Source organism: Lathyrus oleraceus, chromosome 5, assembly GCF_024323335.1.
Source record: "Lathyrus oleraceus cultivar Zhongwan6 chromosome 5, CAAS_Psat_ZW6_1.0, whole genome shotgun sequence".
In the NCBI taxonomy this organism is placed as follows: Eukaryota; Viridiplantae; Streptophyta; class Magnoliopsida; order Fabales; family Fabaceae; genus Lathyrus; species Lathyrus oleraceus.
Window position 1 is genome coordinate 153,521,049 of NC_066583.1, and position 72,089 is coordinate 153,593,137.

General features: G+C 38.0%; 1 protein-coding gene and 1 non-coding gene across 5 annotated transcripts; both read left to right on the plus strand.

Annotated features, from left to right (window-relative positions):
- Positions 1 to 7,042: 7,042 nt before the first annotated feature.
- LOC127088755 (small nucleolar RNA R71) lies at positions 7,043 to 7,149 on the plus strand. The gene has a single exon (XR_007790574.1). It is a non-coding gene; the product is annotated as a small nucleolar RNA R71 (small nucleolar RNA).
- Positions 7,150 to 13,539: 6,390 nt separating this feature from the next.
- Positions 13,540 to 22,758, plus strand: LOC127079500 (zinc finger CCCH domain-containing protein 38). Of its 4 annotated transcripts, none has more exons than XM_051019884.1 (6): positions 13,540 to 13,703; positions 14,278 to 15,815; positions 17,033 to 17,412; positions 17,918 to 19,236; positions 19,399 to 20,402; positions 22,186 to 22,758. In XM_051019884.1, exons 3-6 carry the CDS (start codon positions 17,072 to 17,074, stop codon positions 22,213 to 22,215), a joined length of 2,694 nt encoding a protein of 897 aa, XP_050875841.1. In that variant the 5' UTR covers positions 13,540 to 13,703; positions 14,278 to 15,815; positions 17,033 to 17,071; the 3' UTR covers positions 22,216 to 22,758. The 4 variants fall into 4 exon arrangements, with proteins under 4 accessions (XP_050875841.1, XP_050875843.1, XP_050875842.1 ...); XM_051019886.1 differs by having other exon boundaries at positions 17,921 to 19,236; XM_051019885.1 differs by lacking the exon at positions 14,278 to 15,815.
- Positions 22,759 to 72,089: the final 49,331 nt, after the last annotated feature.

Sequence of the window (72,089 nt, forward strand, 5' to 3'; positions counted from 1 at the left end):
TCAGGTCATTGTTAACTAAAGAAAAGAAAAACAAGAATTTTAGTCAGGATTTGGCCAGATGCCGAAAGGAGAAAAGAAGAAAATTTTAATAAAATAAAGAAAATGAAGAATGAAAACTGAATAAAATCAAAAGAATAATCAAATAAAAATAAAAATTTGTGGGTTGTCTCCCACAAAGTGCTTTATTTAATGTCGCAAGCTCGACAGAAAACTATTAAATGTTAATATATTAATTTTGGAGACAATACGTCTAAGTGCAGGACTTGCGAGTCTTCATTGTTTTCAGCATAATGATAATGTTTTAGACGCTGCCCGTTTACGATAAATGATTCAATAGATTTTCCTTTAATTTCTACAGCCCCACTAGAAAACACATTAGTGACTTTGAAAGGGCCAGACCACCTAGAGCGTAGTTTTCCTGGGAATAACTTAAGTCTAGAGTTAAACAATAGGACTACATCGCCTTGTTTGAAAGTTTTCCTTGATATACGTTTATCATGCCATTTTTTCGTTCTTTCCTTGTAGATTTTAGCATTTTCGTATGCATCTTGTCTAAGTTCCTCTAATTCGTTTATATCTAGAATTCGCTTTTCACCGGCGGCCTTATAGTTTAAATTTAAATTTTTAATAGCCCAATAGGCCTTATGTTCTAACTCCACTGGGAGGTGACACGATTTACCATAAATAAGCTTAAATGGGGTTGTTCCTATGAGAGTTTTGTAAGCGGTTTGATATGCCCATAAAGCTTCGGGTAATTTTGATGACCAGTCTTTCCTCGATGTAGCGACAGTTTTTTCCAATATCTGTTTAATTTCTCTATTAGACACTTCCACTTGTCCACTAGTTTGAGGATGGTAAGGTGTTGCTACTCGATGTTTTACACCATACTTAAACAATAATTTTTCGAGTATTTTAGATATGAAATGAGATCCACCGTCACTAATGACTATTCTTGGGACACCAAATCTCGGAAAGATTATATTCTTAAAGAGTTTAATTACTACTCGTGTGTTGTTTGTTGGAGAAGCTATAGCCTCAATCCATTTTGATACGTAGTCAACCGCTACGAGTATGTACTTGTTACCAAAAGAAGGTGGAAAAGGTCCCATGAAATCTATTCCCCACACATCGAAAATTTCTACTTCTAAAATGCCTTTTTGTGGCATTTCGTCACGTCTAGATATGTTTCCTGTGCGTTGACACCTATCGCATTTCTTGACAGCGGTATGTACATCCTTCCATATGTTTGGCCAATAAAGACCGACTTGTAGGATTTTAGAGCAGGTTTTGGATGTACTTGCATGTCCACCATAAGGAGCGGAATGACAATGTTGGATTATACTTTCTACCTCTTCTTCAGGTATACAGCGACGGAAAATACCATCGGAGCCTCTTTTGAAAAGTAAAGGGTCGTCCCAGTAATAATGTTTTATGTCATGGAAGAATCGTTTCTTTTGTTGGTAGGATAAATCAAGTGGAACCACTCCGGCGGCTAAATAATTGACAAAATCAGCGTACCATGGTGTAACGCATACAGCCAAGGTGGTCTCTACCTGTTTTTCAGCTCTATTTCCTTCCAAATTAGCTATAAGTTTATCGTACGAGAAATCATCGTTGATCGATGTTCTTTCCGGTTCCAGGTTTTCGAGTCTAGAGAGGTGATCTGCTACTACGCTTTCAGTTCCTTTTTTATCTTTGATTTCCAAATCAAATTCTTGTAGCAACAAGATCCACCTTAGGAGTCTAGGTTTAGCGTCTTTTTTTGTTAAGAGGTACTTAATGGCAGCGAGATCAGTGTAAACGATTATTTTAGCTCCGACCAAGTAGGAACGAAATTTATCTAGTGCAAATACTACTGCTAAAAATTCTTTCTCGGTCGTGGCGTAATTCATTTGCGCTTCATCTAGAGTTCTACTCGCATAATATATGACGTGAAGTTTTTTATCCTTTCGTTGTCCTAGGACAGCGCCTACGGCGTAGTCACTTGCGTCACACATTATTTCGAAAGGTTCATTCCAATCCGGGGTCTGCATTATGGGCGCGGAGATCAATGCTTGTTTAAGTGTTTGAAATGCTTCTAAACATTTATTGTCGAAGATGAATTCAGCGTCTTTCATTAATAATTCGGTTAAAGGTTTAGTTATTTTAGAGAAATCTTTAATGAATCGTCGGTAAAAACCGGCATGTCTTAAGAAGCTTCGTATTTCCCTCACAGTTTTCGGAGGTTGAAGGTTTTCGATTACTTCTATTTTGGCTTTGTCTACTTCAATTCCTCTATTTGATATGATGTGTCCTAAAACAATTCCTTCTTGTACCATAAAGTGACATTTTTCCCAATTAAGTACTAGGTTTACTTTTACACATCGTTCTAGAACTCTTTCTAGGTTTTCAAGACATTCTTCGAAACTTTGCCCGCATACGGAAAAGTCATCCATAAAGACTTCCATGATGTTTTTGAGAAAATCGGCGAATATTGCCATCATGCACCTTTGGAAAGTTGCATGAGCATTGCACAATCCAAACGGCATTCGTTGATAAGCGAAGGTACCAAAAGGACATGTGAACGTTGTCTTTTCTTGGTCATCAGGATGAATTGATATTTGAAAGAAACCTGAGTAACCGTCCAGATAGCAGAAATGAGAATGCTTGGCTAGTCGTTCTAACATCTGGTCTATGAATGGTAAAGGAAAATGATCTTTTCGGGTTGCTTTGTTTAGCTTTCTATAATCAATGCACATTCTCCATCCCGATTCAATTCGTTTGGTTATAGTTTCTCCTTTTTCATTTTCGATAACTGTTATACCTCCTTTCTTTGGTACTATGTGTACAGGACTAACCCATTTGCTATCAGATATAGGATATATGATACCTGTAACACCCCAATAAAAATAAGATAATTATTTGATTTAAATTAATATTATATTTATTAATTTAGTTAAATAATTAGAATTATTGGATTATTATTATTATTATTTTGGAATAATAATTATTGGAAAATATATAAGTGTGAAGTAAGGAAAAAGAATCCCATTTGGTAAAAAGAGTTTTACGTGAAACAGAGAAGCGGCTGAAAAGTGGAAAGTGGAGAAAGGGCAAAGAGGAAGAGCAAGGGCAAAGGTTGGAGAAGAGAAAAGCTTGGAGCTTAGAGATTTGCCGGATTAACTCAGGTAAGGGGGTTTATCGTCGTTTAATGGGTATTATGGGTTAGCATGTAATGGGTAGTGATAAGCCGTTGAATTGACCCTAATTGGGATTATGAATGCTGGAAAATTATGTTGGATAAACTGTGTTTAGGCTGTAATTGAATCTGTGTTTGGGTTAGTTGTGAATTTCCGAACGTATAGCTTTTTACGGAATTGGAATCGGAGGTCCGGAAGTCCTCCAACGGCGGAAAATGCGGAGAATTCTGCATTCTGCCTTGTGTTAGCGCAGGAACAGTTTCTGTCTTACGTTAACCGGTTAACCCAGGGTGTTAACCGGTTAACACTGTTATGTATTTTGAATAATTGTTGTTTTGTCTGCGTTAACCGGTTAACCCAGGGTGTTAACCGGTTAACACTGTTGTGAATGCTGAGATATGGCTGATTGTGCTGCGTTAACCGGTTAACACTGTTGTGAATGCTGAGATATGGCTGATTGTGCTGCGTTAACCGGTTAACCCAGGGCGTTAACCGGTTAACACTGTTAAGTTTTGGGACAGGAAGCGTGTTTGTGCTGCGTTAACCGGTTAACCCAGGGCGTTAACACTGTTGCAGAGTGGAAAAATTGTTAATTAAAATGTTGTGTGCCTAATTGATGGTTGCCTATATCGGTGTGTGATATAGTAGGGATTATTTCCCGCTGTTTTGAGCAGTATAGGTATTAGTAGAGTGTGCTAATACTGTGTTTAATTATTTGACATGATATGATGTGTTGATACATGTGTTGATAATGTATGATGGTATGCATAATGTTGTGAATGTGTATGTTATGCATGTGTTGTGAATGGACTGTTTTATGGCTTAGAGAGTGAGCATCGGTCCATTGTGGATTATTGTTGTGATGTTGCATTGCTAGGTGATTAGCGTGCATAATGTGGCCTTTATGGTGGTAGCTAATTCCCATGGTGAGGAATTAGTGATGTTAGTCATTTGGATTGTTTTTGATGTTTGCATGCTAGGTGAATTAGCGTGCATAGCATGGCCCTTGGGGTGGTAGCTAATTCCCATGGTGAGGAATTAGTGATGTGAGTCACTAGGTCTCAAATGAGTGGGACTGGTGAGCTTGGTAGCCGTACCTGGATTTGGTCGGTGAAGTTGAACTATATGTTCACGAATAGTCGGTACCGCATGCATGGAGTCTCATTGCATAATATATGTGTAGTGTATAATATGAATGGATGTATTCCAATGTTATACGTGTGTTGTGTTGGCATTGAGCATGAGTATGAATTGTGTTGATATTGAGTATGATATTTGAGTTGATGTGCCGTTACTGAATGTGTGATACGATTAGGGTGATTAATGTGTTAAATTACTTAACATGACATTATATTCTATAATGCTTATTATATCGATTGAGGAACTCACCCTTACAACTATTTTTCAGGTAATGAGCAGTGATTGAGTAGAAGTTAATGCTTGGAGTCTAGTGTAGTCTCCTTAGTGGGTCATGCTCTGATAGATGTAACATCGGGAGGGAACATTTTAATTGTGTTGTTGATGTTTGTTGAACCAGTTTACATGTAGTATGTTACATGTTTTGAATGATCGATTTGATCTCTATCCGCTGCGTATTGTGCAATACTTTATGTTTTGAGTTAAATAATGAGCATGACTAAATAGTATGACGAATGGTGCGAAATAAATGTGTGACACCCTTAATTGCATGATTACTCTGATTTATATGTTGTTATTTTAATTAAATATTTGGGGTATTTTAGAAGGGTGTTACAATACCTGCCTCTAATAACTTCGTTACTTCCTTCTTCACTACCTCACTCATGATCGGGTTTAGTCTCCTCGGATGTTCCCTAGAAGTCTTACAGTCTTCTTCTAGCATGATGCGGTGCATACAAATAGAAGGACTTATCCCTTTAAGATCGGTGATGTTGTATCCTAATGCGGTTGGATATTTTCTTAAGATATGTAGGAGTTTTTCGGTTTCAAGTTTTCCTAGGTCTGCATTGACTATTACTGGTCGTTCAAGTTCTAAGTTTAGGAATTCATATCTCGGATTTTTGGGAAGTGTTTTCAGGTCGAGGGTTGGTTTCTTAAGGCATTGCGTAGGATCTGATGTTATTGCTAAACATTGGTTCAGTCTGTCTTCCACACGATAGTCGCACAAATCGTCATTTTCTATTTCTGTTTCTTTTATGCATTCATCGATGATATCCATGAAGTAACATGTGTCTTCTATCGCAGGTGCTTTCAAAAATTGGGAAAGAATAAACTCAATTTTCTCTTCTCCTACTTCGAAAGTGAGTCGTCCTCGTTTTACGTCAATGATAGCACCGACAGTTGCTAAGAAGGGTCTTCCCAATATAATGGGGGTAACTTCATCTTCTCTTATGTCCATAATTATAAAATTGGTGGGAATGTAGAATTGACCTATGCGTACGGGAACGTTTTCAAGAATTCCTACGGGATATTTAACGGAACGATCTGCTAATTGCACAGACATTTTAGTTGGTCTTAATTCTCTCATTTCAAGTTTCTTGCATATGGACAAGGGCATAACACTGATACCGGCTCCTAAATCGCATAAAGCTTTGTCTATGACAAATTTTCCTATATGACAGGGTATAGAAAAACTACCAGGATCTTTAAGTTTAGGAGGCATATTTTGGATTATTGCGCTACACTCAGCAGTGAGTGTAACGGTTTCGTTATCTTCAAGTTTCCTTTTATTAGATAAAATTTCTTTTAAGAACTTAGCATATGAGGGCATTTGTGTAATAGCTTCTGTAAAAGGAATTGTGATGTTTAATTGTTTCAGTAGGTCAATAAATTTTTTAAATTGGCCCGCGTTTTTGGTTTTAATTAGCCTTTGAGGATAAGGGATAGGTGGTTTGTAAGGCGGTGGAGGTACATAAGGTTCTTTTTTTTCTACGGTTTCCTTATTACACTCTTCCTTTTCCTTAGGTTTACTTTCTTCCTCAGTTGACTTTTTAGAGTTTTGGTTCTCAATCCTTGGGTCAGATGGTCCTTCTACCTCTGTACCACTTCGTAATATAATTGCATGAGCGTGGCCTTTCGGATTAGGTTGTGGCTGTCCAGGAAATGTACCAGTTGGGGCAGCAGTAGACGCTTGTTGTTGAGCTACTTGCAAGATTTGTGTTTCAAGCATTTTGTTATGGGTAGCCAGGGCATCTACTTTACTTGCTAGTTGTTTAATCTGTTCGCTAGTGTGTACATTCTGGTTTAAGAACTCTTTATTGGTTTGCTGTTGAGAAGCTATGAAGTTCTCCATCATGATTTCCAAGTTGGATTTCCTAGGAACGTTATTGTTAGGTGTAGATGGGGTCGGCTTTTGATGTCCAGGTGGTACAGCTGGAGCTTGACTGGGAGCTTGACCTGGTGCGTATAAAGCGTTGTTACTTTTATACGAGAAATTATGATGGTTCTTCTAGTTTGAGTTATAGGTATTCGAGTAAGGATTTCCTTGAGCATAGTTCACCTGTTCTGTTTGAATTCCTGTTAGGAGTTGACAATCTATAGGAGTGTGACCTTGAATTCCACAGACCTCGCAATTTTGAGTTACGACAACCACGGTGGCTGGAGGTGATACATTTAAACTTTCAATTTTCTAGGCAAGAGCATCCATTTTTGCATTAACATGATCAAGGCTACTTATCTCGTACATGCCACTTTTTGTTTGAGGTTTTTCTACCACTGTTCGGTCGCTTCCCCACTGATAATGATTTTGGGCCATGCTCTTGATAAGTTGATAAGCGTCGGTGTAAGGTTTATCCATAAGCGCACCACCGGCGGCGGCGTCTATTGTTAACCTTGTGTTGTACAAGAGACCATTGTAGAAGGTGTGAATTACTAACCAATCCTCTAAACCATGGTGTGGGAAAAGTCTCATCATGTCCTTGTATCTTTCCCATGCTTCGAAAAGAGATTCGTTATCTTTTTGCTTAAATCCATTTATCTGGGCTCTCAACATAGCTGTTTTGCTTGGAGGAAAATATCGGGCAAGAAAGACTTTCTTCAACTCATTCCATGTGGTGACTGAGTAGGAAGGAAGAGACTGAAGCCATCTTCTAGCTTTATCTCTTAACGAGAAAGGAAAGAGACGAAGTCGAATTGCCTCTGAAGTGACACCATTAGCTTTAACAGTGTCAGCGTATTGGACAAATACGGATAAATGAAGGTTTGGATCCTCGGTAGGATTTCCAGAAAATTGATTCTGTTGCACTGCCTGCAACAGCGAAAGTTTAAGTTCAAAGTTGTTCGCTTCGATTGCGGGTGGAGCAATACTCTAATGCGGCTCATCCTGCGATGGAGCAGCGTAATCTCGAAGAGCACGAGCTGGTTCGGCCATCGCTGGTATCGTTAAAGGAAGGAGATTTTTGAGATCAGGAACTTCGATTGGAGGAAGATTGTTTCTAGCACGATACTCCCGAATTCGTCGTAATAATCAGAGATATCGTTCGACGTCATTGATTCGTAAGTAATACGGCTCGCCTTGTGAGCGAGTGTGTGGCATACAAATCAACGAAAAAGGGAAAAAATAAAATTTGGCTTAGTCTCTACTGCGTAACAGAAGAGTTACGATATCGACTAAATAAAAGTCCCCGACAACGACGCCAAAAACTTGATCGCGACTTTATGAGTCTATTGGGGTACTAACTGAAAGCGCACAGTCTAATCACGTAGTTTTAAAAGATATCGATCCCACAGGGACTTAATGAATCGATCTACCGTTTTTTCTAGGGTTACTGCGTAAAGCTAAGGCGGATGATACTTTAATGATTAGGGGGAAAAAATAAAACTAAATTTGGATCTAGATAAAATATCAAATAATATGGATATCAGTATGTAGTTCGTCGTATTTGGGGAATCAAATCTTCGTTGGTCTTTTTCTTAATTTTAAAATAAGTCTTTTCAGTAGACACTATTAATTAAAAGTCTTTTCCTCAAACTCTCGCTCTGTTGAATCAGACTATGACTTTATATTTTAACGTACGCTCTCACTATTTCGTTAAGTCTAAAATCACTTTTGAAAATAATAGAATCTATAGAAACTCCTTTTGAGAAAATACTAACCGTTTAAACACCCTCGTCTCAAACTCTCGCTCTGTTGACTTAGATTATATGATTAAACTTAAATGCTTAACTCTCGTCCTCACATTTAACTTTTAAAAATAATTTTTGAAAATAATTAGAATTTAATTAACCTTAAAAATTGCTTTCGCCCTGATTTAAAGTTAATGTTCAATTTACACTGTCCAGTTAAAAACTCAAACCGTCGTTCTATTGATTTTAACTTCTTTATGTCTTTTACTCTCGTACAAAAACCTTGGTATTAACTTTGTAAATTAAGACTAGAAAAAGAGTGACTATATTCTGAAATAAATTTAAACCAACTCAACTTTGATTCCTTTATTCCGCTTACTTTACATACTGATATCTAAATTAATTAGCCAGACATGATGAACATGCATAAACAATAATCATGCATAAATACGGCCATATCAAACAAACAACATATATAAACAGCGGAACAAAGCATATGTAAATTAAAACGATAAATCAATTAATTAATGAACCTGGAAAAATACTAGAAATCTGGATTTTATCTCCTACACTTCGATGCTCGAACACTCCACCACAAGTCGGTTGGATTTGTTCTTCACAATTCTTGATCAGATAGGAAAGTAAAAATAAGGAAATAAAATACTATGATCTAACATAAGGTTAGATCCAGTAAAAATTACACAATAATTTCTGGTGTAGAAACTGTCGTGAGAAAGTAAATTGTATGCTTCAGAAATTAAACTAGAAAAAAATAAAGAAATAAATTGCTTGAAAAATTAGAATGCTGGAAAAATTGTACGGGGCCGAGAAAACTTCAATTGACTTTTGTGAGGTTTATTTATATTCACCTCCCAAGATAACCGTCTCCTAGAATGTGTCTTCAGTATGGTCCAAGCGTCTCCGAGTGCATGAGAGATTTTAGGGGAAACCGTCCATTCCGTTACGCACGTAAAGCCTAAAATATAGGAGTGGAATGTGTGACGTCCGTCACACTATGTGTTACGGTCGTAACACTAGGTCTTAGGACGTGGCGATCGGCACGTGCTTGTTGCGGTCGTGACAACAGTTTTCTTTGTTCCAAACGTGGGCTGGGCTTTGGTGCTTCAGCCTGCTGCTTTTTCTAGAAAATCTTCTTTTTGCACCCCTTTTCTTTCTTTTTCACATGTGCTTTAAATAATGATACCTGAAATAAATAATAAGAAAATGTCGAGTAATATCGAATAATATAAAATAAATTGAATCAAATAACGATATAATTTAATTAAATCAAGTCTAAAAATGTGATATAGTTTCATGTTATCAAAACCTAAGTATTAGGGTTTGATGGACTTGACTAACCAATGATGGAAACCAAATGGAATATAAGCTCAAGCCGTATCTCATGTGAAATTAAGTAAATGTTCACTAATGAAAGCATTTGACAAAGTCTTAAAGTGCAAGGAAGCCCTACCTTAATTAGGTTGAGTGAATTATTTGTAAAGTAAAATGGCATTCTCGTAAAAGTATATGGCTAAAGCGCGCGCGCGCACACACACATACACACACAAACATATGCACGCGCACACACACTGAAAATATATTTTTAAACTAATTTTTCTCTAGAAAATATTTTCTATTATTAATGAATACAACACAAATTCTAAAACATCTGTTTTCTTTGTGATCATGTAAGGTAACGACGAGTTCGGGGTACGACCAAATAGATCAAATCCCTAACATAAAGACTCAGGGGTGTTATCAGAAACACAATAAACATATATGACTAAAGCAATCAAAACCCCGCAATACAGAACATATGTAACACCCCAAATAAAATAAGAGGATTATTCAAATTAAGTTAATAATATATTTAATAATTTAATTAAATAAATTGAATTATTGGATTATTATTATTATTATTATTATTATTTGGAATAATTATTTGGAAAATATATATATGTTGGAATAAGAGAAAAGGGTTTTCATTTTTGGTAAAGAGTTTTTCACGTGAAACAGAGAAGCGGCTGAAAGGTGAAAAGTGGAGAAAGGGCAAAGAGGAAGAGCTAGAGAGCAAAGGTTGAGGAACGGAAAAGCTTGAAGCTCGAAGATTTGCCAGATTGTTCAGGTAAGGGGGGTTTATCGTCGTTTAATGGGTATTATAGATTAACATGTCATGGGTAGTGATAGCCGTTGAATTGACCCTAATTGGGATTATGAATGCTGTGAAATTACGTTGGATGAAACTGTGTTTAGGCTGTAATTGAATATGTGTTTGGGTTAGTTGTGAATTTCCGAACGTATAGCTTTTTACGGAATTGGAATCGGAGGTCCGGAAGTCCTCCAACGGCGGAAAATGCGGAGAATTCGGCATTCTGCCTTGTGTTAGCGCAGGAACTGCTGTTTTGCCTGCGTTAACCGGTTAACCCAGGGCGTTAACCGGTTAACCCAGGGCGTTAACCGGTTAACACTGTTATATTTTGTAAAAATGTGTTGTTTCGCCTGCGTTAACCGGTTAACCCAGGGCGTTAACCGGTTAACACTGTTGCGTTTTGCCAGAAATGTATTTTTGTCCTGCGTTAACCGGTTAACCCAGGGCGTTAACCGGTTAACACTGTTGCAGAGTGGGAAAATTGATATTTTTAATGTTGTGAACATAATTGGCGATTAGCCTACTATCGTTAATTTTGATGAGTAATTCTGTTGGGTTATGCTATGAAGTGTTGATATAAATATGTTGATAAGTTGTGTTAAAGTTGTTGAAAATACTGAGTTGTAGGCTTGATGAGCCAAAGTTGATTATAAGTTGATTTTGTTGAAAATACTGAGTTGTAGGCTTGATGAGCCAAAGTTGATTATAAGTTGATTATGTTGAAAACCTTGTTGTGTTGCTATTATGATTATGTTGTCGAAAGTTTAAAGTCGTGTATGCCATGTACATTTCATATGCATTAAGTCGGAGCTTTGCTCACACCACGTTGGCCTGGATTGGCAAAAATTGGAGCTTTGCTCACACCACGTTGGCCTGGATTGGCAAAATTTTAAGTTGAAAGTTGAAGGCTTATGCCTTGATGCCCACTAAACTGGCAATGATTTTAAGTTGGGAGTTTTACTCCGAATGGTACCACATGCATGACGAGTCGAGTCTCATTGAGTTGCATTTTATGTCGTTATTGAGTTGCATTTTACGTTGTTATTGAGTATGATATTTGAGTTGATGTGCCGTTACTAAATGCATGATATGATTAGGGTGATTAACGTGTAAATTTACTTAACATAACATGATAATTTATAATGTTTGTTATATCGATTGAGGAACTCACCCTTACAACTATTTTTTCAGGTAATGAGCAATGAGTTGAGTAGAAGCTAGTGCCTGGAGTCTAGTGTAGTCTACGTAGTGGGTCGTGCTCTGATAGATGTAACATCGGGACGGGATGTTTTAATTGTTTATTGTTGATTGTTGAACCTTTTTACCTGTAAAACGTTATATGTTTTGAATGGTTGGTTGATTCTATCCGCTGCGAATTTTGCAAAAATGTTGTTTTGATTAAATAAAGAGCATGACAGTTATTATGGTGTGAAATGTTGTGTGACATCCTTGGTGCATGATTACTCTGATATATATATATTTGTTGTTGTTATTAAATATTTGGGGTATTTTAGAAGGGTGTTACAACATACACATAAAGAAAGTGGTAATTTCCTCTAAAATGACTATAATCAGCCCACCCTCTATTAGTATCTTGCCACTTAAAGGGTTGTTGTGTGTCTGCCACACGTCAAACTCGGATCAGGTTTCACTTGGAGAAAAGGGGTATTGACCCTTGGTAGGGAACAAACTTATAGATGTCCAATATACTTTGTGGGAAAACATCACAAGTTAGTGCAAAGTCTGTAGTAGTTGACTCGAGATCAATTTCATACGTCTTAAATAGGTAAAAACAATATCACAATGTCAATTTCATGTACTCACACTTCAAAAAGTAATAAAGCACCATCAAAACTCCATACCGCCTCAAGAAGACACTGAAGTGTTTTAGCTTCTAAAGATCATTATGAAAGAACCTGCAAAAAGACATATGTATAATGTGGCACATTAAAGGTGCACTTTCCCAAGGAGACCATTAGGGTTTCCATTCGAGTTGGGTTGTGACCGACACGAAAGGGCAAAAACGACAAAAGTCCCGACACTGCCAAGCATAAATAAAATCTTGTGGCCAATTGTTCTGGGCCGCCTAGAGGAGCCAACAACCGTGACCTAGAGAAAGTAACAATTTGCCCAATCGCCTGCATCGTAAGGATATTGCCTTGGGGAAGATCGTAAGAGATTCAAGTCCAAAATACATCAAACGACTCCCTGTACATCATACACTTGAAGAATAACCCGTGGTTACAACCACTTCACTATATAAATGGAACAAACACCATTATCTAAATACACAATTTTAAATTCAAACTGCATTCACTCATCTCACTCACATACTAAATTAAACGTTTGAGTGCTAATCTTACACGTTAACCCTCTTCACGACATCAGAAGTTCAAATCTACCATTGCATCTCGCAACTTGAACTCTCCAATCAATTATGATTCCATAACGTAACAAAAATCTACGTATACAATATAAAATATGAAAACATATTTTAGTATGTATATATCATGATCACCATTATTCTCCGATCAAATGATAACAATGTGTTAAACTTTGTAACATGACACCTCCGATAACTCTTTACCGCATAATTGTATAACAAAATCCACTGTTGAATTGAAAGTCATTATCATATAGATCATGTCTATAAAATTTAGTATCAATCGGAAATCATTTGACATGTCAATGAAATACATAAAAACTAACGTCTTGCAAAACTTTATGAAAATCGTTAATTTTTATCATTTTCTTTAATATATCAAATGATTTTTGATTGATGAAATTTTTATTAACGTGATCTATATAATAATAGTTTTCAATCCAACGGTGAATTTTATTATATAGTTATAGAATGATGAGTTATGGATATATCATATTACTAATTTTAATATCATTTGATCTGATATCATATAAAATGAGATTATTTTGTTAGTGAATAAAACAAACAAACTATTACACCCTTTAGAAAAGGGAATACACACTCACACATTTCAATTACCATTTTAAAGTGATCTGAAAAACATTAGCATTTTAAAGTCCATATTAAATATATAAGTGTTATTACTTTTAAAATTATATAGTCATTAAATAATAAATACGTAATAGTTTTAATAATGATACTGGGTAGTAATTAACTATAAATAAATAAAGTAAATAATTGTACGAAGAGAGAGCAAAAAGCAAAGTTAAATGCATCACATACTAGTTGACGAAACAGGAACGAATCTTCGTTGCTCTCTCTCTCTGCTCAAAGCTTCGACCTGACAAAATTCCGCGCCCACCTCTAGGGTTTCTGTCTCCACTCGCCACCCACTGTTCATCACTCACTTGTGAGTTTTCTCTTAACCTTACTATGCTTCCATTCTTCCATGTCCTATCTAGGGTTTACTCTATCGCTCTTAATTTCAATCTCGAGCTTGTTTTGAAACCTAATTTACTTTATCGTTAATTGCTTTTGATGCGTATCTGCTTCAATTTGAATGTTATGGATTTCCGAGTTTATTGCTTGTGTATGGATTCGTACTGTTATCTATGTCGTTCATGCGGAAAATTACTGCGTATACTTTAAGATTTCCCCATCGCTAATACTGAGTGAATTCTGGAGACATGAAAATGAGGTACCGGTGAAACCGCCACCGTCGCAAATTCTTAGAGCTTCCCTTCTTCTAATCTGTCGTTGTGCTTTAATATTATTATCAACATTATTTTTTAACCCAGAGCACTCCTTTATTCATTTAGGGTTTCATCGATAAAACTAACTGCCTGCGTGACCCAGATGCTAAGATATTAGTTATAGGTAGTTCCTTAGTTGGGTCGGGGTCCCTTCCTATGTGATTTAGTTCTATGTATCTCAGTAAGAGTACATTATTCCAAGTGCTAATATGAGATACAATTTTTCTGCAGTAACTTCATGTGATCAATGCGTGGAGGTGTTACCGAGTTCAAACAAAGTAGCTGACATAAATGTTTCAAATGGCGTTTGATCTTTCCACAAAAGCAGTATTGGATATTTAACTCATTAGTCAATTTGATATTGGATAGTCTTGGAAGGGAGAAGCCTTTATATATTCCGAGATAGCAGAATAAACCACTGGCTAGTTCAATGACGGGAAATGATGTGTCACGTTATCTTATTAAGTTTTACCAGACTCATTAGTGCCCTATACACATCAATAAAGAATAGTATGGGAGGAAATCAATGCAATACACATTGTAGCTTTGATCTGAATTCAAGTGGCCAATTGTTGAATGTGTTGAAGACTGTATAAGATGCTTCGAATCCTAGATGTTATAAAAATGCTGTACAAGTGCCATCACATCACAAATATAGATCTTTCATTGGTTGAAGAATAATCATAGGCGTTGGATGAGCTAGACTTGTGTATTTGTCTGACCGGTGATTGAAAGCGTCTTTGCTCAAATAAACTGACATCAATTTGCTAACTTGGCATATGTTCTCCTTAATATGACTACACCAACTAGTTACATATGACTAGGAGGAGTCTCTATCTGATTTTAGACTTGCGAGCTAGTTGCATTGCTAAAGGTTTATGTATTTATTAGGTTTATGCATTCATTAAGAAATGCTTAGGTTGAGTCGGATGTATCGTATAAGGAAAATATGATCGAGAGCAAACAATATCAGAGATGCTTGGTATTATGACCGAATCTTGTTATCCCAATTCAACCTGGCAAAACCATCTTGTCATGAGCCAATTATATGACCTTATAGGACACCCTTTCAGCCTTAGTTTTTGTTTATCAAGCATTTGCCATTACTGTGCTATTGAGATCCTCTTTACATGTTAATCTGGTATTGCCAGTGAATTCTACATACTCGACTTCTCCCATTGGCAGTAATGAGGCTCTTTTTGGAAGTTTTTTTCATTGCTTTATACCTCATTTGAGATTTCATTGGCTCGAGGACGTTGAGAAAAAAATGATAACTTGGTGCTACAGAGACCGTTCCATGTGTTCTAGGGATCAGAGATGAAGAAAGATGTGGGAAAATGGGACGGAAATATAAAGTTTCACTCTAAGCTGTTTTATTGGAGGTCATGCATAGCTATGATTTTTTATGCTCTTTTGCTACCTTGGCTAAAGTACAGGCTCTTTTTTCCGTGGAATAAGGATTTCTTCTGCTGCAATGGAGAAGGCAGGGCAACCTTCTCCATCTTGGTATATTTAATTCTAACGAAATTGGCAGTTTTGTTATAATAAATATATTTGTATTTGATAGAAAAATCAAGAGAGATTGAATCACCGTCGGTGAGAAAATTTATTAAAAAGAAAGTAAAGAAAGATCAAAGCTCCCAGCCAAAGAGCAAACATCTGGTCCCAAGCTCAGCTGAAACAGTGAAAGAAATTCCATATCCCTCCTCTTCATGACTAACCACCCTGTTTAGAAAATCCCCACCAATCTGTTTTCTTACTTGCAACAGGTATTAATCCCCACCTATCTGCGAGAGTAGACTTGCATAAGCATTTTGGGCTTAATATTAATATCTGTGTCGGTTGTCTACACTTTTGTTTTTTTTAATTATCGTAACAATGATCAAACACACTCATTTTTACAGCTTGGACTTATATTTTTTCTTTTTATTGATGGGTGATATGCTCTTATACACTCTATCCTCCTTATTGATTAGTTTTATCATGGTTGGAAGAATTTTTAGGCGACTCTTTATAAATCTGTTTTGACTCTTGTGGTGTTGTATTCAGTCTTGCTTTGAATGAGTATTTCTACCTCCAAATTTAGACTTTATCCCAGACCTTATTTGAAGGTGGAAAGTAGGGAGGGTAAATGAAAGGTTGGAGTTTTTGTTCTCTTTTTACACTGTAGAGAAGGTAGATGATCAATGGATTAAAAACTAATTTCAATTCTCTTGCATATTAGGAACAAAATTCAAGGAATATAATCATTTATGATTATGATTAATGCCCATCATTAATTTTTTAAGCAAAACATAATGGTGTGAACAAAATCTGTAAAACTCCATCAACATTTTTAGCATGAAATCTGTTTGTTTTTTAATTATTCACAATGCCATTCATATTGTTTGAACTATTGGCATTGTATTTGCGTCAAAACATCACCGATTTTCTATGACATCGTAAATGATAAAATTGGTTAGGATAAATTGTGCCTCTTAATTAAAAAGTATTGTGTTGATTTATTCCTCAAATAAGTCTTATATCAACTCAGACCCTCTTTTTCTTATTTTTATTTATTATTATTATTATTATTATTATTATTGTTATTTTTAATCTTTCTAGCATGTTTAGCATACATGATCTATAGAACAGATACACTTCCTTTTTTGGCGCTAGTTGAAAATCCCGTTGGTTGTTCGTTATGCGAATATATGTCTGTTGTACTGTATGATATCTAAGCTCAACCCTTGACACACGATGTTTAATTGGATTTATTCCATCATAGAACTTGAAGAAACAGCCGAAAATGCTATGGAATGAATAGTATTTTTAGCCAATTGTTTCTCTATGGGATAGATGTTTTTCTGCGATGCTTGTTTTTTATTGACGCTTCTGGTGTATTCTTTCCTAGTTTTCCTTGTATCTTATAGTCATGTATGCAAAAGTTAGTTGAATGAGGATAGATTTCAGGTTTCTGGTGATTGATTATTTGTTGTTAATTCAGAGCACACTGCATTATTCAAAGACAAGCTCTTTTGTTGACATGAGTGGAAGTGATAGAAAGCGCTCTTCAAAGTGGGATTTGAGTGATGAACCCAAATTCACATCCGGTAGCAAGCAAATACGGTCTGGGCGGTCCTCTGCAGATGTTGCTGGTAGCAATAGTTCAAAATGGGCTTATTCAGAAGGAAATGATAAATTAAGACCTGCTATGGGATATTCATCAAAGGAATATTTTTCTGGAGATAGATGTTCAAATGAGGAAGATGCTATGATTAAAGACCATAGAGTGTTGGACACAAGAAGAGAATGGGACACTGATGGAAGTTACGAGGAACGGAAACAAAAGAGACACAGTCAATCTCCTAAAAATGCTTGGAGCAGGTCAGTCTGATTTTATTTTCTGAATATATATATTGATGGAAGCTTTATATGCACTTTTTTTTTTCCGATTTTTACTGACATTTAGACATAAAGGCCTTATGGGCCCAATACCTCAGACCTCGTAGTCTAACAGTTGTATCTTGACCAAAATGATAGTTTTATCTTCTGGAGTAATGATCAGAAGGTGGGAGCTTTAAAGACAAAATTTACCATTTATCGATTATGCAATGTTGTGTTTCTTTATTTTGGAGGATGCTTCCCATGTCTGTATTTGTGTCAGAATTTTTTTCTTAATGAGTGTTTGCTTTGATTTTGAGTACATCCTTGAACTCAGTTTATATTTTTGTGAAGGTATTAATTGTTTTAGAGTGATGTCATCCTTTCCACTGTTGAATATTATTTAAGATATTGCTGATACTATTATGGCCATTGTTATAATATTTCTTGATGCAGTTGTTTTATTTTTTGTTTTAACTCTCTTCCCTTGAATTTTGGTCATTGTCAGAAGCAGTCGGAGCCGTAGCCGTAGTCGGAGCCGGAGCCCTCCTCGTGGTTTTAGGCGGGATTCAGGAGTTGATGATAGAAAAAGGATTAGGGTTGGAGGATCAACACGACCATGCAGAGATTTTGCTGTTGGTAAATGCAGAAGAGGCAGTCTTTGCAATTTTCTGCATCATGATAACCAAAATCATGAGGATAGTTGGGAAGGCAAACACAGGGAAGATGGAGCTCCCAGATACTCCGCTACCTATGAGAGCGGCGACCATTCTCTTAAGAGTGGTAGATCTAACAAAGCTTGCATAAATTTTGCAAAAGGCAGCTGTAGAATGGGAGCATCTTGCAAGTATGTGCATGATAACGATTCTGATGGATATGGTAAAGTTTATATGGATGAATTCACTAGAGAAAGGGAAGATGGAGGAGCTCCTAGATATTTTGCTGCCCATGAGAGAGAAGACCGTTCTTTTAAGAGTGGTAGATCTAATGAAGCTTGTATAAATTTTGCAAAAGGAAGGTGTAGAATGGGAACATCTTGCAACTTTGTGCATGATAATGACTCTGATGGATACGGCAAAGTATTTAAGGATGAATTCACTAGAGAAAGGGAAATTGACAGAAGGCACAGAGATAATTCTTTTGAGCAGAGTGGCGGGCATGTGCCTAGCCGCACTAGTGATACTCCTTGCAGGTTTTTCGCTAGTGGAAATTGTCGAAATGGTAAACATTGTAGGTTTTCTCACGATAGGCCATCATTTAAGAGCCCTAATAGAAGATTAAGGGATGATAGATGGGCAAGAAATCCAGGTGGAGATTATCAAATGGATAGACGAAAGTTGAGTGATTCCATTAGTCCAAATAGAAGGCTAAGAGATGATAGGTGGGGTTCAGATGGCGACATGGCTGATCCAGATAGAGTCAGGGACAGTCCAAAGCGGAATGATACAATTTCTGTCTCTGATACAGCAAATCTGATGGAGAATAAAAGTGGAAATGTAGGTGCCACAGAGCCAGGATTTACTGCTTTGCCTATGACTGATGAATGGCATGGTTTAGATAAGAGTAGGCTGCATTGTAAACCACCAATTTCAAATGATAAGAAGGAAGCCAGTCGTTGGATAGCAGGAAATACTGGTGCCAACATGCACGGCTCCCAGTCATTAGGCACAACAGACATTTGGCCGGGTGATGCAGAAATGTCTCCTGATTGGAAGTATAGGACAGGATCTTCTAGCCATATGGAAGATGCACAGAATAAGCATGGTATAAGCCAGGGTGATACGTATTTAGCCATCTCTGAACAGGACAGAATACAGCTTGCTCCAGGTAAAGCACATGCTTGATGCTCCTCTAACTGTGCAGCCCTTATAAATTTAACCCAAAATTTAACAAGTATAATGTTGCTTAATTAAAATGTGATGATAAATGTGAAAAATAGTTTTGCAGATTCTCACACAGACCTAATACTTTCTACTGGTGTTTTTCCAGGACAAAGCATCAACCAGAATGCACAGAATGTAAATCCTTTGCATACTTCCAGCAGCCATGCAGTTGGACAAAGTCAAGTGGATGTTCGTGCTTTTCCTTCAAGAGAAGGAACTGTTGATGCTACCCACAGCCAAGAAGTATCCACTGAGAAAAAGTACTCTGTGGAATCAAATATCATGGATTCGGGCTTATCACAAGTTGGTTCAATAAATCCTCCAACTCAAAACACGGTAAGCAATGAACAGCTTGCCCAACTCACGGATCTCTCAGCCTCTCTGGCTCATATCCTTGGATCAGGTCAGCAGCTTCCGCAGCTATACGCTGCCTTAAATTCTCACGAACTAAAGCACAGTCCTTCCCAAGCAAATACTCAAGTGCCTGTTTCGATCACATGCATCAAGCCAGATCCTGCTGTTGGGCTCCCAAAGCATTATGAACCAATGATTGGTAGTAATGAGCAAAAGAATGCTGATGCAAGTGGCATGCCCCCAACCATTCCTCCAAGTAAAAATATTGCCAAAGTAGAAATGCTGTCACCGTTGTCTAATTTAGGAAAACAAAATTATGGGGATTCTATTAAGGGTGCCTCCTCAGAACTTATCAAGAGTGATAATCTAATCCGTTTGCAGCCTGGTCATAACACAGTGCTTTCTAACAATGAAGAGGTAGCCAAGGAAAGGAAAAATTCTCAAGACGGTCCTAAAAGTACAAAAGAGAATGGTCCACAAAACATGGACCAAGATGGTAAACTTGATGATGACAAACAAACAAAGGATATGAAAGGGATTCGTGCATTTAAATTTGCACTGGCTGAGTTTGTTAAGGAGCTTTTGAAACCAGCCTGGAAAGAAGGTCAAGTAAATAAAGATGCTTATAAAACAATTGTGAAGAAAGTTGTTGATAAAGTATCGAGTACCATGCAGGGGGCCAACATTCCTCAGACACAAGAGAAAATTGACCAATATTTGTCATTTTCAAAGCCAAAGGTTAACAAACTTGTACAGGTCAGTTAGTGGTGGTAACTTATTACCATTTTGTTTTTGAAGAATTCCAAGTCATCTCCATTTTCTTTTTAAATATGAAGGTGCATTTAGATTAAACTCTGGAAGTCATTGCATTTGTTGAAAGCTTAATCTTTATGTTAGATATCTTCTATTGTTGAAAAAAAATATGGTCCTGTTTATATAATTTAATGTGTGAAAAAGACTTGTAAAAGAATTAGTAAGGGAGGGTGTACAAAATGGATCATCCAATTTTAAAAGAAGAGGGAGACCAGAGAAAACTACATGTCAGTACAATTTTAAAAGAAGAGGTAGACCAGAGAAAACTATAGGTCAATCCATTAAATATACTGATTTAATTAAACTTGATTAATTACATGGCGTTGTTTGACCCATGCATCAAGCTTACAGGGTAAAGGCTTTGCTGCTACTGTTTGCTAATAAGTTTACCAATTTCTTAGCTCTTTGTTTGACTGCTGTTAAGAGTCCCACATCATGCCTGAAGATATATTGTTTAGTGGGAACAGTGTTGTTAATAGCAGATCAGGGAAAATAGCGGATCACCAAAAAACCAATAAGAGAAATATCGGATAGCATAGCAGACAAATAGCAGAAGCTGCAAAGCGGTCAAAATAAATAATTATATATAAAATAAAACATGTTATATACAAATAAAAGCTATATAAACAGATATTAAAAAAATATGAGTGACATTAAACTGTAAATCTCAAAAGTTAAAAATGACTTAAAACTCAAAAGTTAAGCAATTCAAACTTTAAAACAACTAATAATTGGTAGTTCTAAGTCTAATTAGTGATAAAAGATATAATTATTCTCCTTTTACCCAACAAAATCATTATTCTCATTATTCTCATTTTTAGATAGTGAGAGGCATATCCTGTGGCTTCTTCAGTTGAATCATCTAAATAAATGTTCTCAAATTCTGCTTTTGATTCTACCAAGACAAGATCTTGCAGTTCAACCACATGCTGCCTTCCCTTCCTAGATGAAGAACCATCAGCCGAACTCTTCTTTGTTTTAGATGAGTACCAACAACACTAGGGCTGAGAGATACTTTTCTCTTTTTAGTTTGTTTACCTAAGTAGTGTGGGTTTAGGTAAAATTATACATATTACTCACCAACTTAGCACTCCACCACTTCATATGGTATTTTTTAAAATGTTTTTTGATATTGGTCCTCCACTTATTATAAATAGTAATAATAATAATAATAATAATAATAATATTGGTCCACCGCTAAAAAAAGCCTACAACATTAGCTAATTCCAAAATGCCATACCCGTTTATAAGAAAAGTGCCGCTATTTTGAGCGTAGCTGAGTCGAAATGCAATACCGCTTTCGTATTGGATAGTCAAAATTCTGATACGCAACACCGGTATACCGGCACTATAGCGGATATTTAACAACACTGAGTGGGAGCAATTCTTACATTACAAGTCGGTTTTGTAAGGTTGTGTTTTGGTCCAATCACAATTTTAGGATGATATATTCAAGCTCCGTTAGACCATCTGCCATTAGGTTTCTATTATGGGACCATCCGTAAATTTTGTTAGGTTGCGTTAAGTTCAATTACAACCGTAATTGCCGTGGAAAGTTTAGATATGTATATTTGTAATGTCTCACCATATTTTGCTATTAGAGATATATGTTAGCTTCTGCATCAACATTGCATTCAGAAATTTTCTTGTCTACGGTGTGAAACGAAGACTATTGATTTCTTGTTGCCTTTCAATCTTGTCATATAATCCGTCTCTTTTATTGCAGGCCTATGTGGAAAAGGCTGCGAAGGGTTAGCAGTATTATAGTAATTTGGCTTCCAAATTTATTCAGGTGTTTATTCTCTTCAATGTGCACACTTCCTTACCTCTGGAGTTGTTTTTGCCCTTTATTCGCTTCCCTGTTCCATATTTTTGCATCTTTTGTGAACATCTAAAAGATTTTCTTTTTGGCTTTAGTTTCCCCTCATTTTTGTGGGATAAAATGTCGTCTAGTATTTGGGCAATCAGTTTGTAGCTTTAACGTTAGGCAATTGCTACGTGGTTTTTCTTTTCAAAATTAGTTTCTATTGTAACCATAGTAGACATCCGTTTTGTTTTTCTCTCCAAAGACATGGAACCAAAAGATGATCAGGCTTTTAAATTGGATGCTGATTCTTTCAAGCTTGGGTTCTTGTGTGAGCTCGAAATGGTAGTCTTAATTGTCATTTGTCTGTCTGGTTGTGTGGCAGTCAGTCTATGTCTATTTAGTATTTATAACCATTGAATCCATAATTTTGTCCAGTTGTAATTTTACTCAAACTTAACGTGTTACAATAGAATCGGATTTAAAATTTGACAATTTTATGTTTGTTAACACTTCCTAGGTCCCCCGTTTAGATCATTGCATTACCTCGTATGTAAATGGTTCACATATCACACAGAATCTACTTCCTTTTCTTCCCTTTTCCCACCCTTTCTCATCTCATTCCCAACCCTTCAACACCCTTCACCCAAATGGAGTAGATTTGGTGTGGTGGGTGTACCATTACATATGGTAAATAGAACAAGATCTATATTACTTGTTCAGTATAGAATTGGGCTAAAATATAAAGATGGAATTAAGTAGATTATTGTAGGATGTACTCAATTCTATTTATATTTTTCAGACATTTTTTTGTTGTATTTGGCATAAATATTTCAATAGTGTATGTATTATTTTGGTCATATTTATTAAATATTTTATTTTTAAAAAACATTTAGCATCAAAATTGAATTTAAACTTTGTTAATTGGCCTTGAACTAAAGGGGGCTATTCCTTGGCTTTCTTTATATATGGGAGCATAATTAGCATGACTAAAAAAGAACATATATTTTGAGCACAAGAAACACGTCTTTGAAATTAATATTTTATCATTTAAGTTTGACAATTCTTTTTTTGATAGTTTTATGAGGACGTTACACTCTTAAATGATATTTTTGAACATAAAAGTTATTATCTTTTTGTTATATTTATATATTTTTTATAAATCTCTTTTTAAATGGCACTTTACAAACTTCTCATAAAGAACAAAATAATTTAGTTTAAGCCCTATCAATAGCAACAACTTTTGAATAATGGAGGAGTTTTTGCACAAAGCTCTTTGTTTTTGTCGCATCCATGCTGTAATCACTGGTTAAGCCACTAAATGGGGGATGCATCTAAGTCTTTTAGACCGTCGTTGTGGAATATTCTCACTAAAGGTTAAGCATCCGTTACTGTGAGAAAGTGGATCAGATTGAAAAATGACTTATAAAAAGTCTCTCTTGAAGGAGGAAATCAATTGTCAAGTCTCTTTTGAAGGAGGAAATCAATTGTCACAATGAATCACAATGAATGAGAAACCTTTTTAGGAACTGTGTAACCATTGGAAAGGAACTGTGTAACCATTGGAAGGAGGGGTTAGTTATTAAACTCATTGAAAAGAATATTGACTATCATTTAATGAAGGATATGTTAAAGAAGATGTGAAAATTTATCGGAGGTTTTGAGATCATGGACGTTGAAAATTGTTTCTTTATGGTCAAGTGCGAACTGCTCGCAAATAGGAAGAAAATTGTGCTAGAAGACCCGTGCATGTTGTTTGACCATTATTTGACAGTGGTTCGAAGGACTTTAGACTTTGCATCTCCTTTAGCAAAAGTGGAGTAGACTCTGGTTTGAATTCGATTTTCTAGAGCTGAAGAAAGCATCATGTTGATCATCTATTTTGACGACAGGAGAATGAAGATTGATTGGTGAGACACCGATAGATGCACATATATGGATCGGAGGGTCAACTTGAGGAGGAGGAATTAGAGTCTTAACTATCATAGGAATGTGAGGATTATCAGTGTTAGCATGCTGATTCATGTCTTCTTGCATCTTTGTCATGATATCTAGGCCCCTAGCGACTGCTTGGATTGTCTCCATCAGTTGCCCCACTCTGGAACCTCACTTGAGATACTTCCTCTTGGAGTGCGACTTGGTTTTGTTGGAGTTGCTCCATGATGGCTTGTTGGTGTCTTCGCGTATTGTACCGGAAAGTCAGTTTTGGTGTGTTGTTCTGATCAAGAAAAGGGTGGATGGATGAGTTTTGTTTTGTTTTATTTATTTTTTAAAGATGCAAATGATGCATGAATTTTTATTTTTATGTTAATGCAAAGCTCTTTAGTTAATCACGTTTATTCATTGCAAGAAATACTTAATTATTTACGCTTGCAATAAAAAATAAAGGAAAGCACACTAGAGTGGATCATGAAAGCTTTATTCATCCTTGAAGGGAAATCAAACATGTTACAAATTCATGGAAATTGCAAAGTACAAGTAATTGAGACAAATAAACTAACTAGATGTCAACCCTAAAAGTGATCCCTTGAGATTTACGGAGAGTCTCAATGTTAGTGATGAGTTCGACCATTATCGTTTTGCAGAATTTGACGAAATGGTAGACCTCCTCAGGGGTATTATCTGGGCACATAATTAGATCAGCCTCCTTCAACTTGTCGGAAAAGTCTTAGAGAGCGTAATTTGTTAGCACTGTCATGTTGGTGTATTTGTCCCTCCACTCGTTGTAAAGGGTTTGGAGATTGTGGATGATTTCACCCCTTTGAGCAATGATAACTTCGGCTCCATGACATCGCTCCTCCCAATATCTATAATTATTTTGCAACTCGACATATGCTTGGTCATAGATTCCCATCTTAAGATTCTTGATTTGCTCACAAGCTCGTCTGAGATTGAACTGCTCGCACAAGAAACTTCGGTGAATCCTCTCTCTCTCTCTCTCTAGCTATTCCTTAGCCAAGAGGTCCTTAATCTCCTTTAGAGTGGTCCTATGCTCGAGGATTTGGGCTTCGTAATCTTCCTTCACTTCTTTCTTCATAAGATTAGACCTTTCAGTGGTTTTCTCAAGGTCCTTGATAGTTTGGTACGCTTGATTCAACTTGTCGTTGGGGAAAGTCTAGCTCAGAATTAGCTCCTTGTAGAGTTCCACCAACCCAAACTCTTTGGCCCTCGGCTATTCAGAGCCTCTTCTTGCTTTCCTCGAATTTCTCACAGACTTGCTTACCATTGTCTTCCAAGACGTGGTTACGTTCCTTGACACAGTTGAGTTGGAGTCGTAATTGAGTGTTCTCCAACTCAATCTCTTTGATTTGGTTGGTAAGCTTATCTATGTCCTCTTGCAGGATAGGCTCGGGCTCAAGCATTAATGGGAACGAAGAAGGGTCAAACAAGAATGGCATCTTGACAACCCTAGCCCTCTCTTTTACCCACACAAAGTATGGTTCCTTGGCTAGGATGTTCTTTTTGCCCTATTCTTAGTCAATACATACTATGTTTGTCCAAGTTCTTCACACTCTCTTCACGTTTGGATCAAGTGGATCTGCGGTATTGACGACGAAATGAATGAAGTCTCTTTCCTCGGAAGGACTCAGTATGGCGTACCCCAATTGTCTTTTGAGTAAAGTGGTATTGCAGTTGATACAAGCTTGCATTCATATTAAGGATACATTTGGGAACCCTCCACATCTTGCAATGGCTTCTTTTGTATCCCATTCTCTCTTGTACCACAAGATTGAACTGGCGGAGAGAGATGCGGACTTTCGAGGCCATGTCAATTTGCTTTGATTAAAAGGTCCACATTGGGGCATGCAAGCCCTCATCCATATATGCAATAGGGGAGCACAATATAGGAAGGTACCTCATTTCTTCTCATGCCTTGTATGGAAGGTATGATAGAAGTCGGAAAGAAGAAACGACACTAAGTTCTTTGTTAGAAAGATTTCAACCGCCAAGTGATCCACGAACTTGTCTATATTTGGGAATAGAACAATCCCATGAATCAGAAGTGCTAAGGTTGCACTAGGAAGTCGGGCATTTCTTCCTTTAACATTTCCTAAGCATGGGCTTTGAGGATTTTTTGAGTCAAACCCTTGACGGGACCTTTAGTGCCCCAATTGTCCACTAGTTTGTTGGCGTTGATACCAAATTTTTTTGAGAGCTCGATCAAAGAGAAACCTTCTTCTAATTTGGGAAAAGGGTTGTATTCTTTTATTGATCGGTTGAGGAGTCTCTCAAGGTCTTCCAAGGTTGGAGAGAATCAGAAATCGGGGAAAGTGAAACATCTCATAGGGATGTCACAATATTGGGCCATTGTAGTGATAACACCATAATCAACTTTCTCGGTTAGAAGATCTACGACGTTCCCAAAATTAGCTATGAACTTGTTGTCCTTAAGGGCTGTTACTTTTGAGCAAATGACCTTCAATGAGCTGATGCCGGGACTCTTGAATCTGAAGGTAGAAGTGCTTTTCCTTGTCGAGGAATCCATGACTGTATTGGTAAAAAGTCTTATAATTTTGCATTTGAACAAACGAAAACCTTAAGAGCTTTTCTTATTAGTTTGATGATGAATGATTGTATGTATGAGTGAATGGTTGGCTTTTATTTATTAGTTTCCGCGGATCTTAGGCATGGGTTCAAAGTTTCGGACCATTGTGACGAAGCGTGAGGTTTAATAATGATTGCTTTGTAAATTAATGTTCTCGCTTTGCATGATCTAGGGATTTTGAGAAATTGGGTGTAAGACACTTTCCCTAGAGTCATGGACTCCCTTGACTGTCAGTCGCTTATGTCAATTTACTTGTCAGGCGACTGCTCCATCAAGGTCATCTACTCTAAGTGAGATCTTCGTATTGACCCATACTAGGAAGGCACCTCATGGACCTATACTACGTGACCATCAGCCTACGCTGTCCATGGTTAAATGTTCTAAAAGGGGGTCTTAGGGTTATAAACTCTAATAAAATAAAGGATGCTTACGTCAAAAGCACGACGTTCATCAATCCCCTTAAGAGAGTCTACCACTAAGTGAGGTTCTCGTACGATCCTTACGAGGAAGGCACCTCAGGGACCAATACTACTCAACCTCTCTTATCTTAAGCAAGCTCTCAAACTCGGGTGAAGAGTCTTTCACACAAGGTTTTCTTTGCAATCATTATTGTCTCCAAATTTTCTTCATCATATAATCATGGTTTCGGACCAACAAACAAACAAACAAAACAAATACAGGTTAGCAATAAAAGCAATATATACAAAAAATGAATAATGGATAAACCCCTACGTACGCAAAAGAAAAATAATCCAAATTAGGCTAGACTTGCTAAGGGAAAATCGGGTCCCCAACAGAGTCGCCAACTGTCGCTATCGGGGTTTCAGAGCGAGGAAACTGGATGGACTGAACAAAAGAATCGCCAAAGAGAGGCGAAAACGGAAGAGTCGGCACCAAATTTTATTTGTGTGCCTCTATCAGAGAGGCACGGGAAATAGTCGATAAAAACCTCATAAAAGATACGCGTACGGGAAGCGCTAGAAAATGATAAGGAACCGGTCTCACAATCGAGATTTGGGTTCGAAAGTCAATTACGCAAGGGAAAGATATTTTCACCCCTCACGTCCATGGTACTCCATGGGAACCATTTGGGTTGTTTATGTATGTGGGAATTCATCTCATTATTGTTTTATTTTCAAAAGAGTGTGTCTGATAGAGAGGGGTTTTGATTTTCATTATTATGCTCACTAAGGATTGTGGCCCTTGTGCCTACGTATCACTCATCAGGGACTAAGAATCAGAGCTCTGTAGTTCGGAGTAGAAAATGTTTGTGTGTTTTATTGATTTTACCTTTGAGAAAAGGGCTTTCGGGATGGGTGCCCTAAGGCGAAAAAATTAGGTTTGCAGGGTTGCGTTGATTTTACCTTGAGCAAGGGTTTATGAAAAGGAGTGTTTGTGATTAGATTGCACTAAATTCTAGGGGTTAAGGTGAATATTCTAGACAACAAGTCAAGCATCTTGCATCCAAAATAATCAGAGTGAGGGTAGGAATGCTCCATTCTCACTCATTCTCCACCACTTAAGGCTCGTGGGGTACAACAGTAGTCGTAATTATTAAGTTTTTTGAATTTAATTATGAAAAAAGCCACTTGACGTTGAATCAAGGGTTTGCTTATTTGATTGAGAAATTTGGCTTATGCAACATGAATGCAAAGTAACCAACAAGAAAAATAAAGGGTCGCATTGTAAGGTAGCCCAAGAGAAAGCCTTGTGTATGCAAAAAATAACCTAAGTTAAACAAAGGATAATGGTCTTATAAACATGTTCCCCTAAGGTGGCGCCATGATGTCATTCTTACAACAGGTACGTAAGTACAAATGAAATTCAAAGTTTGAAACAAAGCATCACAAAAAAGTAATGGAAAAGGCCTCCAAGCAATGGTCCTAGGATGAGATCCTCTAAGTCCAAGTGGATTAAGTGAAATGAATTGTTTTTTACTTATAATTTTATCATGTTTTTGTTGTTTTTAATGTATGATAACAAAAAAAGTAAATGACAATACTAAACATGCATGATGACTTTATAAAATGAATATGGTGATGATGATTACTTAAATGTAAATGACATAAAAGTAAATAAAAATGAATACAACAATGATAATAACAATAACAAAAGGTTAGTAATAATCAAAGTGAAATTAAGATTATGAACAATAGACCAACACTTAAGGATTATCTATCCTTAGGTTAATAGATTTAAAATATGGCGCATCAAGGGATAACTTATCAATTGATGCAAAGTATGAAAGATGATCAATGGATCAACTTATAAAAGATTTGTACAATGAAAGTTATTCAATCTTAAGCCCATCTATCAATAGATTGACAAAAGTAAGACTATGTAATAATCAAAGTTGAAAGATTAATGACTGATTAAGTTGTTGAGTTAGCAAGTTATAAAATCAAAGTATAATATTAACAAGTTAGTAAAGGGTTAGTGAGTTAGTATAAACTAAGATGAGTGATAGTAAATCAGATGAAATCACAAGTTAGTATATGTACAAGTAAGGCTTCTTATACATGTCAATGACCCAAGTGGATTGATATAGGGGCAACCTATCCATGATCCAAAGTATCATAGATGATCACTTGATCATCCATTAGTAGGTTTGAAACAAGGAAGGTTTAAGCAACCCTAAAGAAATCCATATCACGACCACAGTAGATTTTATTAGCCCATGGATTCAAGACTTCATAAGTCCCTAAAAAAATATCCAAATGAGTTGAAATAGAACAAAATCAAATGCTATAGGTAAAAATAATGGGGTCTATATTGAAAATATTTTAAGAATAATAAAATAAGTGATGATAAAAAATAAATAAAAATGGAAAGAAAATGAGAAAATAAATGACTAAAATAAAACAAATGAAAAAAGAATAAAAAGTTTGCACAAGCCGGGGGTTGAACCCTTGACCTTGGGGTCATGGGGTGATTAACCCCCTCTCCCACTGGGCCAAAGGCTCAGTGGTGTAAACAAAACATACCAAAGCAATAAAATATTTAAAAAACATTAAGAATGGGATTCGTGCGTCAGCCAACCAACCAGGACACAACACAATTCACTTTTGAATTCAAAATTTTGCCCGAGGTAACGACTTGGTGTGGTCTTCAACCTCTAAACTTCAAAAATATAACTCTAGAAATCAATGTTTTTGATCAGATTTTCTCATGGAATCTTATTGGATAATCATAAACAAATCATCCTTCACACTCATGACCCATTGATTGGCCATGAGTGTGGAGTTTTTCACCATGAACCAGAAGAATGAACTTGACCTAATCAAAAAGTTAAATTCCAAATATTGAGTAATCGAAGCTGGAAACTTAGGGGAAATGGTCAAAAGATCATTTAGAGGGGAATGGTAACTTGTTTGGATGATGGGGGTGAAGGAAGCTACCCATCAGAAACAACTTAGGGAGGTTTTCCGATGACACAACTTAACTCAGGTGGGGTTTGGAGAAGATGAGTTAGGTCTTTGAAAAGTTTGAATGGATATTAGTGAAGATTTCTGGTTGATACATGGGATTGAAACACTTTGAAACTCAAAACACGATGTTTTGTTTTTGAAGCTCTAGGTGGAAAGTTCAGTAGAGGTTTAGGGGGATTTCAAGCTTGCTAAATGAAGGGGACACCTTCCCCTATTTATAGGGAAGGTGTGCAGATTGTTTTGGAGGGAGAATGTGGATTTTTGCTCAGAAAAAGGGAGTGACTCGAAGCATGGTTGAGGTTGGATCATAGGGGACAAATATGGTTGTTGGCCGAGCCTCTTTGCACCTCAGACAACTTTGCTTTGGTCCTTAGAATTGATATGGAACAAACAATAACAAATTGAAGGCCTTTTCTTTTTGCCATTTTGGACAAAATCTGATTTTGCACATGGGATCAGTTTTGGCATTGTGAGGAGTTTTGGCATCCAAGTTGACTTTTATTTGGGCCTTGCAATATTGTGTAACATGTTAGAGATTAAAAGGAATCAAATTAGAATGATTTGGGAGCTTGGTGAATGCATTTGCAAAATCTGACTGGTGTGATATGGTCTTGCACATCAAGATGAACCTCCATGTTTGAACCAAAGCCAAATAAAATTGGCCTGTGAATTTTGTCTTAATTTTGGGCCATTTGTTTCTTGCCATGATATTGATTGAATGCAAAAGGAACCAGGTTAAAAGGGGTTGTGGATTCAAAATGGCAATGTGTCAAAGTAGTGGTCATGACATGATTTTAGGGCCTGGTGGGCATGTCGGACCAACTTGGCCAATAGCAAAATTGAAGCCCTTACGTAATGAATTAGGTCCTGGACCTTGAAACAAAGTTGGAGAGGAAGTTATTTAAGACATTTGGATCGAAATAGAATTTAAAAATCGTGAAAAATGAGAAAGTTATGGTATTTGTAACTTCCCATTGGCCATTCTTGCCAAAATGTGACCAACCAACATGACCTAAAAATGGGATTTTGTGATTTCTTGATTTCCAAGGCACAATGGTGGATGTTTTGAGTTCACATGATCATACCATAATGGGAAATGAAACTTGGACCTTTGTGGGATGATTTTAGGTCAAATTGAGCGGTGGATTAAAACATTGAAAGATGAAAAATCATGAAAAAACCAACGACTTGTAGCATGGATTGAATGGATGATTAAATGGTGGACTTTGATTGTAATGGGCATAAAATGATGTTGAAGGAATGGTAGGGTGATTGGATGATAAAAAATGAGTAAGATCAATGATCAAGGGATCCTTAAATTAGGGTTTCTTGAGCCACAAGTTTCATCAAGAACCAAGGTTAGATGAATTAGGGTGTGAGGTGCAAAGGTCACATTGAGGTCTTTCAAAGGTGTAGGGCATGGACAAACTTTGGATTTGAGGGGTACTAAAAGGCACGGTCAAGATCCATGGTGAACCATGACTTGTACACGCCAAAGGAGGGTCAAAAACTAGGGTTTGATCTTTGGGTGACCAGATGAATCTTGAAGCTTCTTCAAAGGAGACTCACCGCCCAAATTGGATTTAGGGAGTGAGTGAGATGTATTGAGTGATCCTATAAGATTTTTGAGGTGCTTGAGGATGAGATTAGGGTTAAGGTGGCTTGGGCACACCTCAACATGGCTTGAGGAGCATGATTCTTCATTGATGAATCCCATGCCTTAAGCTTGTGGATTATTGAGGATTGCGAAGTACAAATGCATATGAGATGATATATATGTGATGTATGCTTAGGGTTTAGGGCTTAAGAGAGTGATATGGGGTAGGGTAAATTTGAGGGTATGACAGCCGTGAACCTGGATATGGGTTTGTGGTCATTGTCTTCCCCAATATGGTCATTCCCTCTTTTTGGTACCCGGGTGTATCTAGAGTTTCCTGCTCCCCAATCTTTCTCTCCCTCTTCATCTATGAGTTCTTATTTGTAATTAACATAGAGTTGTGCCTTATTCAGGAAATCACTTAAATTATAGGTCTTTTCAAGCCCTAACTTTTCACAGAACATGCAATCCGACCTCAACCCCTTCTTGAACATCCAAGATTTCAATTTGTATTCCATGCCTCCTACCCCCACTGCCACTTTTGTGAATCGTTCAATGTACGCACACAAGGTTTCTTTCTTTCTTTATGTAACCTCATAGAGTAAGGCCATGGTTATGGGTTTCCGCTTTCGGGCAGTGAAAGAGTCGCACATATCCTTCCACGAATCTATACTCGCGTCCAAAAGGGTTTTGAACCATATCATATCGCCTCCTATGAGGGTAAGTGTGAAAAGCTTGCACTTCACATCCCTCTGACCGTGGTAGTAATCTATCATATTATCTACATGGTGCAGTTGGTTGAAAGCTGGTGATCCCGAGGCCTCTATCCATGGTGTAGTTGTGTCAAAGGAGATTGGCCCTCGCGTGGAGGCTTGGCTGCACCGAAAATTTGCCTTTCATACAATGTTGTTCCTTGGTGGAGTGTATCGTAGGTTCTTTTTAAGGAGGTCTATCAGCCAATAATTGCGAGTTTAACTAGTGTTCTCAGTTGTAGACGTTGTTTAACAAGTCAGAGGCTCCCTGTACTCCAATACTCACTTTCAACAGTTGAAAGCTTGAGAGCATTTATGGTCAAAGTACAACAAGTTTTGAAGGAGGTCTATGTGATGGTTCGCCATGACAAGGTTGTTGTGTAGATCTAAAGAACGAGAGTGTTTGGAACACTCATTGAACGACTCTTGGAGGAAAGTAGCATTTTTGTGTATGGTCAAATGGAGATGGCACTAGAACTCGATCGTCTTCCAGTAAAAGAGGGGAAGGAAGAGGCGGAGCTTTCACAGTTTCAACGACTACATCAGTTGATCTTTATTGGGCGGGAAGATCAAATGACTTTAGATATCACCATGCTTGACGAATTTGATAAAAAATTGTGTGAGGAAAAGATTAAAGCTTTCAGAAAAGAGATCAATGATTTGAATCTTTGGTAGAGAAACACTAAAAATTACCGGGAATCAGAAGTCGATTTCCACAGACGGTGTCACTGTTCTGCTAGGGAACTAGAAATGTGTAGTGAAATGGTGAGATGAGATTTTTGATCGGTGGAGCAAGCTTCCGATGCGGCGGAGAGATGACCGACTTTTAAGTTTAGCACACCGACACCCAAGTCAATGAGAGAATGAGAAGTGATGAATGATAATGTATTTGAATACTTGAAATGATGCGCTTTACACTTATATCCTAAGACCAGTAGAAACCGCTCGCGAGTGGTGTGGTGTGCTATGTGAATATTCGTTTGATTGAGTTGGACGGTGATTGATGCATTGAAAGATGAAAATTTTCACTTCTACTTATAATTTTCTCTTGAGTCTTTTGTCATGAACCTTTCGGACGACACAAAACAATTTGTATAACTTATGAAAAACTAATAAAATAAATCTTTTGAACAAAATATTATTTTAGTACAGTAACTCGAAACAATCATTGAACAATTTCTTACTTTATTTACCTAACTTGACCCATATGCAGTCATCAATGATCACCAAAATAATTCACATCCTTTTCATTAGTGGGAGATATATTAATAGCATGATTATTTACTACTTTTTGCCTCCACCAACTAGCTTCAGTCAGCCCAGTATGTGGGGCAGTGCCATGCTAAACACAATCAAATTAACCTGCCCTCGCTCTAATAAAATTTGTACACCTCTAAAAGTAAAATAAAAGTTAAAATTAGAATGAGAGGGCACTTACAAATTTAATGATATGAGATTATAATACAAACTCACGAAAATAAAAAAACAGGACTATTTTTTATATGAGAAATTTAGGATGAAAGAATGATGCTCTCTTCAAAATAAAAAACACACTCACGAAAATATTAATATTTATAATTTAAGATCTATCTATTTTTTTAAAGGATATTAGCAGAACTCAAATTTCAAAATTTCAAATTTAAAACCTATTTTATTTTCAAACCATTAAACTTGCATTTCGAGTATAGACATTGCCTATAATAAGAAGAGATCATTTGTATCTGATTTGTAAAAAAATATGATAATTTAATGTAGTTATTAAACTCGAATAAAGTCGGGTTGTTTTGACTTTTTTAAAAAAATGATTTTTATAATATAATATAATTTTAAATATTTTATAAATTTTTTTTTTTATAAAATTTTTAAATAAAAAATTGATTTGAATAGTTATTCTTAGAATATTATTTTAGATATTTCATTATTTTATTAACTTTTTTTAATATCTAAAATTTAAAAAAGTATTTAATTTTGAAATTATTTCAAATAATTTTTCATAAAAATTATTTTTTAAATACAATTTTTGTTTTGTTTTTAATATATGTTTATGTTATAAGATGTCAAAATTACTCTTTCAATTTATGTTTATGTTATAAGATTTCAAATAGTTTTTCATAATAATGTATGTTTGTGATATAAGATGTCAAAATTACTCTTTCAATTTAGAAAAAGTGAATATAAAATACTGATTTTTTTAAATAACCATGTTTTTCAAGTTAAATCCCTAAATAACCATTAAAAAAAAATAATAATCAAAATAATCATCTTTCCTAACTGATGCGCCAGTTGAACTGATGCATCCAATAAACTTTCAAAGGAGGCACCAACTCCAATGGCGCATGCTCCCAATGACATTGCATGTATCCGCCATGGTAGCTGACACATGCATGTGTGGTTTAGCACATGCGCCCATGCATCTGACGCATGCATTGTGTGCTTGTGCCATGTGTGTGTGTGGCACCTAGGACTTTGGCGCATACATTTCATGGTTCATCTATAAATAAGACGCACATCTCCCATATTTTTGCAGACTACTTCTTACCCTTCAACCCCATTTTCTTTCATTCTACTTCAATCTCCTTCAATTTTTTGTTCTTTAACCATGTCTGAATACATTCACAAGAGGAATGTCGATTTAATTTTTTCAGCGGGCGCACCTCCGATAAATATTCGACTTTGGAATATAGATTTGTTTGAACGTCTTAATCGGACATTGAACCGTTGGTTATATAGAGAAATTACAGATGGTGAAAGGATTAGAAGAATTCAATGGCTTGAGTCCACGTTCAACCAAAATGGAGAAGTGCATGAATGGGTGGATATTAAGACTGACAGAGACATTCATAGGATGATGCATAATATGTTCAAAGTTATTTTGATGATTGTAATCCACTACGCCAAAAACTGGAATAGACAGCGCACCTTAGAGGGCGCTTTCTTAAAGAAGCGCACTCTAATGTGAAGAGAAAAAATAAGGAGCGAACAACATGAATAGACAACACACTTTAGAGGGCGCTTTTGTAACAAAGCGCCCTCTAAAGTGAAGCGAAAAAATAATGAGGAAATGGAGGGACACCAATAGAGGGCGCGTTTATGAAAGCGCCCTCTAAGGGTACCCTTAGAGGGCGCTTTTAAAAAAGCGCTCTCTAAGTCCATGTACATTTCCAGTTTATAAGGCGCTTTTGGAAAGTCTTAGAGAGCGCTTTTAGAAGCGCCCTCTTAGGCCCCCTTTAGAGGGCGCTTTTTTTACACAAGCGCCCTCTAAGGTCCCCTTTAGTAAACATTAAAATTATAACATATACTGCATGTCTCTTTATTTTCCCTCTCTATATGCTATTTCGTTTACGTAACTGGGTTTTCTCTCTACTGCGATTACTCTCTACTGCGATTACTCTCGTCCTCCGTTCGTTCTCCCTCCCTCACAGTCGTCGTCGCCGTCGCCTTTTTCTGCTGTTGCGTTCACGTTCACTGAGTTATCTGCGTCCACCGTCGCTGTTCACTTTCTTCTCCATCGTTACCGTCACCTTGAAGGTATTTCTCTTCTCCATCGTTACCGTTCACTTTCTTCAGGTGTTTGATTAGGGCATTTTCTAAACTGAGTTTTACATTTTGTGCATTATGTTGATTAATGTTGTTTAGGGCAAACGAGCACTATATGGTGTTCATGAGCACCTTGTTGTAAGGTTTTTTATTTCTGATTGAAAACTGATGTCATTTGGAGTGTGTTTGAGCTTGTGCTTGGAAGTTTGATGATTATGGATGCAAGTTTGTTCATGTTCCAAACACCATAAGTTTGCATTGGTCTTTTGTATGCAGTAGGTGTGCGTGAGTTTGTATTCAATAATGATAAAAAAAGAGAAAGTTTAGATTGCTGTAACATGAGAGAAATGGAAGGTATATGAATGTGTTTTTTGTGTAGCTTCACGAATATGGTTATTGTCTTACTTGGGTCTTATTGAATCATTTCTATATTACAGATAAAATGGCTAACCAAGACGATACCCATGACGCGAGTGGATCACGTAACAATGTTGAAAAAGAAATCAAACGAGGATTGACTGTTATGAAGTCAATCATTCGTGCAAGAGACAAGGGTGAAAAATTCGAAGTACATTGGAGTGCTGAAGACCAACTAATTGAGCCTAACGGTTCAATGTTGGCAAGTTACATTGGTTTCCTTGTTCAACAACATATTCCGATTACATGTGATAATTGGAGAAGTCCGGAATTGAAGGTTGGCAAAGAAAAAATATGGTCCGAGATACAGGTACTTACCATATATTGTTATATGTTTTTTTTGTTGACTATTTGTTGACCATATATTGTTATAATATTACTTATAATAACACACTCCATGTGTATGTTTTTTAGAGATCCTTTCACATCGATGAAAGCCGACAAAAATATTGTATTCAATTGGCCGGAAAAAGACTCCGAGGATTTCGATCCTTTTTGTCCAACAAATTTCTCAAGGATGAGGAAGGAAAATTTGTTGAAGCAGAACGGCCAATGAAGTATGCGGAGATTATTTCAGCCGAAGAATGGGATAACTTTGTCGCCAAACGAAGAAACGAAAAATTCCATGTAATGTCTATTAATTATGGTATTATACAATTGTTAAGTTACTTGGTTCTAATATGCCTTAAACTTTTTTATCCAGGAAGTAAGCGACAAAAATCGGAAAAGGGCATCAAAACCCGTGTATCCGTACAAAAAAGGGCGTACGGGATATGCACGGTTACAACAAAGAATTGTGAGTATATTCAAATGCTATGAGCTTATACATTGTCACAATATGTTATAATTGATGATCTTATAATCTGATTCAATGTGTAGCTAGCCGAGGAGAAAAGTGATGCAACATCTCTTCCGGAGCACGTATTGTGGAAGGCTGCTCGGGTTGGGAAGGATGGGGCTGTCGTTGAAGCGGTTCAAAATGTTTATGACGAATGTGTAAGTATATGTAACATTATTTCTTTAATTATATCGAAAATTTTGTTAGACATATAATTCATTTTTAATCTCCTCTAATAATATTTCAGGAGACTTTATCCCAAACCTTACCTTCAACCGAGGTCCAGGATTGCAGGAGCGTACTTAGTCGAGTACTAAATGTTCCTGAGTATTCCGGTCGTGTGAGGGGTAAGGGTTTTGGTGTGACTCCGTCGTCATTTTATAAAAAACCAAAAACAAAAAATCCTACCAACAAAGAGGTGATGGAGACCTTGGCGGAGTTAAGGGCACAAGTACTCGAACTGCAAAAGGAGAATGCAAGGTATAGAGAGGAAAGGTGCGCTTTCGAGGCAAAAGATACTAGTGACCGAGCTAGTATCAATTGTCAACCGAAATTTCCCGAGGTAATTATATATGTTATTATGAAATTAAAATAACACTTTTTTACTTGACACATATACACGTTAACAATAACATTTATTATTGGTTTAGGGCATTACACCTTGTCAACTATATCTATCGTCACCAACTTATCGCATAGTTGACAAGGGAAAAGTGCACAACACTTCGGGTGAATTACTTCACCATAATCCCCTCCCGGTGGGATATATGAAAGTTTCGGTTGACCTTGTATTAGATACGGACGCGCTTCTACCATTACCTGACGTTGTTTCAGAGACAACGTTGATGCGAGATGCAGTCGGGTCCTTTGTTGGATGACCGTCAGATCTAATTTTCCCAGATGCCGAGGTATATATGTTCTAAATGATTATGAATATTTAGTATTCACATTTCAATTCAGCTACAATTATGATATTTAATCAATCCTTATTACATGGTAATGTTAGACTCTTACAAGACCCACACATAAAGCTGGTAAAGGGATTTCAAGACGCATCGAGTCGGTTGCATCTCAAAAAGAGGTACAAATATATATACCCATTGAATTATATACGCAACGATTCTATTGCATCACAAAAAGTCATGATTTAATTTATATGAATTTTTAGGTTCCCGATCGAATGTTGAAAAAAGCTGGTAAGGATATTCCAACGACGTCCGGGACAAAATCTCAAATTATGATGCGTCTTGAGAAAATGGTGGAAGAGTCCGATATTATGCACGACGCCATCCGTAGTATAGATTTTGATGAAGGTGTTTTCGGAATTGCTCATTCCGAAATAATTGCAAAGGAGGACATGCAACAACTTTTTGAACACGAAGAATTGGGCATCGCTGTCATTCATACATACATATGCTACTCCGATCAATCTATTATTTACTTAGTTGAACAATTTATTTACACATTTCAATGAGTAGTCTAATGTTTATTATGTTTCTATTTAAGGTATATGTATGACACATTGATGCGGGGAACTGAATTGTGTAACCGATTCAATTTTATTGCTGCTTCCCGTATCAACACAACGTTTATAACGAAAAATCCAACATCCGTAAAGAATGAACTAGTCGATAGATTCATGGCGGCCGGCGATAATACTACACCCAGTTTGTATTTTTTACCGTTTAATTCTGGCAACGGGTTAGATTTTCTTTCTAATAATTTCATTCTAATCTATGTATATCTTTTACGTAGAAAATTTTCATGCATCTAAATTTTTGTTTTATTTTACAGTGGTCACTGGGTGTTGGTTGCTATGGATCTTTCGAGACTAATGGTGTATTATCTCGATTCGTTATCGGGTGATTGGAGTAAATATCCGAGTATGAAGAAGACGGTTGACGCGTAAGTGAAATTCCCCTAAATATTCGTGTGTATTTGTATATTTAATTATGTCTGTCAGATTGATCTCAATATACGTTTTTATTTTGTTAGGGTAATACTAAAATTTAGATCGAAAAAGAATTATCGTAATAGGAAGGACATTACCTGGGTCAGAGTTCAGGTATATATTAAGTATCTTATTTTTGCTTATAATAGTGTTTGTTTTTTGCTTATAATAGTGTTTGTAAGAAATTAACTATATATATATTGTTTGTTTTTCTGTGTAGTGTCCTCAGCAAAACAATTCGGTCGATTGCGGATTTTTTGTATTGAGATTTATGAGAGATATCATTGCGTTGAATCGTATAGACATCCCAAAAATGGTATGGAATAATAACTTAGGGTTTATTTTAATATTATCGGATATTTCATCTAATTTGTTACTAAATCATGAATATGTTTTATTCTCTTAATTGTAGTACTTTGACGAATACAAATCTTACTCAAGAGCTCATTTGGATGAAATGAAGGATGAATTGTGTCAATTCATTATTGATCAAAGAATCATATAGGTTGTATATTTGTTGTACATATATGTATTGAATGTTGTTGTACATGCATGAATATATATTAATGTTGTATATATGGAGGATTAATGTTGTATATAAATGGATTCATGTTGTATATATCAATGGATTAATGGTGTATAACATTGGATTAAAGGATGAAATAATCAATATGAATTTTACACTTTTGCAGCATGCGAACAGGTTCCCAATTAAATACCCACTGTTTTTCAAACAAATTTTTTAAAAATAACTAACACTTTAGAGGGCGCTTTCTGTAGGAAGCGCCCTCTAAACACTTTACATTGACAACTTTAGAGGCCGCTTTGTCCAGAAAGCGCCCTCTAAGGTGGCCCTTTATGGACCACTCCAGAGGGCGTTTTTTTTCTTCTGAAAGCGCACTATAATGTGGCCCTTAAAGGGCCACTTTAGACAGCGCTTTCTCCAGGAAAACAAAGCGCTGTCTTTACCTATGCCAGCGCCACTTTAGAGGGCGCTTAAAAGCGCTGTTATAGGCCAAAATAAGCGCCCTCTTTTCCCTTATTTGGCGTAGTGATCGCTTAGTTATAGTAATGATATTTTAATTGTTGTAGTTGTTTGTGCTGTTGTTTATGTGTTTCTTGTGTGTTGAATGTGTTATATTTGTTTGTGATGGTATTTTCTCACAAAATTATCATATGAATAAAATTTTGTTTTTTTATATATCGCAAAAGAGTACATGTAAATTTATCTTGTTGTGCTCATTCCAACACTAGGACAGTTAATACGATTGATAACGCGAAAACGTATCGTATATTTAACTTAATATGCATTGCTTTTTACTTGATTTTCCTTAGTATTACACCGTATTTTATGTTTATTTCAGGTATTTATCGAATAAGAGATGTCTAGGCGAGAAAAGGGGAAAATAGCAAAAAGGAAAGAAAAATGGAAGAAAATGGAGCAAAAATGAAGAAATGTGTGGCGCCCATCATATTTGAAGAAGGTGGCGTCCGCCACATGGCCTTAGGAAGTGGTGGCGCCCACCACACACAATGTGGCGCCCGCCACAAAGCTTGGACATGTGGCGCCCATTCCACAAAAGGTGGCGCCGGCCACGAAGACCACACTAGGGTTGTGGCAGCCGCCACCAACCCAGTCTTCCTTCCTTGTTTCTCTCCATAATTTTCTCCACAATACTCTCTGTAGCGGTGTATTCGTCACTTTATGATTTATTGATTAAACCAAAAGCAAAGTATACAAAGAAATCGAGTCGCCACCGCATTTTTATTTATCCAAAGGATTGGCTAAAAAGCGAACAAAAGCCTAAGAAGTTTTACACATAGAAAACTAATGAAAAGATCAGAGAGTCTGGGTAAGGGGTCAATTACGCAATGGGAAGGTGTTAGGCACCCAAAACGTCCTAGGTACTCCTAGGGAGCCCTTTTCACACTTGTTGAATGAAAATGTTTATTTGTTTATGACATATTGTGCAAACATGATTGGGAAGATGAGAAAAGAATGTACAAGTTATTATTTTTGTGTTTGAACGGGTGAACCCGTTGCCTACGTACCTTTCCATGAAAAGGTAAAGGATCAAAACGCCGTAGTTCGGCTAAAAGATTTCCAAATTATCAGTGGATTCAATTTTAAAACAAGAGCACTAAGGCTTTTCATTCTCAACGGGAGAAAACTCAACCAATACCAACAATCCACCATGCAAGGATAACTTCAACATACTAGTGAGGGGTTAACCCTATAATAAGTATGGAAGACTTACAATCAACTCACTAAGGATGTGGTGAAATTTACATCAACCACTATGAGAATTGAAACCTATGGCTAATGTATGAAAACATATTAACAATGGACAGAGCCACCAAAACAATTGAATGGGTGAAGTTAATTGATTATGAGTATTCACAAAATATGGTCAAAGTATGATTAAGGTTCAATTCAGAAAGAAGTGTTATGAAAAGTGAAGTTTGAAAATCAAGGACTTAAGGTCCAGGTTTCTAATTTGAAAGGACATGAAAATGTTTGCACAATAGTTCAAAGTTTTTAAAAGTCAACAAGTGAAAAGGGATTTAGAATCAAAAAGGTGTGGATGAAGGAGTGTAAAACTTCCTAGAAGTTCACCTCTTGAAATCATATAGAAGATGATTCAAGTGTGTCCTTTGGAATGAGGAAACAAAGCAAGTAAGCAAATAAAAGACAAGGTGATACCGGATGCCACTCAATGGTCTTACTCCAATCTCACAAACGAAAACGGATACCGGATACCAATAAATGGATTTACACCAATCTCCTAAAACAAAACAATGATACCGGATGCCAATAAATGGACTTACTCCAATCTCACACACAAAAGCGGATACCGGATACCAATAAATGGATTTACACCAATCTCCTAAAATAAAACAATGATACAGGATGCCAATAAACGGACTTACTCCAATCTCACACACAAAAGCGGATACCGGATACCAATAAATGGATTTACACCAATCTCCTAAAACAACACAATGATACCGGATGCCAATAAATGGTCTTACTCCAATCTCACAAACAAAAGCGGATACCAGATACCAATAAATGGATTTACACCAATCTCCTAAAACAACACAATGATACCGGATGCCAATAAATGGTCTTACTCCAATCTCACAAACAAAATAAAACATGGATATCAGATGCCAATCTATCTGGACTTATACCAATCCCCACAGGATGATCATAGGAATACAAATGCCAACAACATGGACTTACAATTGAATCCTCACATACAACAAACAAACAAAGCACTAGGCTAGGAGGACATGAGTGGCCAATGAAATGGTCTTATACTCAATCCCTTCCAAATCATAGGAACAATGGCCAATGAATGGACTTATAGTTGATTCCTCAATGGGCAAACTCAAACAAGTCACAAAGATATGAAATGATGATCATGCAATAATGAACAATTAATGAGGATAAATGCACAAAGGCAAACAAGCAAACATGTACAGATGAACCAAGCACTCAATCAAACAAAGTCATTTAGCACACTCTATACACAAGCAATTAGGCTCAATCAAGGGTTAGACTTTAAAGTCAACTGGAATGGGGTGAATGGTGCTCTTAACCTTAACATTGAGATTTAAGGTGAAGCAGATGAAAGGATATGAGGGGTGTGCCTCATGCTCTTATCCCTGGTCAGGGAGAGTTTCAAATGATAGAAGGTGTGGGAGTTCAGAAAGTTGGAATTCTCTCCACAAGTTAATGACTCTATAGATCTTGGGTTATGATCCACAATGCTACAACATGTAATGTGAGCAAAGGGAAGACACACAGAATAGTAGGAGATGGACTACACATCTCTTGTATCTACCAATTGCCTTATCAAAAGGACTTTTCCTGCTTGGGGACAAAGATAAACAATCACAAACATTGCCTCTTAAGGAGGACTTCAGGCAGGTGCCTGGCCAAGTAACAAGCCAGGTCTTCCAGACTACATGAAGAAGAGAAAGTATACCTAATTGGTTAAGCAACCAAGCAACAACAAGTTCAAAATGAACTTAGCAACTAATGTACCTGAAATCAATCAAATACAATCAGTATACCAATCACAAAGTCAAAACAGACAAGATATGAACCAACAGTCAACACAATCAATCACACGTGCAAAGCACAATCTCAAAGCAAATGAGCTAGAGGCATCCTACAAAACAAACCAAGTTAGTCCATAACAATCCAATAAACCAAACTCAATCAACTTGAATTAATCTCCTTAAAGCAATTGCTTCTCAACCTGAAAATCAAACTCAAACATGAGAAGTAGACCACTAGGACAAGGCCTAGGGTCAAAGGAGGAGAAATAAACCAAAACAGAATATTAAAGTTGATCAAAATCAAGATTAATCAAATAAGAACAAAGTCCAATTGGTCTCATGTCAAAACTATGCACCAAAATCATTTCACAAGCAAATCATGTCAAACTAGGCAAGTTGGAAACTCAATGAGGTAAACAGAATGAACACAAGCATATCAATACCAAAATGGCTCAATAAATTCCAAGAAAACTCATGCCTAAACAGAACACATTCAATGAGCAACATACCAAAAATCATTGCATTTGGATAAGAGGAAGCAACTCAATTAAAATCCCTAAGTCAAGGCATGTTCAAACAAGCTCATACAAGGCACTAAATCATGCATCAACTTCAAGCAAGCATAAAACAGAAAGCAAACATGATAAATGAATGAAATCAAAGCCATGGCAAACTTCAAGATGTCTATAATACACATGCAAAATTTTAGGTCCATCCAGTAAACACCAAGAATTTCACAAATCATATAAGATCATGACTCACAAAAGGTCCACAATTGGTCAAACAGGGGAGAAATTCTCAAACAAATTGAAAATGCATTCCAAATTCCAGGAAAATTCACAAACAAACTTGACATCCATAAGTATCGACATGCAAAAATCCAGATCAATTCAAGTTCAATAGGCATGGCAAATAAAATCAAGAAGTTGGACAAGAAATGGTGTGACACACATTGTCACACCTAGATTGATCACATCATATCTCACAATCCAGAAATGCAAAAATAGCAAACTATATACCAAATTGACGAGGAATGAGTCTAGATCATGCATGTAAAATATCAAGAATTTTGGATCAACCATCATGATTTCACAAATGAAATGGCAAGCTAGGTACATGAATGCATAAGCAAGAACAAACCCTAGGCAATTATTTTTTCCAGCCGTGCACAAATTCATTAAAAATCAACAAAAAATAGAAGACATTGCAAGGATCATGGTGGAAAAAATCTCATGTGATTTGGATTATTATTGAGAGAGATATGATTTTTTGAATGTGAAGAAAAAATAAAAAATGAAAGGAAGCATGTTAACATGGAAGCACAATTGAAAAAGAAAAGCAAAAGGCAAATATGAAGAAACGCTGGAATCCGAATTCGAACTGCGTGCGTTTTCAAATAGGGCGCCACTTAAGTGAAACGCTGCGTTTCACTTAAGTGCGTGGCATGATGCTATTGGACACATGGCTCACAAACAGAAAATTCATGCAAAACAAAGGCCAGGCAAGATCTACACACGATCTGGAAACGAAACCTAATCGTTCATCATCATCTTCATCATGTTCATCATCATCATGAACTTTTGGTCACAAAAATTCATGAAACTTATATGGATCGAATCATCTTGCATCACACATCACTAATCCAGCTTCAATTTAAATTAATTCTAACTATATCACATGAATCGAGCAAAACAAGTTCTAACAATCAACATTCAAATCATCATAACTTCCTTAATATTCAATGAAAACACTAGATCTAAAGTGCAGAATGCTCTACATGCTAAGCTCTGCAAGAACCACATGATAATTGCAAGAATTGAGAGTATCGAGTTCCAACCTCTTTGAAGATGCAGAACTTGATTCGTGTGTTTCAAGGCTCCAATTGTGAAAACAGATGCTCAATGATGAAGAGGAAGATGAATGAATGATTTACTTTAGCTCAACAATGCTCAGATTCGAAGAAAACTCCAAATGCCATGTGAATGCTCAAGTTTCAACAGCTGCAAATCTTCAAGAATTCTCCAATCTTTGCTTCAACAGATCTTCAATACTTCCTGCAGATGATGATTAGCACAAGAACAAGCAAAAGGAATGGTGAAATTCGATGAAAAAAAGTTGAAAAAGTTTGAGAGAATTTGAGAGAATTTGAGATGAAAATGAGTTTGGATCTGAAATTGTGAATTGTTGATGCAGAATTCTGTTATGATTAGGACTTTATAGCACCTGTTAATCACTTGTTAAACATGATTAGGCAAAATGCAATGGATTAAGTGAAATAAACATGTTATGCCAAAATGTCAAAACCACCCTTATGATCATGTGCCAATGGAACAGTGCGAAATTCAATTGCAGCAAGTCCAAAATTCTGTTTTAAGGCAATTGGCATTGGTTTGAAGTGAAAATTGTGCATACTTTTCAAAATCACCTTTTTTCCCACCAAAATTCAAATGAAGTCACTTGAAAAATGCACTTTTTGTATGATGGTTTTTGATAGAATGTGATGAAGGATTATGATAGCTCATGTCAAATGGAGATTGTAGCAAGAAACCCCACTCAATTTGGCCAAATGGTTCAAAAGTTATGCCTCTTTGAAGTTCAAAATTTCTTGACAATGATATGATCATAACTTGCCAACCATAAATGAGAAATGGATGTTCTTGGACTTTTTGAAAAGATGAGAGCAAGATATTCAACTTTCATGTTGGACAAAATTTCATTTGAAGCATTCTTGGACATGTAAATTTAAGGAGAAGACCTTTCCATTTTTGGCAGTTTGAAATTACAGGTCACTTACTATTTTTGGAAACTTTTTGTCTGACCTCAAATCCTTCAATGATGATGTTTGAAGTGTCAAATGAGACTTGTATGGACATGAATGAGACCTTTCCAACCATTTCCCACCATCAAATCCCTGATTAAATGCACAGTTCACCACAGTTGACTTTGCTAGGGTTTTGGTTGACTGAGCCAAGTTCTGATGAATTTCAAGCTTCCACCACTTGAGATCTTGATTCCAAATGATATCACAACTCATATGAACTCTTGATGAATACTCATGGTGCCCAAATTCTCAAGAATGGCCACCATCTATTGCTCAATGGCTGATTTGACTGTCTTGACCTAATGTTGCTTTAGCTGCAAGTAACAAGGTTAGATGACATATTTTTGTACTTTTGGTTAGTAAACAAATGAAAAGCAATGATATACAAATGCAACACATTCTTGGTGATCAAGAATCACACTCACAAGATAACCCACCCACTAGGAGGGAAGCAAAGGGACACAATGATCCTTGAGGCAATGATATGATATGATATGATGCCATGAGGGATCTTAGGGACAAAATTGGGGTCTTACAGATGCCCCTATTTAAGGTCATTCTAGCCGGAGAAGTGAAGTTTAGAAATCTTCATCTCGACGCGGTAGAATGGGCTTAAATAACAGTAATGAGACAAATTTTGGTCCCTAAGAGACCTCATGATGCAGATGTACGCATGCAAAAGACACAAAACTCTGTGGGGATATGGTTCACACAGAAGAAAAGACGATCCGTCGGGGTAATACACTCACTAGGAACAGAGACTCTAACAAGACTCTTATGGACTCTTATTGGGGATAATAAAAGAAAAGAATGCGTGAGCAGGACACGACTCCGAGTTGGGGAAAACAAAACTGACACAACGTGCGCAAGACACGACTCTGATTAGGGGATAACAAACCTCAGACTGGAGACCTCACTGGGGAAGTGAAAGGAATCACACTGGGGAACAAAAGATTCCAAAGGACAACCCTCCATTGGAAAAACAACAAGCTGACTCAAACTATCCACAAAGGATACTTCGGATAAAAATCCGGACTCGGACCAGGAAAAGATCCACAAAGAATCTCCCTGCCGGGAAAATGCATATACTGGGGAACACGCCAATATAGCAAAAGGGTAAAAATCACAACACGGATCCACCGGGAAATGTCTAACAAAGAGACTCTCCTGGGGAAACAACAAGATGAGGTGTTACCGGTATAAGGGTAACAAGCTCAGGAAGAATGAATATCTAAGACCGGTATAAGGGTGAGAGATATCAATCAACCAAACATCTGAGAAAGACCTGAAAAAGGTACATCAACTCAGGGAAATCTGACTCCACAAGGGACCAAAGTCATAATAGGGAGCAGAAAGGAAGGAACACCAGAGATACCGAGGTATATAATAGGTGACCGACCGAAGCGTGAATTGGTATATATGCCAAAACACTCATCATCCGAAAAGAGGGCTTGAAAAAGCAAATCGATTTACAGGATGGACATTCGAATCCACAAGGGGAAGACGAATCTTACTCAACTAGGGACACAAACCCGAAGAGTGCATGAGATACAATATCCATTACCGTCAGAACGTGGATAGAATACTCGCATGAGATATATTATCTATTACCGTCAGAACATAGATAATATACTCACATGGTAAGAAACACCAGAGATACCGAGGTATATAATAGATGATCTACCGAAAACGTAGATTGGCATATATGCCAAAACACTCATCATCCAAAATACAAACTGGTTAAAGGATGGATATTCGATTCTACAAAGAATACGAATCTTGCTCAACTGGGGAAAATCAACAAGGACTCCAACTAAAGAGCGCATGAGACATATTATTCATTACCGGCAGACCGTGAATAATATACTCGAAAGGAAAAGACACCAGAGATACCGAAGTATATAATAGGTGACTAACCAAAAAGAGAGACAATCGATACCAAGCATCCGGGTAAACGAGAGACAACTCAAAAGGATAAATTGCAAGCATCCGACAATTATCAACAAAGAAATATTCGACTCCGCAGAGGGAAACAACGAATCTTACTCGACAGGGGAAACACAAAAGGTTTCAACTGAAGAGTGCATGAGATATATTATCCATTACCGTCAGAACGTGGATAACACACTCGCATGGAAGATTGTCCACAACCGGTTACTGGGTTAACAAAGGATAAATCGACCGAAAAGAAAGGCATCGGGATACCAAACTAGGTATATAATGATGACCAATCAAAGGGAGCAACAACATTACCAACAAAAGGGTAAATGAAAGAAGACCCGCTGGGGATGAATTGCAAGCATCCGACAATTATCCACAGGGACTAGCTGGGGATACATTGATAAAGAATCAATGATCCGGGGAACAAATCACTAGCAAACGGTGAAAAGACCCACTGGCGACTTCAAAAGGATAACATTGCAAGCATACGACAATGATCCAGAAGACTTGCTGAGGATAAATTGCTAGCAACCGACAATTATCCACAAGCAAAGAGGTAATATCAACATCGGACAACGAATGAAGATAACCACAACGAGTAACCATCATCGGTTAGGATGAACAACAAGGTTAACTCTGTGAAGGGGAGAAATTAGGGTTTACAACTACCGAATACGGGGTAGAATACCAAAAATCTGGCTGAGGAAACAAGAGGTTAACACTACCGACTACTGGGTAGACAACCAAAGACTCAGCTGGGATAAAATTGCAAGCAACCGACAACTATCCAACTGTACCACAAGGTACAAAACTCCGATGGGGAGAAAAACCAAAATATGGGATTCACAACTACCGAATACGGGGTAGAAGACCACAGACTCAACTGGGGATACAGTGAATGCACGCCAAATATCGGGCACTTATTCAACTTATTCCACAGGGAAACGCAAACTTTGTTGGGGATAAAAAACCACAACAGCACAACATCCACTATCAACCAGAACGAACCACAAAGATTACCTCTGATAGGGGAAAGGAGATAGGACTTACGACTACCGAATACGGGGTAGTAGCCATACTCTGGTGGGGATAAACACGAATTAGGGTTTACATCTACCGAATACTGGGTAGAAAACCAACAACTCCACGTGGGGATGGGAAAAATCACAAATCCGCACGGGAAACAAAATAGGGTTTATAACAAACCACAAACTCTGCTGGAGAGCAGAAAAATAGGATTTACGACTACCAACTACTGGGTAGAAAACCAACAACTCTTGCTGAGGAATAAAAGGTATATAACCACAAATTCCGCCAAGAAGCAAGAACATAGGACTTACAACTACCGGTTACTGGGTAGAGGCCCACAAAACTCCGCTGGGGATAAAAGAATTATTGCTGGTTACTGGGCAGTTCATTCATTCATTCCACAGGGAAGCACAAGAAACAGTTGACAAAACGCCAATTCGGGATTAATCCGAAAGGACAGACTGAATCAAGACTCGTCCTATTGAGGATATAACTCAAAAGGAACAATTCATCCCAATATATATGTTGGGAGGAAACGGAAACAACCGTCATCCACGAGGACATATCTCAGTGGGGAACTGCAGAAGGAAAAAGGCAGACACTTTCTGCTTATGGGCTGACTCTATATGGAGAGATTAACCACCCGACATCTGCTTAAGGAGATCTATAAAGAGATCTATATCACCCATAGCAGGAGACACAATAAACAAAAGATATATGGCAAAAATGCAATATGAATATCCGAATGTTTTATGATTATGCATGAATATGCGTGATTTATGTTTGATGAATCCTGACAAAACAGACATATCTAACACAACAGGCCCAGGAATCAAACGCCCGGTACTATACTTCCAGGGGAGAACCAACTGGAAAGCCAATCTGCTAGAGATCCACATGCTATAAAGCAAAGATCTGCGGGTACTGCAGGGGAAACAGAGAGATCAGGATACACTAAATCTCTGAGTGATGGATCCATAAATAACCCAAACAGGGTACAGAAAGTCACAACAGGCAAACAGCCACCAAGACCAATCTGTCGGGGAACAAGAGAAAATCTCGAGATTCTGCAGGGGGTCCCAGTATTAACTGAGAAACAAAAGTTCACGGCACAAACAAGAACTGCCGCAAAAGCAGCTTCAAACAACTCCGGGGAACAACCCACTGCAGGAGAATCATCCAAGTAGAATCTAACTGCACAAGCAACTCTACTGGGGAAAGCCGTCAGCTATCCTTTTAGAGAACAAACCACTGAAAGAGAAAGCACCACACAAGTAGATTCTGCAATAAACCACTCTACTCGGGGAGAACATACATCCGACGGATCACACAAGTAGATTCTGCAATAAGCCACTCTACTGAGGATCAACAAGCAAATCAGGAAATCACTCCAATCTTTGGATGCTAGAGCCACCAACCGACCCTACTGGGGATTGAGAGAGTTTTCAATAGGCAAAACTGCCACAACAACCATTCTGCAGACTAAGCTGGGAAAAATGGGAAAACAACCATGCTGAGGAGACATATAAAGTACGGGGATGTCAACCCACTAACTGAATCTTCCAAAAACAACATCCATGCTGGAGAGAAACTGCTGCTGGAGAAAAACTGGGTCTTCAACAACACTCTGCTCGCGACTATACTGGGGAACAACCCCACCAACAACTCTGCTTGGGGAACAACCCCAACAACAAACTCTGCTTGGGGAACAACCCCAACAGCAAACTGGAGAAATAAGGATATACCCATGCAAGGAATGTGAACAAACGTCTTACCTGTTGGGAATCATGCCACCTTTGGGAGAGCACTGAGACATTCTTAAGTACCCTTTCACCATTGTGAATATCCACTTTGTTTAAAACAATAATTTTGAAAAATTCTTTGTTTTAAAACAATGATATCTTATCAATTAAACATGCAAAACATTTGTTGAATTGAAACAAATAAGAATGCAAATAATTGGATAAAAAGCTCAAATTTATTTGATGGAATGGTAGCCTGCAAATGGCAAGACTCCATAGATCTATACAAATTTGAAATCAGTGATATATATTGGAAGAGGGCTACATTGAACATAATGATCCTTTCTCTACCAATTTGAATCTCGATGTATTCGAAGTTTCAGTTGACGACGAATCGAGAATCCTCTGACGAACAGACAACTGGTGGAACAGAAAGTCTTGTCAGGATGCAGTTACTTGCCAAATCCCTAATTTTTGCCTAGATTGCCCCAGGGTGAGGTACTCAATCTAGCGGGATGCAAATATACATTTTTTTCCAAGTCTCTAACTTTTGCCTGGATTACCCTTGCGAGTTCTCCACCGAGACGCTCATTTTTGCCTAAGCCTCCCTTTCGGGTTTTCAACTTAGCGAGCTATTCTGTTTTTCATTTGCATATACTCTTTTTTTTTAGGCAAAGTATTTCTTGACTGCATCTGAATTCACAGGACGAGTGAAATCCTCCCCATCCATTGTTGTAAGCATCAAAGCACCGCCTGAAAAGGCTCTCTTAACAACATATGGACCTTCATAGTTTGGAGTCCACTTGCCCCTGGAATCGAGCGCGAAAGACAAGACTTTCTTGAGCACGAGGTCACCTTCTCGGAACACACGAGGCTTGACCTTCTTATCGAATGCTTTCTTCATTCTCTGCTGATACAACTGACCATGACACATGGCAGTCAATCGCTTCTCTTCAATCAAATTCGGCTGGTCGTAACGACTCTGAATCCATTCAGCATCAGTCAACTTGGCTTCCATCAAGACTCGCATTGATGGGATCTCCACCTCTACTGGGAGAACAACTTCCAAGCCATAAACAAGAGAGAAAGGGGTTGCCCCTGTTGAAGTGCGTACAGATGTACGATATCCATGCAACACAAATGGCAGCATCTCATGCCAATCTTTGTACGTAACAGTCATCTTCTGGATAATCCTCTTGATATTCTTATTAGCAGCTTCAACAGCCCCATTCATCTTAGGTCTGTAAGGAGAAGAGTTATGGTGTGCAATCTTGAATTCAGCGCACAAATCTTCAATCATCTTGTTATTCAGATTAGATCCATTATCAGTAATGATCTTATCTGGCACACCATAATGGCAAATCAGCTGGTTCTTGATAAACTTCACAACCACCTGTCTGGTCACATTCGCATACGACGCGGCTTCAACCCAGTTGGTGAAGTAATCAATTGCTACGAGAATAAACTGGTGTCCGTTGGACGCTTTCGGCTCAATCATGCCGATCATGTCGATTCCCCACATAGAGAAAGGCCATGGTGATGAAATCACATTCAGAAGTGTCAGAGGAATATGAATCTTATCCGCATAAATCTGACACTTGTGGCATTTCTTCACATATTTGCAGCAATCAGACTCCATTGTCAGCCAATAGTAGCCTGCTCTCAACATCTTTCTAGCCATGGCATGTCCATTGGAATGAGTACCAAATGAACCCTCATGGACCTCAGTCATTAACAGGTTTGCTTCGTGTCTATCCACGCATCTGAGCAAAACCATGTCAAAATTTCTCTTATACAACACTTCACCACTGAGGTAGAAACTGCCTGACAACCTTCTCAAAGTTTTCCTATCTTTCACAGATGCCCCAGGCGGGTAGACCTGGTTCTGGAGGAAATTCTTGATATCAAAATACCAAGGCTTGTCGTCATTCACTTCTTCAACTGCAAATATGTGAGCTGGTCTATCCAAGCGCATCACGGCAATGTTGGGAACTTCATTCCAATACTTCACAACAATCATCGAAGCAAGCGTAGCAAGAGCATCTGCCATCCGATTATCCTCTCGAGGAATATGATGAAAGTCAACCTCTGTAAAGAACGTTGAAATCCTTCTTGCATAATCTCTGTACGGAATGAGACCAGGCTGATTCGTCTCCCATTCACCCTTGATCTGATTAACAACTAGGGCCGAATCACCATACACATCAAGATGCTTGATTCTCAAATCAATACATTCTTCAAGTCCCATAATACAAGCCTCGTACTCTGCCATATTATTCGTGCATTTGAAAGTTAGCCTTGCTGTAAACGGAATATGAGTCCCCTGAGGAGTAACAATCACTGCCCCAATTCCATTTCCATACTGATTCACAGCGCCATCAAACACCATCGTCCATCTGGAACCAGGTTCCAGACCTTCATCAAGTGTAGGCTCATCACAATCTTTCATTTTCAAATACAGAATCTCCTCATCAGGGAAATCATACTGAACAGACTGATGATCTTCAATCGGCTGGTGCGCTAAATGGTCAGCCAAGATACTACCTTTGATAGCTTTCTGAGCTCGATACTCAATATCATACTCAGACAACAGCATCTGCCAACGGGCAATCCTCCCAGTTAAAGCAGGCTTCTCGAAAATATACTTGATTGGATCCATTCTGGATATCAACCAAGTGGTATGATTTATCATGTACTGGCGCAAACGCTTAGCAGCCCAAGCCAAAGCACAACACGTCTTCTCAAGCATTGAGTATCGAGACTCACAATCAGTAAACTTCTTACTGAGGTAGTATATAGCAGATTCTTTCTTCCCTGATTCATCTTGCTGACAGAGGACACAACCCATCGAGTCTTCAAGAATAGTCAAATACATGATCAGAGGTCTTCCTTCCACAGGCGGAGACAAGATCGGAGATTCAGACAGATACTCTTTGATACTGTCGAAAGCTTTCTGGCAATCCTCGGTCCAATCATGAGACTGATCTTTCCGAAGGAGCTTGAATATCAGCGCACATGTGGCAGTCATGTGGGATATAAATCTGGAAATATAGTTCAAGCGGCCAAGAAAACCTCGGACTTGCTTCTCAGTTCTGGGTGCAGGCATTTCTTGTATTGCTTTGACCTTTGCAGGATCAACCTCAATACCTCTCTCGCTTACCACAAAACCCAACAACTTGCTGGAACGGACTCCAAATGTACATTTGTTCGGATTCAGTCGAAGTCTAAACTTCCTCAAACGCTGAAAAAGCTTCAACAAATGCTTAACATGTTCAACTTCCGTTCGGGACTTAGCAATCACATCATCAACATAGACCTCTATCTCCTTGTGCATCATATCATGAAACAAGGTAGTCATAGCTCTTAGATACGTGGCTCCATCGTTCTTCAAACCGAAAGGCATAACTCGATAACAGAATGTTCCCCAAGGTGTGATGAATGTTGTTTTCTCCATATCTTCGGGTGCCATCTTGATTTGATTATATCCGAAAAATCCGTCCATAAACGAAAAGACTTTGAATTTAGCTGTATTGTCTACCAACATATCAATGTGTGGTAGGGGAAAATCATCTTTCGGACTAGCCTTATTCAAATCTCTGTAATCAACGCACATACGGACTTTTCCGTCTTTCTTAGGAACAGGCACAATATTGGCCACCCATTGAGGATATACAGAAGTCACCAGAAACCCCGCATCAATTTGCTTTTGAACTTCCTCTTTGATCTTCACTGCCATATCTGGAAGGGTTCTTCTGAGCTTCTGCTTCACAGGCACGCACTCAGGCTTCAAAGGCAGGAAATGTTGCACAATATCTGTATCTAAACCCGACATGTCTTCATATGACCAAGCAAAGATATCGGAATATTCTCGTAGCAGACTGATCAACTCTTCCTTGACAGACTCTTCAAGAAGTGCCCCAATCTTCACCACACGAACACAATCTTCAGACCCCAAGTTGACTGTTTCCAGATCTTCTAGGTGCGGCTGAATGACCTTCTTCTCGTGCTCAAGGAGACGGGTAATCTCATCAGGAATCTCTTCAACATCATCTTCCTCTGCCTCGAATACAGGGAATTCAAAATTGGGAGATGGCGTTGGATCATTATGTTCAATGAGTTTTAGGATCAACCCGCATAATGATTTTGGTTAATGAAAAACTTTAAAATGTAAACAAGCAAACCATTATGCAGATGAAAAAGATTGCTTTTATTCTTGTTTTTATGGGTTTTTTGTGATCACTGATTTCATGCAAAAGCAAAAAGTGAAAACAAATGGAAAAACAAATGTTTAACAATGCATTAATTGAATGAAAACATCATTGTATATATGCTTTGCCAACAATGTCATCACTTCTCCTTTTGGCATGGGAGAAGGGTTTTAAACAAAGTGAACGATTACTCTGATCTATGGATGACTGTAGGAACATCTACAGCGACCCAATTGTGGCAGACACCACCAGGAATAACGAAGTTGTTCACGTCCTCTGCATCCTCTTCCAAGATAGCAGCAGCCTCTTCTTCAGGTTGATCATCATGGATGAATCTTCCACTCTTGAACAAACCTTGCTCATTAAATGCCCCAGAACAGTAGCCAATTCCATCCCGGGATCTATTATCTTCAAGCTCAATCACCTTCCCTAATCCAGCAATTGCACCACATTCAATGGCCAATTTTGCATCACGGTAGGAAGCAAATGAAGGAGACTTCTTCTCAATTGGTTCATCAATAGATAAAGCTTGGAACGGAGTTTCAACTTCATCCTCGGCATCAATATACGAGAAAGAAGACAGGTGGCTAACCAGGAGAGCCTTTTCTCCCCCTACCACAACCAGTTTCTTATTCTTCACGAATTTCAGCTTCTGGTGTAGGGTGGATGTCACGGCGCCAGCTTCGTGAATCCATGGTCTGCCTAAGAGACAGCTATAAGATGGGTGGATATCCATCACCTGGAAGGTAACCTGGAAATCACTTGGTCCAATCTTGATTGGGAGATCAACTTCCCCAATCACAGTCTTACGCGACCCATCAAATGCTTTCACAACAACACCACTCTGCCTCATGGGAGGCCCCTGATATGACAACTTCGAAAGAGTGGATTTTGGCAATACATTCAAAGACGATCCAGTGTCCACCAACACGTTGGACATGGCATCAGATTTGCAATTCATAGATATGTGTAAAGCCATGTTGTGGTCTCTTCCCTCCTCAGGGAGATCAGCGTCACTAAAACTCAAAGTGTTGCAAGCGGTGATGTTTGCAACTATACTGTCAAATTGCTCAATAGTGACATCATGATCAACATACGCTAGATCCAAGACTTTCTGCAGAGCCTCCCTATGGGGTTCTGAATTCAACAGCAGAGATAAAACGGAAATCTTGGATGGCGTTTGTAGAAGCTGGTCTACAACGTTGTACTCACTCTTCTTGATGAGCCTCAGCATCTCATCAGATTCTTCATTCACAACGCCACTAGGGCCAACTGAAGAAGCAGGAGTCTTTTGTACAGAGGAGGGTTTGGCAACATCAAGTGCCGGATTCTGAATATTCACAGCCGTCCCCACAGCACGCTCAACAGAGTCAGAAACAACAGGAGCCTTGGGAGGTGCAGAAAACACGCGACCACTACGGGTCAGCCCGCTCACATCAGCAATATTTGTCACGGACGTTGAAGGCAAAGGCACTTCTACCCCATCTTGCACAGCAACGGGATTGTATCTGAATGGCACAACTCTGTCTGAAGAATAAGGCACAGGGCCTGCAGGCTTAATCACTAGAGACGGAAAGACCTTCGACTTGCTGCTATCATAACGAATAACAACAGGCTCGGTCAACTTGGACACTGGTGAAATAACATTCACCTCTGGTTCATCCTCATCAACATTGCGATTCTGGAGGATCTCAATGGTACCCTCATCCAGCAACTCTTGAAGTTCTCTTCGTACCTGATTACAACCCAGACGGTTAACTGAACAAATACGGCATTTGTCGTGGTCATGCTCCATGTGGCTGTACTGACACAGCAACCGATGTAATTCGACCAACGACCGTCTAATATGGCTTACATATTTGACCTTGTACTTTCCAGGACACCCCTGGACCATATTAACCGATTTCCCATGCGCGGGCAATGGGTTCTTGGTAACATTCGGGCCTGAATCTTCAAAGCTCAGAATTCCACATCTCATAAGGTCTTGAACCTTAGTCTTAAGTGGGTAGCAGTTTTCTATGTTATGACCCGGAGCACCGGAATGATAAACACAGTGTTGGTCTGGTTTATACCACCATTGAGGATTCGCAGGCACGGCAGGAGGATCCCTGGGAGAAACCAACTTCCTTTCCAACAAGGAAGGATATAGCTCTGCATATGACATAGGAATTGGATCGAAGCTGATCTTCTTCCTATCATAATTCAAGTTGGCTTGGTTGGTTGTACTGCCACGAGGCTGGTAAGCCTGTAGCTGTGGACGCTGCTGTTGCTGATACTGAGGCTGTTGATATGGCTGAGAATTGTCTTTGAAGACAGGTGCTATATGAGCCACCTGGTGCTGATTGCTGTTACGCCGTGCAGGCTTCCTCTGAACAGAGGGTCTTCTAGGCTTAACATGAGATTGCACAGCATGTGCCTCCCCATCCTTCTTCTTAAACGCTCCATACCGTTTAGAAGAAGAGCTCTCATCCTTTGCTAAACGTCCTTCACGGACCCCTTCCTCGAGACGCATCCCCATGTTCACCATCTCGGTGAAATCAGAGGGAGCACTTGCTACCATCCGCTCGTAATAAAATGAGCTAAGAGTCTTCAAAAAGATCTTAGTCATCTATTTCTCTTCCAGCGGGGGAGTAATTTGAGCAGCCAGCTCTCGCCACCTCTGGGCGTACTCTTTGAATGTCTCCTTATCCTTTTGAGACATGACCCTGAGCTGATCACGGCCAGGAGCCATATCAACGTTGTACTCGTACTGCTTGACGAAGGCTTCGCCAAGATCATTGAAGGATCGGATATTAGCACTGTCCAAACTCATGTACCATCTGAGTGCAGCACCGGACAGACTGTCTTGAAAATAATGGATCAGAAGCTGATCATTATCAGTTTGGGTAGACATTTTCCTGGCGTACATGACCAGGTGAGTAAGAGGGCAGGTGTTCCCCTTATATTTTTCAAAGTCAGGCACTTTGAACTTGATCGGTATCTTGACACCGGGAACTAGGCACAACTCGGCAGCAGACTTGCTGAACAAATCCTTCCCTCTGAGGGTCTTCAATTCCTTTCTCAGCTCAAGGAATTGGTCATTCATAGCGTCCATCTTCTCATTAACATCCGGGCCCTCAGACGACTCAGAATGATAGATGGTGTCGTCTACCCTAGGCATGGTATGCACGACAGGAGGAGCAGCAACAGGGACCGGGCTAGATGCCGGCATATGAACAAAAGTTGGAGCGGGAATATCAGGCATGAAACCTGGAGGCATACCCCAAGGAAACCCGGCTGGCATAGCATGAGGCACGAACTGGGCACTGGCAGCTGGCACAGTCGGAGCTACAATCTCAGAAATGACAGTCCTCTGAACAGGAGTTGCAGGCGGTTGAGCCGGTTGATTCTGAGCAGCAAGAAGTTGCTCCATCAAAGCGCCAAGTCTGGCGACCTCTTCTTTCAACTCACGGTTCTCTTGTTCCAACTGATCCATAACTCTGGCAGAATTGGCTCTTGTATAGTACCGGTGAGTCAGCTTGTCTTCAAAATAAATGAAGAACACAAAGTTAGGGCAAGAAGACCAGAAACAAGGTACCTGCTTATGCAAAATGATGCATGAAATGCTTGTGCAGATGCTTTGTTTTATTTTCAAGGAACTTTTAAAGGAATTTATTTGCAATTTTGATCATTTAAAGCATTTTAATTTCTCATGGAAAATATCTCATTCAATATATTCAACAAAGAAGTACAACATTTTTGATCATTTCAAAGAGAAAAGGAAAACAACATCCTATGGATCCCTAGAAGCTCGGGATGCTGGAGGACGAGATACACACAGCTTCTTGATCTCTCTCTCATAGGCTGCTTCCATATCCGCTTTCTCCTTTGCAAGCTGATCATACTTCCTCTTCCAGAACTTGGAAGATTGAGGAAGCAGAGAAGTCCAAGTGTCATTCGGATCATCGATCACCCGATGCTCGAGAAACTCAATCAGAGCGTCCTTTTCCTTAATCTGCTGAAGCAACTCTTCTCTTTCACGGATCCAAGCACGCGAAAGGTCTTCTTCTCTCAACTCCTTTACACGTTGGGTAGGGAGGGTTGAAGGCCCAGCCACATCCAAAGGTGTAGGTCTCGGATGGTCGTATGGCATCAAGTATACGGCAGCTCTCTGTCTGACCCAAGAGGTGTAAGGCTCCAAAGCAATGCAATTCTTTGGACCCAACTCGTTCCTACTCTTCTTGCAGATCTTGCGCCAAGCGCGGACAAATCTGGCTTTCAGGCCTTGGGGATCTTTACCCTCCAGAAAGAATACACCTTCTAACAGAATGTTATGAGGTTTATCCTTTAGGGGGAACCCAAGCTGACGTCGTGCTAGAATAGGATTGTAGCTAATCCCACCACATGTACCAAGAAGAGGCATATTAGGGAATTCACCACAATAATCAATGATCTGCACAGTATCATACACGCAATCATACCAAGAGATATCATCATTAGTGAGAGACATAAGTCTCTGAGACCACCGTAGACATCCCTTGTTCTCCTTGAAAGCAACTGTCTACGGCAAGTGCGAAATAAACCACTTGTACAGCAAAGGCAAACAGCATACGATAACTCCTCCACCCTTCGCATTCCTCAGATGCAAAGAGACATAGGCATCACCCAACAGAGTCGGAACGGGATTAAGAACTGAAAAGATCCTAACGGCGTTCATGTCCACAAATTTGTCGATGTTGGGGAATAGTACCAACCCATAGATAAGCAACACAAATAAAGCCTCAAAGGCATCCTCACTCCTGGCCTTCCCATAAAAGGTAGCTTGAGCTATGAGGAATTCGGAAGGAAAACCCTGAATTCCGCCTTTGGTAGTCAGATTAGCTTTAATCAAGTCTTCATCTATGTGCAACAAGCTTGCAATCTCTCGAGCAGTCGGAATACTCTCTAAGCCACTGAACGACACCTGATCCAGAATTGGAATCCCAATAAGATGGGAATACTCCTCCAAAGTAGGCAGCAACTGGAAGTCCGGAAAAGAGAAGCAGTGATACAGAGGATCATAAAACTGAGCCAAGGTACTCATCAAACCCTCATCAACCTGAGTAGTCAACAGAGGCAGAAGCTTCCCATACCGAGCTTTGAAACCCAAGGGATCTAATACATAAGATGTCAGATTCCTTAACTCTTTTACATCGGGCTTGTCTAAAGCTGTACTTCTTTGTATGCCTTTTCGGTCTTTCCATGTCTGAAAATTTTGCGAATAAACCCTTTTAAGTTCCTTGAAAATTTTCTCTTTTTCTGATGACATGAAATGCAGATGAATGCATGAATGCATGAATGCAACAATCACACTCAAGGATCAAGCAAGTCACACCAGACAAAGGTCATGGGAAAGCTCATTGTATCCCTAATATCAATCATCCATTTTGGTGGATTTAGGTTTTCACCTTATCGACACCCAAGTTCCATTGATATTAACGGTACATGAACCGGCTCTGACATCCTTAATATCAACCATCCATTTTGGCGGATTATGGTTTACACCTTATCAACGCCCAAGTTCCACTGATATTAAGGATATCTGAACGACTCAACCATGAATCACGGGTTTGCTGAGAGTCACGAGCATGGAGTCTCGGTTAAGAACCACCCAAAGGGAGTGTACTAGGGTTTAAACCTGCCAGACATGTTCTACCAGAGGTTCCCATAGTCATCATCCCATCTTTCAGATATTATCGGAGGAACGAATACTCGTATTCCAAAAATATTCTCAAGAGAGACTCTTATGAGTGTAGTATCGCGTAACAATCGCATCAGACCTGACATCTGAACAACCTCCGCACTACGTCCTAAAAATAGGCCAAGATGGGTTTGGTAAACTAAGGTCCTTGGCTTCTAAGGCACATGATTGAAAGAATAATGCCTAACCACAAATAACGTGTGTGACATTATTAATCCAACATGACCTCCACCAAGTGAATGGACTCGCAAGTCAACTGGCTAAGGAATACTCCACACCAGTCAACAAGACTATGCCATTCTCCTATCCTAGAGTGCACTCGAGTTCGGGTTTAGAACTCATCTCACAGAGATCACCAAAGCAAACAGCAATTGTATATCAAGCAATTCAAACATTACAATCAATACAGTTATCCCAAATTGTACAAAAATATGTCACCTAACAAATAACAAATATCACACAACAAGGGTGAAAAGTAGGCAATACCACCAAGGATATAGTATCTCCCCAGCAGAGTCGCCACTTTTCTGTAGCGGTGTATTCGTCACTTTATGATTTATTGATTAAACCAAAAGCAAAGTATACAAAGAAATCGAGTCGCCACCGCACTTTTATTTATCCAAAGGATTGGCTAAAAAGCGAACAAAAGCCTAAGAAGTTTTACACATAGAAAACTAATGAAAAGATCAGAGAGTCTGGGTAAGGGGTCAATTACGCAATGGGAAGGTGTTAGGCACCCAAAACGTCCTAGGTACTCCTAGGGAGCCCTTTTCACACTTGTTGAATGAAAATGTTTATTTGTTTATGACATATTGTGCAAACATGATTGGGAAGATGAGAAAAGAATGTACAAGTTATTATTTTTGTGTTTGAACGGGTGAACCTGTTGCCTATGTACCTTTCCATGAAAAGGTAAAGGATCAAAACGCCGTAGTTCGGCTAAAAGATTTCCAAATTATCAGTGGATTCAATTTTAAAATAAGAGCACTAAGGCTTTTCATTCTCAACGGGAGAAAACTCAACCAATACCAACAATCCACCATGCAAGGATAGCTTCAACATACTAGTGAAGGGTTAACCCTATAATAAGTATGGAAGACTTACAATCAACTCACTAAGGATGTGGTGAAATTTACATCAACCACTATGAGAATTGAAACCTATGGCTAATGTATGAAAACATATTAACAATGGACAGAGCCACCAAAACAATTGAATAGGTGAAGTTAATTGATTATGAGTATTCACAAAATATGGTCAAAGTATGATTAAGGTTCAATTCAGAAAGAAGTGTTATGAAAAGTGAAGTTTGAAAATCAAGGACTTAAGGTCCAGGTTTCTAATTTGAAAGGACATGATAATGTTTGCACAATAGTTCAAAGTTTTTAAAAGTCAACAAGTGAAAAGGGATTTAGAATCAAAAAGGTGTGGATGAAGGAGTGTAAAACTTCCTAGAAGTTCACCTCTTGAAATCATATAGAAGATGATTCAAGTGTGTCCTTTGGAAAGAGGAAACAAAGCAAGTAAGCAAATAAAAGACAAGGTGATACCGGATGCCACTCAATGGTCTTACTCTAATCTCACAAACGAAAACGGATACCGGATACCAATAAATGGATTTACACCAATCTCCTAAAACAAAACAATGATACCGGATGCCAATAAATGGACTTACTCCAATCTCACACACAAAAGCGGATACCGGATACCAATAAATGGATTTACACCAATCTCCTAAAACAAAACAATGATACCGGATGCCAATAAACGGACTTACTCCAATCTCACACACAAAAGCGGATACCGGATACCAATAAATGGATTTACACCAATCTCCTAAAACAACACAATGATACCGGATGCCAATAAATGGTCTTACTCCAATCTCACAAACAAAAGCGGATACCGGATACCAATAAATGGATTTACACCAATCTCCTAAAACAACACAATGATACCGGATGCCAATAAATGGTCTTACTCCAATCTCACAAACAAAATAAAACATGGATATCAGATGCCAATCTATCTGGACTTATACCAATCCCCACAGGATGATCATAAGAATGCAAATGCCAACAACATGGACTTACAATTGAATCCTCACATACAACAAACAAACAAAGCACTAGGCTAGGAGGACATGAGTGGCCAATGAAATGGTCTTATACTCAATCCCTTCCAAATCATAGGAACAATGGCCAATGAATGGACTTATAGTTGATTCCTCAATGGGCAAACTCAAACAAGTCACAAAGATATGAAATGATGATCATGCAATAATGAACAATTAATGAGGATAAATGCACAAAGGCAAACAAGCAAACATGTACAGATGAACCAAGCACTCAATCAAACAAAGTCATTTAGCACACTCTATACACAAGCAATTAGGCTCAATCAAGGGTTAGACTTTAAAGTCAACTGGAATGGGGTGAATGGTGCTCTTAACCTTAACATTGAGAGTTAAGGTGAAGCATATGAAAGGATATGAGGGGTGTGCCTCATGCTCTTATCCCTGGTCAGGGAGAGCTTCAAATGATAGAAGGTGTGGGAGTTCAGAAAGTTGGAACTCTCTCCACAAGTTAATGACTCTATAGATCTTGGGTTATGATCCACAATGCTACAACATGTAATGTGAGCAAAGGGAAGACACACAGAATAGTAGGAGATGGACTACACATCTCTTGTATCTACCAATTGCCTTATCAAAAGGACTTTTCCTGCTTGGGGACAAAGATAAACAATTACAAACATTGCCTCTTAAGGAGGACTTCAGGCAGGTGCCTGCCCAAGTAACAAGCCAGGTCTTCCAGACTACATGAAGAAGAGAAAGTATACCTAATTGGTTAAGCAACCAAGCAACAACAAGTTCAAAATGAACTTAGCAACTAATGTACCTGAAATCAATCAAATACAATCAGTATACCAATCACAAAGTCAAAACAGACAAGATATGAACCAACAGTCAACACAATCAATCACACGTGCAAAGCACAAGCTCAAAGCAAATGAGCTAGAGGCATCCTACAAAACAAACCAAGTTAGTCCATAACAATCCAATAAACCAAACTCAATCAACTTGAATTAATCTCCTTAAAGCAATTGCTTCTCAACCTGAAAATCAAACTCAAACATGAGAAGTAGACCACTAGGACAAGGCCTAGGGTCAAAGGAGGAGAAATAAACCAAAACAGAATATGAAAGTTGATCAAAATCAAGATTAATCAAATAAGAACAAAGTCCAATTGGTCTCATGTCAAAACTATGCACCAAAATCATTTCACAAGCAAATCATGTCAAACTAGGCAAGTTGGAAACTCAATGAGGTAAACAGAATGAACACAAGCATATCAATACCAAAATGGCTCAATAAATTCCAAGAAAAATCATGCCTAAACAGAACACATTCAATGAGCAACATACCAAAAATCATTGCATTTGGATAAGAGGAAGCAAGTCAATTAAAATCCCTAAGTCAAGGCATGTTCAAACAAGCTCATACAAGGCACTAAATCATGCATCAACTTCAAGCAAGCATAAAACAGAAAGCAAACATGATAAATGAATGAAATCAAAGCCATGGCAAACTTCAAGATGTCTATAATACACATGCAAAATTTTAGGTCCATCCAATAAACACCAAGAATTTCACAAATCATATAAGATCATGACTCACAAAAGGTCTACAATTGGTCAAACAGGGGAGAAATTCTCAAACAAATTGAAAATGCATTCCAAATTCCAGGAAAATTCACAAACAAACTTAACATCCATAAGTATCAACATGCAAAAATACAGATCAATTCAAGTTCAATAGGCATGGCAAATAAAATCAAGAAGTTGGACAAGAAATGGTGTGACACACATTGTCATACCTAGATTGATCACATCATATCTCACAATCCAGAAATGCAAAAATAGCAAACTATATACCAAAATGACCAAGAATGAGTCTAGATCGTGCATGTAAAATTTCAAGAATTTTGGATCAACCATCATGATTTCACAAATGAAATGGCAAGCTAGGTACATGAATGCATAAGCAAGAACAAACCCTAGGCAATTATTTTTTACAGCCGTGCACAAATTCATTAAAAATCAACAAAAAATAGAAGACATTGCAAGGATCATGGTGGAAAAAATCTCATGTGATTTGGATTATTATTGAGAGAGATATGATTTTTTGAATGTGAAGAAAAAATAAAAAATGAAAGGAAGCATGTTAACATGGAAGCACAATTGAAAAAGAAATGCAAAAGGCAAATATGAAGAAACGCTGGAATCCGGATTCGAACTACGTGCGTTTTCAAATAGGGCGCCACTTAAGTGAAACGCTGCGGTTCACTTAAGTGCGTGGCATGATGCTATTGGACGCATGGCTCACAAACAGAAAATTCATGCAAAACAAAGGCCAGGCAAGATCTACACACGATCTGGAAACGAAACCTAAGCGTTCATCATCATCTTCATCATGTTCATCATCATCATGAACTTTTGGTCACAAAAAATCATGAAACTTATATGGATCGAATCATCTTGCATCACACATCACTAATCCAGCTTCAATTTAAATTAATTCTAACTATATCACATGAATCGAGCAAAACAAGTTCTAACAATCAACATTCAAATCATCATAACTTCCTTAATATTCAATGAAAACACTAGATCTAAAGTGCAGAATGCTCTACATGCTAAGCTCTGCAAGAACCACATGATAATTGCAAGAATTAAGAGTATAGAGTTCCAACCTCTTTGAAGATGCAGAACTTGATTCGTGTGTTTCAAGGCTCCAATTGTGAAAACAGATGCTCAATGATGAAGAGGAAGATGAATGAATGATGTACTTTAGCTCAACAATGCTCAGATTCGAAGAAAACTCCAAATGCCATGTGAATGCTCAAGTTTCAACAGCTGCAAATCTTCAAGAATTCTCCAATCTTTGCTTCAACAGATCTTCAATACTTCCTGCAGATGATGATTAGCACAAGAACAAGCAAAAGGAATGGTGAAATTTGATGAAAAAAAGTTGAAAAAGTTTGAGAGAATTTGAGATGAAAATGAGTTTGGATCTGAAATTGTGAATTGTTGATGCAGAATTCTGTTATGATTAGGACTTTATAGCACCTGCTAATCACTTGTTAAACATGATTAGGCAAAATGCAATGGATTAAGTGAAATAAGCATGTTATGCCAAAATGTCAAAACCACCCTTATGATCATGTGCCAATGGAACAGTGCGAAATTCAATTGCAGCAAGTCCAAAATTCTGTTTTAAGGCAATTGGCATTGGTTTGAAGTGAAAATTGTGCATACTTTTCAAAATCACCTTTTTTCCCACCAAAATTCAAATGAAGTCACTTGAAAAATGCAATTTTTGTATGATGGTTTTTGATGAAATGTGATGAAGGATTATTATAGCTCATGTCAAATGGAGATTGTAGCAAGAAACCCCACTCAATTTGGCCAAATGGTTCAAAAGTTATGCCTCTTTGAAGTTCAAAATTTCTTGACAATGATTTGATCATAACTTGCCAACCATAAATGAGAAATGGATGTTCTTGGACTTTTAGAGAAAGGTGAGAGCAAGATCTTCAACTTTCATGTTGGACAAAATTTCATTTGAAGCATTCTTGGACATGTAAATTTGAGGAGAAGACCTTTCCATTTTTGGCAGTTTGAAATTACAGGTCACTTACTATTTTTGGAAACTTTTTGTCTGACCTCAAATCCTTCAATGATGATGTTTGAAGTGTCAAATGAGACTTGTATGGACATGAATGAGACCTTTCCAACCATTTCCCACCATCAAATCCCTGATTAAATGCACAGTTGACCACAATTGACTTTGCTAGGGTTTTGGTTGACTGAGCCAAGTTCTGATGAATTTCAAGTCTCCACCACTTGAGATCTTGATTCCAAATGATATCACAACTCATATGAACTCTTGATGAATACTCATGGTGCCCAAATTCTCAAGAATGGCCACCATCTATTGCTCAATGGCTGATTTGACTGTCTTGACCTAATGTTGCTTCAGCTGCAAGTAACAAGGTTAGATGACATATTTTTGTACTTTTGGTTAGTAAACAAATGAAAAGCAATGATATACAAATGCAACACATGCTTGGTGATCAAGAATCACACTCACAAGATAACCCACCCACTAGAAGGGAAGCAAAGGGACACAATGATCCTTGAGGCAATGATATGATATGATATGATGCCATGAGGGATCTTAGGGACAAAATTGGGGTCTTACACTCTCCACATTTGGTTCTTACTTTTTCAACCAACTACTCCCCACTAGGAGAAATGAAATGCTACTTTTAAGGAGAGTGGGGAGTATATATGGTAAAGATAGTTTTTACTAACGAGGACGCTTATTTTTAGTCAGATTCTTTTTGGTTAGTTTTCTAGGAAATTTTCTTACTTTATATAAGTATTAGGTTCTCCACATCGGGGATTATTACAACTTATTGTTTGCGCATTTGAGTTCAATTGTAACGGTTACTCATTGCCAAAGCCTGCCGACATTATTTTATTTGAAGAGTCAAGATTCAGTTCCAGTTCTCAATTCGTAATCCAGGTTTTATTTTGATTGCTATTTTATTTATTTATGCCTTATTATATGTTTGATTTTCCGAATACCATGTCTGTTACCGGATTCATGTCCGGCTAAACCCCTATGTATCGGTATGTAAAGACCGTCGAAACGGAGGGATTCGTAAATAATTGGTGTTGGTTTTTATAAAACTTATTTTCCCAGTTTTAGTTTCTTATTTCATTAAAAGTTATTTTTCGTATGAGAGTACAAAACAAGCAAAGGTTACGGTCAACAGGAACGAGAATTTGAGATTTTAACTAGATAGCTGAAACTAGGCATTAGTCCTAAACATAGTGAGAGCGCTTTAGGATTAATTAGACTTTATTCATATTCAAAAATTACTTTTAAATTCAAAATGAGACCGCGAGAGCCAAGCATTCTGGTTTAAGAGTATGGTCAGAGTCAATAAAACGAGAGTGTGAGACTAAGTCCCTTTTATAAATAATTTTTACTGAAGAATATTTTGACCAATAAGATTACACCAACTATCTATCGAATCCCCGAAGTTTGATGTGTTACATACCGATATCCCTTTATCTTTATTAATATTCTGTTTACGTTATAGTTATTTCTCTTCATCCCTCCAATCTTAGAACGATCATCAGCCTTAGATTTACATAGTAACATTAGATAACGATACGTTCGATTATTAGTCCTAGTGGGTTCGATAATCTTTAAAACTACGCGATACGACTGTGCACTTGCAGTCACGATTCCCATAGAATTACTAAGTCACGATCAAGTTTTTGGCGTCGCTGCCGGGGACTAATTTAGTCGATATCGTATTTACAGTGTTGCCCAGTATAAACTAAGACACTCTTTTCTCTATTACTATGTATCACCCAAATTTTCTCTGCGATTATCACTCCCAGTATTTTGAGGAATCGCAAGATTCCTATAAATCCGATCTGGAAATATTAATGGAGGATTTCATTACGACGCAAACTCACTCTAGGATAGAATTTATGATGGAACGCTTTGTGGCTACACAAACTCTTCAGAATGAAGAATTTAGAAAACAAAGTCTTTATACCAATGAAACCCTTATGCAACTGAACACTGTGGTCGAGTCCCTCGTCACTCACAATGAGGCATTGGAGACTCAAATCTCCCTGCTTGCGCAGACAACTCTAGGACCATTCCCTGAGAAACATGCAGATGTTGTAACAATCACTAGTGAAAAATCTACCTAAAATCTTAAGGAGAGTGATAGTGAGGAGGGTTCAGGTGAGAAAAGAGTAGAGATTGAGAAAGATCCACCGACACCACCCGAAAGGGAGATTGTCGAAGAGGTAGAGAAGGAAGCACTATGTGTTATTCCTCCTCCCTTTAAATCACCAATTCCTTTCCTACGAAGGTCTGTGGAAGTTAAGGTAGACCCCAAATCCGAAAGGTATGAGGAGCTATTGGAAAATATCCACACCAATGCACCTTTAATTGAGATCCCGAATAAGAAGAGAAAATTAGAAGACCGTGAAACTAGGGAACTCATTAGTGTTAAAAGGGGCAAGTTAGACTTTAAGGTGGTGGATGAAAAAATTAAACCCAAACCTGAAAAGCTAGCTCTAAGGATAGAGCCGGAACCACCACCACAAGTTCAGAAGGATAAACTACCTCGTAGAAGAAAAAGAAGAAAAGGTGATGGATATGAGAGATGGCGTGATAAGAGGCCATGGAAATCGAGGATAATTAAAAGTTTGACCGAGGATTCGTCATCGAAAGAACCATCATGAGTACTTACACTTCTGAGTCGCCGCGCTATCGACGTAAAACATAACAAATATTTCCTGTTTTAGTAATGTCATTTTTTGTATCTATCCAATTTTTTTCTTTCTTCCCTTTTCATAATGAAATTATGGTATCAGATATGAGATGTCGAAGGTAATGTCACGACACTAATATCTGAACAACAAATAAAATATAAACAGGATAAAAACAAAGAAATAATTGAACAAGCGACACAAGCAATTGTTAACCCAGTTCGGTGCAAACTCACCTACGTCCGGGGGCTACCAAACCAGGAAGGAAATCCACTAAACAGAATTAGTTCAAAGACTCTCAGTAAACAACTTCAAGTTATAGTCTTTTCACCTAATCTCTACCCGTGTGACTTCTATCTAAGAACTCTTAGATATGGGACCCTACTCACTCCCCCTCGATCACATCAATGATATAATAACAAATACAAAAAGAAAGAAGATACACTTCAAGGACACATACTTGATCTTGCTTAAAAGCTTCAACCAAGTAAACAAATACACTCGTACTTCAAAGCTTAGAGTGGACAAATTACAACACAAAAGTCAGTCCAATTCATACATCAATAAGATGAATGAATGGCTCACAATACACAAACTCACACAAGACTAAAACCCTAAAACTCTCTCACTTTATCGTTCGTTTCTTGTGTGTGTAAAACAGGTTTTACATGGCCTTTAAATAGAAGCTTTTTGAATGGGCCTGGGCAACATGAAACCCTAATTCTATTTTACTTGCGTATCTCCTAAGATACAACAGCTAATCATTCCTTTTTGTAAAATAGAACATTCTGGTTTTAAATATAATTACTCCTTGAATAGCGCATGTAATCTCCACATAAGCACACAAAGATTTGCATGAAAAATGCAGCAATAAAACACATAACATTCAAATTGAATGTTCTGTGTGCACATGTCTTAACATCGGGTATGACATCTTGACTAAATCCTACACAACCATATTTAAACATCCTGCAGGAAGCTGATATCACATGTCAAGACAACACGCGTGACATCTTGTGATAATTCTAAGTTTTACCAAAATTGATGCCAACACATAGAACCAACACATAAAATCAATCGGTATTTTTCTTTATTAACCATTACAACCTTAATGCCATTATCTACTTAAATTTATCTAGCTACAGCCCATCACAATGCAACAAGTAGGTTACATGGATATAGTCTTCAGAGGCAGAGGTCAAAAGAGACGTTTTGAGGCTCTAGGTCAGAGAGAAATGACACTAACCTTATACCCAGATGGATGTACTATGACCAAATTAGGTATAAGAGACAGTGTTATGTTCCTAATTAACCAACTAGGCTGGGACACCTTTGCTATCAAAAGAAAATTTAGTTCCTACAGTAGGTCGACTTTAGAATTCCTAAGCTCCCTAGTTTACTTGCCAAACCATGGTATGAGATTTAACAAAGGCCTCATCACCTTTAGGTTGTTCGATAATGACTACCGCTACACCCATAGAGAAATAACTGAACTCCTAGGATGCCCTAATGGTCCTGATACCTTCACCATTACCCAGGAAGACAGGCTTGCAGACCTTGAATTAGATTACTTTTGGGGTAGCATCATAGGAAACAACCATCCCGAGCCGGATCTTATGCATTCTGAGAACATCCATAACCCTACCATTCGTTACTTTCATAAGATCCTAGCTCACACCTTATTTGGAAAGAAACAGAACATAACCTCTATGTCCCAAGACGAAATCTTTATAATGTGTTGTGCATCACAGACCCGACTTTTAACACTGCTACATTCATGATAACTAATTTGGACCATATAGCACAGGATAACCATGGACCAATCTTAGTGGGAGGCTTAGTGACCATGATAGCAAATGCCATCGGACTGAGACAACCACTTATTAGGCCCAACCCTTTAGGTGGGATACGACCAATGAATATCCAATTCTGTTTCAACACCGATATCATTAGGAATCTAGGTCCGGGTGTGTTTAAATTTCTAATTAACCGCCAAGTAGTACACATGTTTACCCTGCCTGACCATATGACGAGTGTACATGATAGGAACAACTGGCTCTATGATTTGGATGGACCACCAGATGCACCACCCTCTCCTCCAAAGACACCGTAAATCTACAATCACTATGACCATTTTCTTTCTGACGCTGAATCACACGTCCCAGTTATACCTGCTGCACCTCTCACCGATCATGCTGCTACCATCGAAGCTGTTTAGACAGATGTCGCCAAACTGAGAGGTGAGTTAAGCACCTTGCGCATGGAATTCCACGACTTTATAGATGTAGTGACAGAGAACCTGGATCACATCTACCAACACTTCTACTTGTTTGCTCCTCCTGCCAGCAGCCGCCATAATGGCTAATTTATTTGAATATTACCGATTTACTAACATTTGTTTTATTTTCTTGTTTGGAATTTTATTGTTGTTTTTACACATTGGGAATTTATTTATCTTCATTTCTTTTTATTCCAGTAGACAAATTATATCATCTTTTCCTGTCTATCTCATTCTTTTATTTTTCAATTTTGCGTTTTAGTGTCATTTTACCATATCTTGTTTCTCATTCCTACCTATATATTATGTTGGTTTTCTTCTACCTAATTATACAACCACTATTTATTTAATGTCGGTCAATTAAAACTCAAATGGAAATTTGTGGTCAAAACCATAAAGTGGTCCACACATGGGAACAAACCACACGGCATGTGGCGCTTGCCACACACAGGCTATGGCGCTCATGTGAAGACTGTGGCGCTTGCCACAAGTCCCTAGTGTCGCCCATCACAAGCATAAAAAGTGGCGCCAACCACTACATTACCGTTCACATGCATTATGTTGTACTAATGTCACATGAT

What these genes read in the sequence shown, in the direction of transcription:
- LOC127079500 (XM_051019884.1), top strand. Translation starts at nt 17,072, where the DNA reads ATGAGTGGAAGTGATAGAAAGCGCTCTTCAAAGTGGGATTTGAGTGAT. An exon ending in CAGAATACAGCTTGCTCCAG is followed by an intron (nt 19,237 to 19,398) that starts GTAAAGCACATG and finishes GTGTTTTTCCAG; the next exon opens with GACAAAGCATCAACCAGAAT. An exon ending in AGGTTAACAAACTTGTACAG is followed by an intron (nt 20,403 to 22,185) that starts GTCAGTTAGTGG and finishes CTTTTATTGCAG; the next exon opens with GCCTATGTGGAAAAGGCTGC.